The following is a 72,089-nucleotide window of genomic DNA, read 5'->3' as shown; positions in this document are numbered from 1 at the left end:
ACACATAGCATTGAGTTCGTCACAAAGTTTCTTGGGTAATTGGAATACCCCCATGGAATACGTGGGGATAGATTGAGCCACTGCCTTTATTAATACCTCCTTCCCACCTCTAGATAGCATCTTTTCCTTCCATCCTTGAAGCTTCTTCCATACCCTACCTTTCAGGTAAGCAAATGAGTGGTATTTAGCTCGCCCCACCAGCGTGGGCAAGCCCAAATACGTCTCAAACCGATCCACCTCCTTTACTCCCAAAGAATCTTTGATCCATCTCTTCTGCTTAGGTGGTGTGTTACCACTAAAGTAAACGGAAGATTTCTCCAAATTAATGCATTGACCCGATGCCCCAACATATACCTGTAAGATCTTTGAGATCACCTGGACTTCATTTTGAGTAGCTTGACAAAATATCAATGAGTCATCTGCAAACAAAAGATTAGTAATTCTTGGGGCCCTCCTGCAAATGGTTTTAAATCATCTATAACACACATTCATACGCACTTACCCACACCATATTTTAATGTCACACTATTGATGAGTGGAAGATGGTGAGAGAGTTGGACATACTTTCATTTTATGGAATGCAATCGGTGAACACAACACAAATTAGTTGATTTTCATGGTCATGTTACTCTTCTACTTTTAGTTTTGGTGTCATGATTTTTTTTTAAAAATTAATCTTACCTTGAGAAAGCTACAATGTGCTATGAAGCAATTAAACTAATTTTTATATATGTTTCTTTACTCTAATTTAGTTTATTTTTTCTTTATAATATATGTACACCATTTTTCAAAACCGTCTTATATAAAATATCACAAAATTATCTGTACATTGTACGGGCAACCTACTAGTTATCAAATTTCATTACAAAATGTTATAGCAATTTGTCTAAAAATCAACTTCAATTTTATTATGAATCCTATTTTTGTCTATAAAAACTAATTATAGTTTCTAAATAAAAGAAAACAAGATAATAAAAAAAAATAAAAAATCAACGTAGAATCACATTGTCACAAACAAGATACTAAACAATGTGGTAGTGCTATCCACCTTTGTAGCCTGTTATTAACTAGTTATTACTAATCAAGTCAGTTTTTTCTTGAGTTACTAATCTAGTCAATTTAAGAGCACTCACATCAATGGGTGCATAATAGAAAATGATGCAAAAATTACACAATATCCTTTAAAATTTACCCGCATCAGTCTGACCATTGGTGTGAAAATATGCACACTTGCTACAGTATCCGTGTATATTAACACGGTTAGAGCATCCGCATCAGTAGATGCATAATTTCTGTCCATTTTGCAAGAAAACACGTGCTTTTTCTATTTTACACACCCACTTTTACAAAACACCCACATCAGTTTGTCTATTCTACACATTTATTCAATAAAATATTCATTCTTGACTCAATACCCAGCCACCATCAATAATCAGAGCAGCAACAATCATCAACCCACCCATCAAAATCCCAAAACCACTAATCAAAATCATCAAAAACCACTAATCAAAATCATCAAACCCACTAATCAAAACCATTAAACAAAGAAAAAAGATAGCGGCGAGATCAACCCCTCTACTAGAAACAAAGGAAGAGATATTAAACAATGAGAGGCTTCATGGCAATCAGCGATCGTCGAGGCCTTCGTGGCGATTGGTGAGAGATCAAATAGCGAGAGATCAGTGAAAGTTTAATGGTGATGATTTGATTAAGATATTGGTGAGAGATCAAAGTAGTGGCGATCAACAGCGGTGGCGAGAGATGATTTGATTAGGTGATGATTTGATCAGCATTCGTGGTTTTATGATTTGATCAAATGAGAAAAAGTGAGAGTGAGGTGAGAGTGAGAGCAACCAGAGACAAGGAGAGAGAAAAAATTACTAAAATATTAAATGCAAGTGCTACAGTAACTGTGCATAAATGCACAGTTATTGTAGCAATTGTGCCTTTATGCAAAATTGTACACCCACTAATGTGGATGTTTTTTTGGTCAAAATGTGTAAAATGAAGGGGTTTTTTTTTTTTTTTTTTTGGTATTTTGCAAGATTTTGCATCCACTAATTACTGTAGTTTTGCATTTAATAGTTTAATAATTTTTTATCCCTCCATATTGTTGGATCCCTCTCTTTCTCTCATCTCAGAACAATATAGTGGGTAAAACCTCTCTCTCTCTTTCTGTCAATCTTCCTCCCTTAAAACTTCCATGGCCGGACCTTGATGATCTTACCACCGCTCACTATTGCCACTGTGGTTTACCTCGTAAAGCCCTCTCCGATCTCACCCATTTTCGTTCAATATTGCTTTCTTTATTTGCTTTGCACTGAGATTAGCCACAATTGAACCACAACCCCCAGTGATAAAGGTGGTTTATGGCAATTTTTTATTCACTTCCTTCTTCTATTTTCTCTTGGGTTTGGGGATTTAGATTCTATTTGTTTAATCTGAGGTTTGGGGATTTAGATTTGGTGTATCTCATATGTAGCAAGCTCTCACGATTCTTGGAAAACTTAAAAATTTAAACCTTCAATGTTGAAGTTGACCGGTAACCGTTGGGGCACATGTTTGATGTTTTTAGTAATTGATTTATTCATAAGGTATCATGTAGTAAATGGCTATTTTGTTCACATGAGGTAGATCCACGGGCAACAGGCAAGCCTAAATTTGCACTCTGATAAATTATCTGTCTTGTGGTGGTTGCAATGGTGGTGTTGGCTATGATATTTGTATGTCTTGTGGTTGTTGTAATGATGGGAGTGGTTGTGAGAGAGGGGGAGAGAGAAGGTTGAAAGAACTAATAAAAAATAAATATTATATTGAAATAAATTTTAGAATAGACATATTGATGTGGGTGTTTTTAGAAAGTAGCTATGTAAAATAGAAAAAGTAGGTTTTTATGCTAAAATAGACGGACACAGACTGATGCGAAAATTAACTAGTCTGAGTGAGTCTAAATTTATAAAGTGAGAATAATGAGATTTGCTATGTGTTTTGTTGTTGTGGCTCCACCTTTGTACCCTGCCTGTATAGATGAGGGTATTTTTCCCTACAACTCACTTATAGGTATGTGTATTGTTTAAAAAAACAAAGCTCAAATGAGAGAGAGAGAGAGAGAGAGAGAGAGAGAGAGAGAGAGAGAGAGAGAGAGAGAGAGAGAGAGAGAGTTTTGAGATTGTGAATAGCACATGCATACTAGTATACTACTATATTCAATTCATAGATACCTAGAAAGAAGAACCAGATACAGATCGACATCATTGGCATCATGGTGTCGAACAGAGATATTTGCTTAACAAACCAAGAAATATGTTATTTAAGCCAATTTTATCTTCCTCTTTTTGTTATTGTTTAGGTTATATATTATTCAGTGCGTTGGGCTAATTTTTATTTGCTTAACAGGGTGAAAATGGCCAAATACCACCATTTTCAGAAATTTGTAGCAAGTAAGCACTGTTTCGGAACTAAATGGGAATCTACCACTTTTTATGTACTCAAGCTCACTAAACTCAAGTTCTAAACGAGGCTCGAGTTTAGTAAACTCAAGTTCCTAGTTTCATTCCACTGTGGTGCCACTGACCTGGAATTTGTGCAATTAAAAAAAAATAATGTGGTACTCGAGCCTGGTAAACTCAAGTTCCATGCAATACAATACTCGAGCATACCAGGCTTGAGTTCTTTGTAATTAAAATGCTCATTATTTTTTTTTTCTATGGTACTCAAGCTCACCAAGCTCGAGTTCCTTGTAATATGGAACTCGAGCTTGGTAAACTTGAGTTCCTTATAACTTTTTTTTTTTTGGGAAAATCGACAAATAAACATAAACATTAAAATAAGTAGTTTTTTTTTTTTATTTTTTTTTTTATGTTTTTATTTATTTGAATAGAAGCATTGTAAAATATAGAGATTTTAATTTCAAAATATGAATTTTTAGGCCACTCATGCCCCTTGTTCATTCATTTTTAACACACTCATCAATTTCTTACTTCTTAGAAGCGTTATGGTCAAATTGGTTAAAATATTGGGGTCACAATGAGAAATTAGAACAACCTGTAAAAAAAAAAAAAAAAAAAAAAATCTTCATTTTTAGCCTTGGGCACACCGAAAGAAGTTTAAGTTACATATTTTTACTTTATCAATCATGTTCGGAATCACCGTATGGTCAAATGATTGATAAGTATTGTAGAAAGAGTGGACCGCTCAAATATAAAGAAGAACTTAAGCTTTACCACATCTGGATATGTAAGTTCTTCACTTGCAGTGTTTCTGAGAGGAATGTGAAACATTTTTTTATGTATATCTAAATGTTTGGCTGATGATGTGAATGTTGCTTTGGCAACTTTTTTTCTTGGCGAGTTGTAGCACCCTATGTTTAGATATTGTTCTTTGCTTTCTCATAAAACACCTTTTGAAATTGTGTTCTCTAAATTTAAAAGCCAAATCTGTATGCTTTTACATGTTTAAATTTCACAATAATCGAATCTGTTTTTCTGCATTGATAAAATCTGTTTCTACATTAATAAAATTTGCTCTCTACACATCATGTTTACTGTATATTCGAATCTGCTTACTGCATTGATAAATTTTTTTTTCTACATTAATTAAAACTATTCATTGTTTTCTCATAAAATTGTTCACTGTTTTCTGTATAAACTATTTCTAGCACTCTGCATAAAATTATTTTCTGTTCAGCGTTATTTAAAAAATTGTTCACTTTCTTTTCTGCATAAATTATTTTCTATTCACTATTTAAAAATTGTTCATTGTTTTCTAATAAAACACTTCTTGAAATTGTAATCTCCAAATTTAAAAGTCAAATCTGTATGCTTTTTCATTTTTAAATTTCACAATAATCGAATATGTTTTTTTGCATTGATAAAATCTATTTCTACATTAATAAAATTTGCTCTCTGCACATCATGTTTACTGTATATTCGAATCTGCTTACTGCATTCATAAAATCTGTTTTTTGCATTAATTAAAACTGTTCATTATTTTCTCATAAAAATTGTTCATTGTTTTCTACATAAACTATTTCTAGCATTCTGCATAAAATTATTTTTTGTTCAGCATTATTTAAAAAATTGTTCACTCTCTTTTCTGCATAAATTATTTTATGTTCACTATTTAAAAAAATGTTTACTATTTTCTCATAAAACACCTCCAGAAATTGTGTTCTCTAAATTTAAAAGCCAAATCTATATGCTTTTTCATGTTTAAATTTCACAATAATCGAATCTGTTTTTTGCATTGATAATATCTGTTTCTACATTAATAAAATTTGCTCTCTGCACATCATGTTTACTGTATATTCAAATCTGCTTACTGCATTCATCAAATCTGTTTTTTGCATTAATTAAAATTGTTCACTGTTTTCTAATAAAAATTGTTCATTGCTTTTTGCATAAACTGTTTTTAGCATTGGCGCGGTTCTTGCACTTAAATGGTTTTTGTGTTTTTTTGTGTTTTTTTTTTTTTTTTTTTTTTTTTTTTTTTTTTTAAATATGTAACCATATGAATAATGGACAAACTCTATGAAGGAAAAATGGACGATTCGTATAAATCACCTAATGGTAAATGCCTCGAATAATTCAAATTTGTAAAAAAGTTCGAATTAGTTGAATGTAGAAATTCGGAAAAAATCATGGAAAATCAATGAACGTACCAAATCATGAAGGTGTACATAAGATGTACAGATAGTCTAGACTTGTTGAGAAATTTGACTTTGTTGAAAGTACAAAATAATGAAAATTCAATGGAAAAGTATGTACGTTAGATGTACAGATCGTATGAATTTGTTTAAAAATTGGAATTCGTTGAATGTACAAAACCGTGAAAACTCAAGGAAAAATTGTGTACATTAGATTTACAGATAATACGAATTTGTTGAAAAATTCAAATTCGTTGAGTGTGTAAAATCATGAAAATTCAAATGAAAATTGAAGAACATACAAAATTGAGTGAACTTAATGGAAAATTAATTACATTAGATGTACAGATCGTCCAAATTTGTTTCCAAATTTGAAGTCGTCAAATGTACAAAATCGTGAAAATTCAATTTAAAACTATGTACTAATGTACTAATCATCCTGATTTGATGAAAATTTCGAAATTGTTGAACGTACAAAATTATGAAATCTTAATGGAAAAATCGAAATTGTCGAACATACCAAATCATGAAAATTCAATGGAAAGTTGTGTACATTAGATGTACAAATATTCCGGACTTGTTGAGAAATTTGATTTCGTTGAAAGTACAAAATCGTGAAAATTTAAGAGAAAATTGTGTACATTAGATGTACAGATCGTTCGAATTTGTAAAAAACAAAATTTATTTGTTGAATGTATAAAATCTTGAAAGTACAAAATAAAATTGTGTAAATTAGATGTACAGATAGTCTGAATTTGTTGAAAAGTTTGAATTCATTACATGTACAAAATCGTGAAAATTAAATGGAAAACTGTGTACTAATGTATTGATCATCCGAATTTGCTGAAAAATTCGAAATCGTTGAATGAACAAAATCGTGTAAACTCAATGGAAAATCAAAGAACGTACCAAATCGTTGAGCAGCACATGCAGCACTGCGAACATCAGTGTAGCAATGGAGGATAGCTCACCCCTAAAATTGATGCATAAACTTTCCAGGGATGCTCTGCGTCCTTGAAAATGGTGCATTACAAAAGGTTGCATATCTGTATATTCACGTGAGTGTGGATGGGTACTTCTGGTCAAGGCTCAACAGTGCCAAGCTGTTGAGCAGCACATGTAGAACTGTTTATTATCTTTGGTCATTTTCAAGGATGCTAGTCAAAACGCTCTTCCTATAATCTGTGACTACTGGTTAGAAGTAATAGCATATGGGTACTTTTGGTCAGGGCTCAACAGTGCCAAGTTGTTTATTATCTTTGGTCATTTTGAAAGATGCTAGTCAAAACGCTCTTCCCATAATCTGTGACTACTGGTTAGAAGTAATAGCACATGGTAAAGCCATCTTGAACCCTGAAACTGAGCTGTCAAACAATCATATCTCATAAATATATACATTAAAAGCATCACTTTGCTCTCAGAACCATCACTCTTACAAATTAAGCAACCCCACAGCCTGAAACATTGAAATATCTCTTGTAATTGTAGCCAATTACTGTTATGCTATAGATTTTGATTACATATTTACTTGATTGTTCGATCAAACATCGTGGTCATATACGTTTTATTATGGGAGCTAATGGTGGACACAGCTCACTCCAAAAATTGATGCATAAACTTTCCAGGGATGCTCTTCATCCTTGAAAATGGTGCATTGCAAAGGGTTGCATATTTGTGTATTCACGTGGCGAGTCCTTGCTTTAGGAGCCATATGGTTTTTTTGTGAAAAAGTGGTTGGTTTGTGTGGTTTGGATGAGTCTGTATGTATTGAATCTATTAAATTTTGCTACAAGTAACGTATGTGTGGGATTTTCACAATTCGCTCCAATACTAATGGGCTTGGTCTGCGATTGAATGCTATAAAGATTTGTACCCCCTCATCCTTCACCAATTGGTTGTTGGATGGATCGATAAGGCACATAGTCCAACAAGTGATATCAGAGCTTAGTCATAGGTTCGAGTCATTGGAGCCGCATTGTGAGGGAGGGATTGTGAGGGATTTTCACAATTCGCTCCAATACCAAAGGGCTTGGTTTGAGATTGAATGCTATAAAAGATTTTTGCCCCCTCATCCTTCACCAATTGGTCGTTGGATAGATCGGTAAGGCACATGGTCCGACAATGTATAATAAATCTAATTTGGATGATAAGTGTTATGTGTGTAACATCTCAAATTACACAAATAGAATATTGGAAACATCAACATATCTATGTAGAGGCATTTCACTTCCTAAGGTGTTTCCTACATTGCAAAGCAGAAGACATTATCCAACCAAAGCACAAGAATCATATGTAGCAACAAAGAATAGCAGGGAAAAAATGAGCAAGTGATTTCATATAAACTTAGCCAAAACTAATGAACAGTTAATCTTTAGATTTGCAAAAGTTGAATGTACATAATCATCAGTTGTTAGACATTAACAACAACATTCTGTATTGCACAGAACGTGTAGACATTAATAACAACGTCTAATGTTCGTAGGTAGAAATTTTTGGAAATTATCATTGCTTGAATCTGAGAAGTCTGAAATATCTTTTTCATCATCTAACGAGGTAACTTCATTAATAGACTTGATGGCTCGCTTTTGCACCTTCCCTTTTAGATGCTTCCTAGCTTTTTGGATTGCATGAAAACAGTCTAATCGCCTTTGCATTTGATTGTTCTCTTGTTCAAGTCTTGTTCAAGACAAGCAAGTATGTTGGCAGGTTCATCTCTAGATAACTCGGCTGAGCATGCCATAGGAACTTGTAACCCGTGCCATCGACGATACACCTCCAAATCACACTTCTTCTCGTATAGGGTTGACCATGGTGGTTTTGTTACGGTGAACTCTATTGTGGTGGTATCTATACTTAGTTTTGTAGGTTTGCCGACCATGATGTGCCCAACGCTTCCAAGACTCTCGTACATGTATATTGGCATATTAAGGAAATCTCTCTTCTTTCCAACTCAATTCCCTCCATAGTGGTCTGTGTATGTCTGTAGTTGTTGATCTGCTGGAACTTGTGATAATCCATTTGTTGAAGTAGATCCAAACTTGTTTCACATTGTACAATTTGATGTTGAGGCGTTGCGACTCATAGCTTAGTCATGTTCCAAGCATTATAATTCAGTTATTAGGGCTTGTCATGTCAATACAGGCTAGAAAAACACTACATGAATAGGATTTTAAATGTTCCCAATGTCACAGTGAGATTTGAAGATGTGGGTGGTAGTTGCAGTGTTCTTGAACAGAGCATCATATTTAATTGACACAGTGCTATGTCCATAGCACTAGGGTACGATTATTCATTTATTTAAGTATTCACGTGAATGTGGATGATATGATTGGACAATGTGTGAAATCGTGTCGAGTTGTTGAGTAGCACGTGTGAAATAGTGGCTTCAGTTGGCACATGTGGTTTGTATGACTATTGTTGGTGCTACAGTAGTGGGCTAGTGACGTGTCTTCAAAAAACTACCCATGCCACAGTTGGTGCTACATCATGTTTACTATATATTCAAATCTACTTACTGCATTCATAGAATATGTTTTCTGCATTAATTAAAACTGTTCACTGTTTTCTCATAAAAATTGTTCACTATTTTCTGCATAAACTATTTTTAGCATTCTACATAAAATTATTTTCTGTTCAGCATTATTTGAAAAATTGTTTACTATTTTTTCTGCACAAATTATTCACTGTTCACGAGGTGTTTTATGATCCGGATGCTCTGATACCAATGACTACCCAGGAGAGAGCACAGCAGTAATATGGAAGCATAAACAATGATAAAATAGATAATAAAGAAGAAAAAAGCAAAATAGATATATACAAAATAAGGTTAAAATGGAGTATGGAATATGAAAACAAAAACTAGTAAAATCTTACTTGAATAAAAACTTCAGTCTTTAATAAACTTGAAAACAAACTGCGGTCTTTGATACAATCTAGAAAATAAAACTGTCTAAAGAGTTACAAGATTACAAAATAAAACTGTCTGAAGAGAAAGGTTACAAGATTACAAGAGGGAGAGAGAGTACAAAAGTCTTTCTAAGGGAGAGGGAAGGCTATTACAAAAGGCTTTCTAAAACTTGGAACTTAAAAGCTTAGAATCTTAGAAACTTAGAAACTTGTCTTCTGTCTTCATAGTCCATATATTTTATAGGTGAAATGAACCATGGTATAGTAACTTGAGTAGGTAAATTTAACTCAAGTTAATCTGTTGGTGGTATGGAAATTAGTGTTGATGAGTAGTAAGTCTGTCCGCGTCTGTACTGATGAGTAGAAAACAATGAACAGTTTTAATTAATGCAGAAAACAGATTTTATGAATGTAGTAAACAGATTTGAATATACAGTAAACATGATGTGCAGAGAGAAAATTTTATTAATGTAGAAACAGATTTTATCAATGCAGAAAAATAGATTCAATTATTGTGAAATTCAAACATGAAAAAGCATTCAGATTTGGCTTTTAAATTTAGAAAACACGATTTCACTAGGTGTTTTATGAGAAAACAGTGAACAATTTTTTAAATAGTGAATAGAAAATAATTTATGCAGAAAAGAGAGTGAACAGTTTTTTAAACAATGCTGAACAAAAAATAATTTTATGTAGAATGCTAGAAATAGTTTATGTAGAAAACAGTGAACAATTTTTATGAGAAAACAATGAACAATTTCAACCCAACCCAACAATAAGCCAACAGAAAATCAATAACAAAGTGATTGCAAAAATCAGTAATCACCTTGGGGTAGGACTGATACTTCTCCTTAGCATGGTAGACTAGCTTACACTTAGCCAGATGCCTGGCACAATGCTCCCAAAGCAGATGCTGCAGTATGGTGCAATAGGTAGAAGAAGTAACTATGTGGTAGGAGCTTGCCTACCTTCATCACTTTGCATAATGTCCAACTAAATATACAGATGACCCAAAAACAAAGGGGCCAATGGTAGACTTACTCCAATAGAAATCTTTATGGCTAATCGAATATAAAGGGGCTTTACAGCATAATGTAGATGTGAACCAAAGATGAACTTATAGAGCCAAAATGTGATGAAGGTGGCACGACAAACAGTAGCGGAAGCCTTTGAGAAAGCCCCAACCAATAGGACAACTTTGCATTCCTACTCACCCCCTTCTTCAACTTGGCCTCCACGGCCTCCTCCTTGGCAGAAAGCTCAATGTCGTTTGGGTCCATGTCGCCAAGGATCGGTTGCAGCAATTGATTGGCCACATCCTCTAGGGTCACGGTGATCTCACCGCAAGAGAGAAAGAAAGTATGGGTGGTGCTACACCACTGACAGACCAAGTGGTGGAGATTGAATAAGTCCTGGTAGTTGGACAAACACCGGGAGGAAACTATGGCCATCAATATGCCAGCCCGCTGAAGCACTGTCATAAAACCCACATCGGACAACTCTGTGTCCACCCAATCCTTCCAACCTAATGATGTACCTGACCTAAACTCAAAGAGAATGGGCACGGGTAATAAGGTTCCTTGGCAAATGTCGAGGTCGGGAATAGAGGAAGCCAAAGGATCCTAAGAAACTTCAGAATCATAGTGATAAAGGGAAAGCCACACATGGCCTAACAGAGGAGGCAAATAGTTGTCGGACACCATCGAGAAGTGGATATGGGTATCATACCATGGGTCGATGAGAGGAGGGCACTCACTACCCGTATCGTGACCCCCTTCCTCCTCTTCGAAACGGTCTGATTCAGAATGGGGAGCCTTTCCACCCACGGCCTCAATGGGTAGATCATCAGTGGCATCCTTTTTGCCTTTATGGCAGGAAGAACTCTCACCCTTTGCCGACGACATGGTAGACAGATTGAATGATAGAGGTAATAGGTAAAGAGATTTGGGGAAGCTATGACAGTGAAGGGAATAAGAGAGTAAAGAAAGATTATGAGAAGGTTAAGGAAAGCATGAGAAAAGAAAAGTGAAAAGGCTGAGACAATTGTAAATGCTATGAAAGGAAGCAATGGGTCAGCCATCAAAAGAAATATCGCATTAAATGAAGTAGAGGTTGAGTTTCAGAATAACTGCTAAACTAGGAAACTCGAAGAGACAAGCCTATTCATGGTAGAAAAGGAAACAAGGTGGGGTCCACTGTTCAAAAAACCTGCGAAAGAAAGTTGCATAAGTATTCGCATATGAATTGTAGGAGCAATTCATATGCTCAGGAGGCTAAATGTTGATGTCAATTTTTGACAAAGGGCCTAACAGCAGAAGAAACCCAACAATAAGGGAGATGAGGAGAAAAGAGGGGTAAAACGGTAAGAAAAAATGAGGTAACAAGCCTAGTGGGCGAACATGGTAGGATTGATAGCCAGCAAGCCCATGAAAATAACAAGAGGTAAAGAAGAAGTAAATGGGCCGAGGAAGCCCAAGGAACGAAGTGGTAAGCTCATAGGAATAATGAGAGGTAAAGAAGAAGTAAACGGGCCGAGGAAGCCTAAGAATTAAAGTGGTAAACTTAATTGGGTTGACATGGCAAGAATAAGGGCCAATAAGCTCATAAGAGTAATAAGAGGTAAAAATGTAGTAAATGGGCCGAGGAAGCCCAAGGAATCAAGCAATAAACACATGAGAATAAAAAGAGATAAAGAAGAAGTAAATGGGCTGAGGAAGCCCAAGGGATAAAGCCGTAAACTCAATGGGCTGACATGGTAGGAATAATGGCCAACAAGCCCATAAAGAATGGTAAAAGGTAAAGATATAGTAAATGGGCCAAGGAAGCCCAAAGGAGAGAATTAATGGGCTGATACAATAGGAACACTAGTCAGCAAGTCCAAGGGGACAATGAGAAGTAAAGGCGAGACAAGGCTGTGGCAAACACAATGAAGCTGTATGGCAGGATTAATGGCCTAAAGGCCTACAACCATAAAGAAGAGAGACAAGACATGGGCCCAGCAGGCTATGGAGACAAAGGCTTTTGCCTGGACAATACCCAGCCCATGAAGGGATAAAATGAAGAAAACATGAGCCCAAAAGCCCAAGCATCCTTCATGCCACAAAGGATAAATGTAAGCTAATATGCAAAGCAAAACCAAACAACGCAAGAGTAGTAGAAGTGGTGTGAAGGCTAGAAAGAAACAAACACAGACAAAGTGGAGCATGCATAAAGGTTGAGGGCACCACTTACTTGTACCCAACCAATATAGAGGGGGTAGGCCACAGGTCAAGGTGTTCAAAGGGTGTGGTTTGGTGGTGGGGAGAAAATGGGGGTCTATTCTGGGGTTCCCACCTAAGCTTCTTTGGGGGAATGTCCTGTTGGGATGACATTTCACCCAAAAGAGGTAAGTAGGGGCTGTGACCACTTGATGCATGCCATAGAGGTAGGTGGTGAGGTAGCTTAACCCTTATCCATTAAGGCAAAACAAAAATAGAGGGAGATAAGGAACAAGACAAGCAATTTTGTTTGGAAATGGAGAGTGATGAAACCAACACACTCTGAGCAGAGTTAATGACTGGATAGTTGGTAGGTTAGTAGGAAGTCCTAGAGAGATGCCCATAAGAAGCCAAAAATTATTAAAGGACAAAAGAGGTACATTCCATAATGGCAGAAAGTATAAAAAGGGGTAGCCATGAACAGTAAAAAGGGGTAAGAAAGCAAGAGGTAGGAAAGAATAGAAAGGAGAAAACACGAAGAGAGAAAGAAAAGCAGTAGGAGTAGAGGCATGCATCAATAGACCACCTTTTCTCTCCCTCACGACATACCCATTCTTTGAAGATTATAAATCGAGGCTTAAACCACTTAAGCCCTTTCTCCAGGGCGAGTAACTTCTTTGGCAGGAGTTCTTCGCTGAGGTTACCCGCATTGGAGATTGGTTCCTTTCTTGGTTCGCTTTTGTTGAAAAGCTCAACCCACAATCCAGTAGACAAGTTATTCTGTTAGTTATGTTTATTGGATGATATTCCCAATGTTTGGCTAGAACTTACTCTTTTCTGTTGTAGTGTTATTTCTACTTGCTGTATTATTCTACGGTAATTCTGTTAATTTTCTTCATGGTGTTAACTTTATTTAACACATTCTATTATCATAGTTATCCTGCTATAGTATATTCCTATTGTGACACTTGTAACATTTACTCCTGCTATGACCTCCACCTCATAATCAGCCCGTAGCACTCAAGCCCGAACACGTCTACATTGGGTATGCCTGACTTGCACACCAGCTGGTTTGACGCACAATCCTAGTAAGGCTAGTCACAACTCTCTTAACTCAAACTAACAGGCCATAGCACAGCAAAAAGGGTTGAGGCCCAACCATAGTTTTAAAAATCGGACCGGACCAGCCGGTTTGACCGGTTCAATCGGGAACCGGGAGCCAGTCTGGTCTAGTTAAAACCCCTAAAACCAGTAAAAAACCGGGCAAAAACCGGGGTTGAACCAAAAATTAAAAAAAAATGGTTCGATGCCCAGTTCGGTTTTTAAAACCATGGGCCCAACAGTATAAAAAGGCCCCCACAAGCGTCAGGAGGACATATGGGTGGACTTCTTGCAACTCCTTTAGTTCAAAAGGAGGCTTCTCTGCATGCACCAGATGAAGTTGGTACTTAGCTCTTTCTCTTTCTCTCTCCCCTCCTTGTTCCATATGCTTCCTTCTACTGATGGTTTATCAATTTTCCAGATATTGAGATGGAAACCAAGGAACCTGAGTCTACAACTATTGAAGAAATTAGGGGATCTTCATCACTAGTACAAGTTGCTGAGGCTCAAGTCGAGATCCCTCAGAGCGTTCCTAGAGCTGCAAGCCTTTCACTTCTTGAAGAGAGAAAGATACAGTGATGGGGGATCCCTTAGGAGCTGTCATTGTGGATCCTAGTGATGGGCTCTTTGCCTTCTTATCTCACTTTGATCTATTGGAGTTTAACAGCCTCCTTGTGGGCCATTTTCGTTGCTTTGGAGCATCCTATTCTAGCTTTCTTTGCTTCTTTGTGCCTACTGAAGGTCTTTTACTCTTGGAGGAGTTACTCAAGGTTCATGGGGATTTCATCACTGGATTTAGAGGAGGTATGTTCTTGGGTAATATCCTGTTGGAGCTCCTTTGTGCTGTACTAATTTACTTGAAATGTACTTCGCTTGATTCTTTGTCCGAGGAAAAGCTTCTAGAATGGAGAAGGGTGGTGTAGGATCTTGTAGAAGCCAAGTTTAATTTGTCTTTCTTATTGGAATATCTTTGGTCAGTGGTCCATGCATTCTTTCAAAGGAAGGCCACCAAGGATCTTGATGCTAAGATTGCCATTGTTAGGGAAGCCTTGGCTTGTGCCCAAGGAGTGCTGTAGGACTTGGAAGCCCAGAGGAAGCAAACTCTCTCAGCCATAGCCATCTCCTCGTCTCCCATGGTTCCTCAAGAGGATTCTCTATTCGCTAGCCTTCTACTTTAGCTATTTTGGCCAATTTTGGTCTTGTAATTAGAGCACTCACGATAAGGTTGCTAAAATGACTAAATAGTCATTTTAGCAACCAAAATACCAAAAACACACACTACAGCAAAGATGGTAAAGCTAAAATATTTTGAGTGATTGCTACAGTAAGTTGCTAAAGATAACAGCCCACTGTAGTTGGATGGTATAAGAAAAAAAAAACTATTTTAATCCCATATGCATAGTTTTAATCCCACACACATGAAGCTCTCTCTCTCCCTCATGTAGACAAACAACTCTGCCTCTCTCCCTCTTTCTCTCTGCCTCTCCATCTTTTTCCTTCCTCACCTCTCTCTCAACAGTGATAAATGGGTTAGAAATCCGTGTGCGGCATGGGCATACAATTTGGTTAAGATCAGTGTGCGACGGTGTGTGGTGGTTGTTGAGATTGGTGTGTATTGGCGTTTGGATTTTGGCGTTTAGGTTTCGGTGTTTGAGATTGATGGCTATTGAGATCAGGGTTTTGGTTTTGGTGCTTGGCATTTGGTGGGTTTCGGCTATTGAGATTGAAGATTTTTGGTGGGTTTCGGGGTTGTGGGTTACTAGATTTGGATTTGGGTTTCGAGGTTGTCAGCATTTGGGTCGAATTTTAGGGGTTAGATTTAGTGGTGGTTGAGATTTTGTGATGGTGGTGGAAAAGGAAGGTGGATGGGTTTTGTGATTTGGAAGAGGAAGGCCAAAGGTGATGGCTGGGTCCATGGGTTTTTTTTTTTTTTGGGTTTTGGTTGCCATTGTAGTGGTTGTGGTTGATGGAGCGATGGTGGGGGTTTTGCTTTGCAGAGGTTGTAGTACTGGTGAAGGTAGTTTTGGGTGGATTGTGTTGGGAGTTTACTATATTGAATATATTAATTTATTGTGGTGTTTATATTATTTTAATGTGTTGAATGCTAAAATAAAAGCTTTGATGTTGGGTGTATTGTAAATTGATTGTTAAAATAAATAAAGTGATTTTTTGAGTTGCTAAAAGGTATATTTTTTACATGCTTTGCCATGACTGCTCTAAGTGAACACTTGTCATAACTATTTTCCATATCATGTTCTTTCTTTTGCAGTTTACATAAACTTATAATCTTGTATTGACTTAACCTTTTAATCATATTTGATATTCCTTACATCCTTTTTTTTTTTTTTTTTTGAGTATGTACTTAGTATGTCTGCCCTGATCCAAATTCCGGGCTATGTACTTTCTTTCTCTCTCTCTCTCTCTCTTTAACTTTTGGGGCAAGTCCTAGGCCATGGATCTAGAAAAACATATTGTGGAGTAGATCTTGGGCTAGATACTTGGGAAGTTTGCTCCTACACAAGTCCTGGGCCTAGTACTTAGAAAATTCATTCTTGGTCTAAATCCTGTGCCATGTACTTGGAGGGCATATTCTAAAGCAAGTCCTAGGCCAGGTACTTAGGAAATTTATTCTTGGCCTAAGTCCTAGGCCATGCACTTGGGAAGTAGGTCCTAGGTTATGTAATTGGAAAATTCTACCTTGAATCAAGTGCTGAGCCAGGTACCAAGATGAATTCTTGGCTAAATTTTGAGCCATGCTAAATAGTATGTGCATATGCAATGCATGTGTTTCTTAAATGGTAATTTTACACATAATCATAGTTTGCCCAACTTTATTTTTCAAAGGAGAAAGTCCATTATAATTCATCATAATGGCTGAAAAAGCCTAAAGACCCTTTTTTACTAAGGGATGGGCCCATTTTAAACATAGAGTGGCCTTTTCACACATGTCATCAAACAAAAGGGGTACTGACTAAAAGTACTTAACAAAAGTACTTAACAAAATAAAAGATGACAAGGGGTATTGAATTAAAGTACTTAACAAAATAAAAGATGACATGGGGTACTGAATAAAAGTACTTAAAAAAAAAAAAAATAATATGGCAAAAAAGGTTGAAGGGTACTTGAAACTTTAAACGTAATACTGCTTCAGCCATTTCCATTTATGGGATCTGCCAGAGAGGTCCCATTCATCCTTACCAAATAGTAGTATCCACTGTCATGGGCTTCCTTGACAATATAAGGACCTTCCCACTTTGTTGTAAACTTCGAAGGTCCTAAGATATTTCTCCTTACATGTTTTGCAACCCTTAACACCAATTTCCTTTGTGTAAAGATCCTTGAATGAACAACCTACTTGTATGCCTTAGCCATCTTCTGCTGGTACCTTTGGCTTTGCCTTCTTGCAAGCTTTCTTTTCTCCTCCAAGCCTTCCAGGTCCACCACCCTTTTCTTTGCATGCGTGTCATCTGAATCTCCCAAGATCTCCTCTATCACTACTCTAGGTGTAGGGATTGATAACTCTATTGGAGCAACGACTTCTGTCCCATAGATGAAGGAGAATGGTGAAAATCTTGTAGTTGTTTTCTAGGAGCTCTTGCATGCCTAATGCACATCTGTCAGGTGGGAGCTCCACTTTCCCCCGTACTCATGCTTCATCTTCTTCAGGATCTTCTATATAACTCTATTAGTCGCCTCAGCCTGGCTATTCCCTTAAGGGTAGTATGGAGTAGATCTCCTGTACTTAATGCAATACTTTTCTAGTAGACTTCTCACATCCTTGTTTACGAATAGGGTCCCATTGTCACTGATCAATTTCCTGGGGATCCCCAACCATGTGATAATGTGCTCACCGATGAAATTGGAGACTGCTGCCCTAGTGGCCTTCTTCAAAGGAATGGCTTCCACCCATTTTGCAAAATGTTCAGTAGCTACTAGGATCCATATATGACCATTTGAAAGGGGGTTGATAGGTCCTATAAGATCTAGCCCCAAGTGTGGAAGGATCATGGAGTAGTCATATCTTGTAGCACATATGGATGAGTGTGTATGGAATCCCCCAACACTTGACATTCGTGGCAGGTCTTGACAAGCTCCTCAGACTCCTTTTTCATCAAGGGCCAATAGTACCTTAGTGCCAATAGCTGCTTGTGGAGCCTTTTTAGGCCCTAGTCACCTCAAGGGATCTACACTGTATCCCCTTTTGAATAGGATCCCATTCTGCAAGAAGTATCTCGAGGCCAACTTTTTTAATTGATAAGCCAACTTCCTATCAACTGGTAGTGTCCCTTAGGCCAGGTACTCAATGAATGGGGTCCTCTAATCCTCTGCAATGAACACTGCATAACTTTCCTCTTTATCTATTGAAAGTGGAAAATTTTGACACTTCTCTTGTACTGTAGCAACATCCTTGCTCATGTTAGGCCAATAGTATCAATGCGTTAAATTCTCTAATATACACTGATCTTTTCTGTGATTCCGCAAGTCTAGCTGTGGATTTCCTCTAGCTTTTGCTTTCCTTCCTTCTCACTGACACATCTTGACAGGATCCCTTAGGGCAGCCTCCTATACAGTTCCCCCTCTATCAAAGTGTAGTCTTTAGATCCTTGAAACTTCCTCCGTGCTCTAACTTCTCTACCTTCTCCTTTATCGAGCTCCTCTAATCTTCTTCATCTAGCTCCTTTAGAAACATCATTTTGAGAGTTTTCGTAATGGAACTCTACTGTTTCCCAGGGTGGCTAATGCATCATCAAACTGATTCTCACTCCTTTGAGCATACTCCACACTAAAGGTTTGAAACCTTCTTTCTATTTTCTACATCCAAGCATGATAAGATGCTAGGCTTGGCTCCCTTAGATCAAAATCTTCCCTGACTTAAGAAACCATATGGTTGGAATATCCTAGTATTCTCATGTGTTTGATTCCCATGCTAAGGGCTATGGCTAGCCCTGTCAAATATTCCTCATACTTAGCAGCATTGTTTGAGCAAGAGAACTCAAGCTTGAAGGAGAATGGTATGGTTCCCTTATCCTCATAACTTAGCACAATCCCTATGTTATTCGAAGCTGGTGTTACTGATCCATTGAACTTTATGGTCCACTTCTTGCATGGGAGATCTACGACTTCTACTTCTCCCAAGATCTCCTCACTTAATGGGCTTTCTTCTTCAATTGGGAACTAGGTTAGCAAGTCTCCTATGGCCAAACTCTTGATAGCCGTAAGGGTCTTTAGGCCTATATCATATAGAGAAAGCAGCACCAACCACTGGGCCACTCTTCCAATCAACAAAGGCTGATGAAGGAGAGCTTTATAAGATGAGATCTTGTTACCAAGAGGATTTGATGGGCTGAGAAATAACGTTTCAATATTTGAGAGGCATAGATGACCACTAAGCATGCCCTCTCTATCTTGGGATACCTTGTCTCTGTATCTTTTAAGGCTCTGCTCACATAATAGATAGGTTGCTCATTTCCTTTGTCGTATTCTTAAGCCAACAATGCCCTAATTTCCTAGGAGCTAGATGTAAAACACAACAACAGAGGCTTTCCACATACTAGTGCTTGCAAGGTAGGCAGATGGTTTATGGTTTGTTGGAGTTTCTAGAAGGCATCCTACTGCTCAGCTCCCCATGTGAACTCAGCTCCCTTTTTCAACAGTTTGGATAATCCATGGGTGACCGAGGCTAGGCCTAGTATAAATCGTCTAATTTAGGAGACTCTTCCCAAGAAACTTTTGAGCTCCTTAACTATAATAGGCCTTTTCATGGTTGCTATGACAGTGGCCTTGGTTGGATCCATGCTTATTCCTCTGTGATGTACTAAAAAACCAAGGAACTTCATAGCGGACACTCCAAAGACACATTTCAGTGGGTTCATGCATAGCTTGTACATTTTGCATCTTTCAAAGACTCGTTTAAGGACTTGAAAGTGTCCCTCTCTACTTTTTGATTTTACTACAATATCTTCCACATAGTCTTCCATCTCCTAGTGCATCATATCGTGGAAGATGGCTGTCATAGTACGCTGGTACGTGGCCCCCACATTTTTAAGACCAAACAGCATTACAGTATAATAGAAATTTCCAATTGGGGTCCTAAAGTCTATTTTCTTTGCATCCTTAGCTGTCATTTGTATGTAATTGTACCCACTATATCCATCCATAAAAGAAAACATGGAGCTCCCCATAGCTGAATCTACAAGGAGATCAATATTAGGTAAAGGGAACTCGTCTTTAGGACATGCTTTGTTAAATTGCGAAAATACACATAGCACCTAATCTGACCATTCTTCTTCTTTATAGGAACTATATTAGAAAGCCATCGAGGATGCTAGATAGGCCTGATAAACCCTGTTGCCAATAGTTTATTTACTTTTTGAGTGATCTAGGCTTCTACTTCAGTGTGGAAGATCCTAGCTGGCTGGATTACTAGTTTGGTTCCTAGGTCAACAATAAGAGAATGGACAACCAATCTGGGATCCAAGCCAGGCATCTTATTGTAAGTCCATGCAAATACATCCACGTATGTCTTCAATAGCTCCACCAATTGCTCCCTTTCCTGTGTTGATAGTTGGCTGCTGATAAAAACGGGTTTAGGATTTACTGGGTTAGCCCCCATGTTTACCTCTTCCAACTCTTCTTTGGGCATGATCTGTGCTTCCTTCTCCACGTCCTCTAAGATCTCCTCTTGAGCCATCATACAATCTGGTGGTCCAGGATCCTCCTACGGGGTGCATTCAGGTCTTGCGTACCTTCATAAGTGATATATCAACCTTCCCCTAGGTTCTCAGACAATCACACACTCCTAGGATCCTAATGAACTGGTTTTTTTCTTTTGCCTTTTTTTATCCAAGATATCCCTCAAGTCATCGGTATTGCTTCCTTCTTCTTCTTCCAGGATAAAAGCTCCTAAGGTCCTTGGTGCAGGACACTCATCATTTGGGGCTAGCTCGTCATAAAACATAGTCTTCACAAAATTTATTTCTCCCTTGCTGAAAGGGATAGGGTTGGCAGAGATCCTTATAGGCCTCTTATTCAATCTTCATTTCACACATTGATGGTAAGTTGATGGGATCAAATGATACTTGTGGAGTCACGGCCATCCCAATAGGATGTGATAAAAAACTTTTGAATTAATCACATGAAACCGAGTCAACGCCACTATGGGACCCACTCTTAGAGCCAGCTGTACGTACCCTTTAATGGACTCTACGGCTCCTCCAAGTCCTGTTATTTCCACAGGAGCCCCCAGGATCCTCTTGCTAGACATGCCTACAGCTTCCAAAGTGCTCAAGGCAATGAGGTTGTCCAAAGCTCCTGTGTCTACCAATTCTCTTCTGATATGAACATCATTTATGGTGGCTGTCAAATAAAGAGGCTTTCGATGTTCCGAGTACTCAACTTCCAAATCCTCATCCGTGAAGGTTACCACATTGGTAGTTTCCAAGAAAGCTCTACTTGCATAAGATTCTACCATAAAGTATTCTACTCCTATATCTGCGGCTATGCTCATGAGGGATTCTGTCACAATTGTCCTTGCCTTTGGTCCAAATCCCAGCTGGTTAAACAGGGACCTGAACTTGGGGTTCCTTTGAAAAGTCTTAATAGTGTTTGGGTGAAAGGATCCCTTTGATTCCTTTGCTTCTAAGTTAGCTAAACTTCCATGGATTATCACAGCCACTACTCCTTTCCCTTTGTGATTGGGAAAGGGGTTCCTCTGTACTTCGGGTTCTTATTGAGTGAGCTCTAAGGTCCCCTCTCTAAGCTTTTTGTCAAAGAGACTTCGAAGGGTCCAACGGTCCTTGGTGGCATGCTTAACATAGTTATGGATCCTACAAAAAAATGGATTATGGAATTTGGTCTGACAATCCTGTCTCCTATCCATTTATCTAGGATGTGGTTCAGTTCTTCTGTGGTACATGAGATCACTAAAGGTTCCTTGGCCATCTATCCCTCATGTCTCCTCCTAATTTCTCCTACTAAAGTTATCATGGCCTGAGAGACTGGCACTCTCTTTGTCTTTTTGGTCAAGGTTGTCCTCCTTGTTCTTTGCAACAAGTCAGGGAACTAAGTTATATACAGATTCTCCAAGTTAAGTCTATAATCAAAGAGCATATTGGATATACAGGTCTCCACGAGCTCCTTTTCTTCATGGTCTCTATAGCAATCTAAGGAGACATTCTCAAATCTTTTGATGGACTGAATGGAATCCTCTCCAGGCCTTTGCTTCACCATCTGAAGGTTTGTAAATGTGACTTTGTCTTCGCTTGGATAGTTTCTTGCATAGAATCTCTCTACCATATCATCCCAAGTCCTAATGGACCTAGGCCTTAAGGTGGTGTACCATGTGTATGCTGGATTTACTAGAAACTTGGAAAATTCTCTTAGACATAATTCCTTGTCCCCAGCATAAGGACCCATGATGTGGATAATTTTGCTTACATGTTCCACAGCACTCCTCTTTCTCCCATCAAAAGGGTGGAACTTTGGGGATTTATACCCTTTGGGATAGGGCTTACCAAGGAGCTCTGCTGGAAAAGGGGGATCCTTGGAGAATTGCTTGGGGATCCTCGAGTGCTTCTTCCTTTCTTGCTCAAGGAGAGCATTTACATCAGCTAGGGTAAGGTACTAGGGATTAGCTCCCCCTCCCATTGTTGATCATCCCTCTGGCTAGGGCCTTTCCTTGTTAGCTAGTGGAGGGACATTGTCTTTGATCTCCTAGGTCTTTCCTTCTTTTAGTTGATGGATCTCCTGCTGGATGTCCTTCATCATTTCTACCATTCGAACCATGGGATCTGGTTCTTCTCTCTTGTTCCTTTGCCTAGAGATAACTTCATTTTCTCCTATAGGCTCTGATGCCGCAGGTGGCAAATTGGTACCTTTGCTATTCCTTAGTCTTGGAGCCATACTTGCAAAGGGATTGCTTCTTCCCTCTCATTTTCCCAATTCCCAGTGGAGTCACCTTTTAATGTGGGTTCCTGCTTTGGACAGTGCCCAAGCCCAATGGTCTAGGAGGATCTTGGGCCTCCAAAGGATGGTGTTGATGGTTAGTGGACTGGACTTGATTCACCATGGCTTTGTTGGGTTGTTTTACAAGCCAATTTGTGCATAAAACATGAACTTCACAATAGAAATATACATAAACATATGTATATTTATTGGTTGAGTGAATAACTAAGGAATAGCAAATGAACTAAAAGAGTGCAAGTAAAAGAACATCGAAGATCCTTAAAATAGAGTGAAATTATGTTTCATTATATTAAGTATTTGAATACATTGGGTCCTACTTGCTGGGATATATCACAAGGATTAATAAAGTTTAAAAATCACAGACTTAGATAGCTCTCATTGGGCTTCCAAGACTTGTGAAATTTGAATCCCTTTGAATCCAAGTGTATCCTTAAGTATTTTTCTCTAGGATCCTTTACAGTACCTCACTCTTCACTCTATTTTAAGCCCACAGCTCTCTTTCTAGTATTTTTCTAGTATGCTAAATGTTTCTTGCTCCCTCCCCTTCTTGGTTGGTGCTTTGCCCCTTTTATAGTGCTACTTGGATGCCCTTTATCACCAACCATCATTCTCTTTTGTGTGTTGGGTACCAGAACCAATGTCATATCTGAAAGCTTTGGTGGCTGGTCTCTTTCCCTTTTTATTCTTATTTTATTTTTCTAGGATTTGACAATCTAAAACTCCCTTATTGACTTCCTCTTATGGGAGATCTCTTCTGAGTAAGTCCAAATGCTTCTTCAAGGTCAAGGTTTCTTATTCTCTCCCCAAGGCCTTAAAAAGGACATCTTAAAGCTCTGAGGCTCTGATGTTGACCTCTCATGACTTGTTTCTTTTTCTCAAAATAGGGCAAATCCCTTCTTGATGATAGTGTAGCCAGAAAGTCTCCTATCCACCTTCCTTCATGGTTCTCCTTTTCTTCTCTGCCCAAGGTCCTAGGTTTCTTCATCAGGTGCTGGTCCCGAATTCACTAGCTATCGCCATCATTCTTTCCTTGGTTGTGGATATCTAATTTCAATAGGACAACCTTTGTCTTTTGCACCCACCTTTTATCATGAGCATGCCATTCTGAGTTGTCCATGTCCAAGATCCCTTATGCTAGTCTTTCCTCGGGGATCCCTCCCTAGGGTTGGCAGATCTTGTGCCATTCCAACCCAGTTCTTGGCTTCCCTTCACACCTCCTCTCTTTCTAAGGCCCATAACGTATTCTTTTCTCTTCATGGGCCAGGCTCCTCCCTTCTTCATTTCTAAGGACCAAGCCTTTCTTCCTTTTTTTTCCTACCTTTATGGGCTGGGCCTCTCCCATTTTTAAGGCCCTGGCTCCTTATTAAATTTTGAACCTCAACAACAAGTTACTTCAAATTTATACTGCAAGTGTTTGATTGGAGTAATATACGCTCAAAGTTCAAATCCATGTTTTTTTGGTAACCATTCTTCGACTTCCTTGTCATTAATAAATTCTTAAATCTATATAAATCTTTAGAAAAAAAATAAAGAAAATTGCTTATTAATCCAACTTCTCTCATTTTATTTTTATTTTTTCCCTTTCTAAACATAAAATTTCTTCCTTTCCTCGCACAAATAACTACCACCAGAAATGATTAGCCAAAAAAAAAAAAAATACCATCAGAAATGGATAATTATACAAGAACCACTAAATTTATCCACTATCCTAAATATTTGTCACAAAACAAACATCACAAGCAATTCTATCACGACGGATTTACGGCTTTTAGAGTAATCAACTAGAAAGGTTCTTTTCCTCTGTGTTTTTTTTTTTTTTGGGGGGTATAAACATGCATTTATAAACTAAATAAAAGAATTAGTAAAAATATTTAGATGATAGGTGGAATAGGCATTCGCACCAACTAGAGGGCCACCGAGGACGCAAAAGTCAAACTCCTGCTTGCATTGCATCCCTGCTTAGCCAAAAAGTCGATTGCTTGGTTTCCCGGCCTCACCGTAGGAATGAAGAAGAATAATTAGATGGGATATCGGTCTCATGAAGGATTTCCAATCACTAACAATAGGAGCATACAAATTTTGAGCAGATAAACAGAGTAAAAAAAAAGTATGAAAAGTTTGCGTCTAGTTCAAATATCTCGAGTTTCCATAAAATAAAAATAGAAAAAAAGTTCAAATATCAAGTGTGTGATGCTAAGAGAAATTACAAGCTATTTAGGCCATCTCTAATGGCCCAAAACTCAACCAAGACACTTGTAACCCAACCAGCTAAACTGAAGTAACCCCCTTATTCAATTATCAATATGATCTCTGATTAATCCACCACTCAACCAACTACTCCTAGATTTCTTAAAGAAGAATTATCAGAATTAAGGGTCCCTTTAGTTAATAGGATGGAATTGTGTGTGGTTGGCCTTCTGCATTGTTGGGCCTCAACTCCTCCTGCTATGCCACAGCCCGTTAGTTTGAGGTAAGAGAGTTGAGACTGGCCTTATTGGGGCAACACTTCAGGCCAGCTTGTGCACAAGTTGAGCCAACCCAAGGTAGACGCATCCTGGCAGAAGCATTGTGGGCTGGGCGTATAGCATGGCCACGACAAGAACAAGTGTTACAAATGTAATGATAGCAATACAGTATAGCAGGATAACTACAATACAAAATGTAACAAATAAAATAACGCCGAGAGGATGATCAACAGAGTTACAGCGGATAAAAATGACACTACGACAAAAAAGATAAATAGCTTAATAATTGAACAATAGACGAATCACCCAATAAATATGAATAGTAAAAAAAGGAAAACTTGTCTACCAGATAGTAGGTTAGGCTTTTCAGTAGAAGCAAACCCAAGAAGGGAGCCAATCTCCAACGTGAGTAACCTCAGGAAAGGCTCCTACCATAGAAGTTACACACTTTGGAAAAATGGTGTAAATAGTTTGAGCTTTGATTCTCAATCCTCAGAGAGTGGGTCTGTCAAGAGGGAGAGAAAAGGTAGCCTATTGATGCATGCCTTTGTTCCTGCCATTCATTTTCCTTCTCTGGTTTTCTTTTCAATCTTTCTTTCTTTTCTCTCTGATTTTTTCGTGTATGCTTTTGTTTTCTATTTTCTCCTTTCTTTCTATCTCCCCTCTGTTCTCTTTTTTGCCTCCCCTCTTACTGTTCATGGCTAACCCCTTATATACCATCTACCATTGTGTGATTTACCCCTTTTGTCCCTTAACCATTTTTGGCTCCTTATGGGCATCCCTCCAGGACTGCCCACCAGCCTGTCAATTGTCTAGCCACTACCTCTACTCAGAGTGTGTTAGTTGCACCACTCTCCATTTCCAGACAAAATTACTTGTTTTGTTTCTTACCTCTCTCTATTCTTATTTCACCCATATGGATAAGAATTAAACTATTTCTTCACCTACCTCTATGGAATGCATCAAGTGGTCCCAGTCCATACTTACCTCTTTTAGGTGAAATGTCATTCCAGTAGGACATTTCCCCCAAAGAAGCTTAAGTGAGAACCCCAAAATAGACCCTCTTTTCTCCCCATTGCCAAACCACATCCTCTGAATGCCTTAACTTGTGGCCCACCTCCCATGTATTGGCTGGGTACAAAGAGGTGGTGTCTTGGCCCTTTGTGCATGCTCCACTTTTTCTGAATTTGTTTCTTTCTGGCCTTCACACAATTCTGCTGCCTTTGCATTTGTTTGAATCTGTTGTGCGTACTAGCTGGTGTTTATCTTTTGTGGTGTGAAGGATGTGTGGGCTTTTGGGCTCACATCTTCTTCCTTTCATCCCTTTTTTAGACTGGGTATCGCTTAGGCAAAGGTCTTCATCTTTCTGCTAGGCTTGTGCTTTCCTTCTCTATGATAGTGGGCCCTTTGGCCACTAATCCTACCATGTCACTCTATTGTGCCTGCCACAGTTTTACCTCTTTTTTTTTTTTTTTTTTTTTCTTATTATCCCGTGGGCTTGTGGGCTAATGTCCATGTCATGTCAACCCATTCCTCCATCAATCTTTTGCTCAGGGCTTCCTCGGCCCACTTTCCACATTTTTACTTCTATTGGGCTTGTTGGCCAACATTCCTGCCATGTCAGCCCATTATACCACTTCATTCCTTGGGCTTTCTCGGCCCATTTAATTCTTCTTTACCTCTTTTACTCCCATGGGCTTTTTGCTAAATTCTTTGGGGTTCCTCAGCCCATTTTCTACATCTTTACCTCTTGGGCTTGTTGGCCTTTAATTCAACCCATTGAGTTTACTAATTCATTCCCTAGGCTTTTCTGGCCCATTTACTTCTTCTTTACCTCTCATTATTCCCATGGGTTTACTACTTTATTCATTGGGCTTCCTTGGCCCATTTATTCTTTCTTTACCTCTTTTTATTTTCACGAGCCTACTGGCCATTGATCTTGCTGCTTCAGCTCGTTGGGCTTGTTTCCTTGTTTCTTTACCGTTTTGCCCCCCATTCCCTTCTCATCTTCTCTATTGTTGGGCTACTTCTACTATTACGCCATTTGTAAAAAATGGGCATCAACAAAGTGAGAGAATAGAAAATGGGAAGATGATAGAAAAGTAGGCGGATAGAAGAAATTTAATTTCTTTCCTTCTATGTTTGGTTAGAATGGTAGAAAAGTGAAAGGATGGAAAACTATTTTGTTTGGTTGAGAAAAGAAATGAGAGGATAGAAAATAGAATTTTTATAAATTGACTCATATGTCCTTATTAAAAATGATGCTCAATTAAAAAAATAATAATAACAGGCAAACAACCAACCCAAAAAAAAGGAAATAAAAAAATGTCCCCCCCTAAAAAAAAAAAAAACACAAAAAAGGCAGTGATACGCTAATCATCACCCAAAATATATATATATATAAACAATAATACAACTTCAACAACAACATCCAATTTACTCAAAAAGTATTATTGTTTATTAAAAAAAAAAAAAAACAACCATGTCCAATTAAACCCAAAAGAAAAAAAAAATGGCAAGCTTATTTACACCTAGGTAGCCAAAAGAAGTAAAAAGGAAATGTGGGTAATTTTGTCCAAATATTTCGGCCAAAATGGCCAAATACCAGTATTTTTAGAAATTTGTAGCAAAAAAACACTGTTTCGGAACTATATAGGGAAATACCACTTTTCTAGAACTCGAGTTTCATAAACTCGAGTTCCAAATGGTACTCGAGTTTATGAAACTTGAGTTCCTCATCAGCTTTGCCACCGTGGCACTGCTGAGCTGGAAATTGGGCTTTTAAAAAAAATAATGTGGTACTCGAGCTTGGTAAACTCAAGTACCATGCAACACAATACTCAAGTATACCAAGCTCGAGTACTATTTATGAATAAAATGTTGTTTATTTTATTTCTACAGTACTAGAGCTCACCAAGCTCGAGTACCTTGTAACTTTTTTTTTTTCTCGAGATTATCGACAAATAAACATAAAATGCTGTTTATTTTATTTCTACAATACTCAAGCTCACTAAGCTCGAGTACCTTGTAACTTTTTTTTTTTTTTTTGGGATTATCGACAAATAAACATAAACATAAAAATAAGTAGCTTTTTTATGTTTCTATTTATTTAAATAGAAGCATTGTAAAATATAGAGATTTTAATTTCAAAATGTGAATTTAATTTCTACATTAAGTAAAATTGTTCATTGTTTTCTCATAAAAATTGTTCATTGTTTTCTGCATAAACTATTTTTAGCATTCTGCATAAAATTATTTTCTATTCAGCATTATTTAAAAAATTGTTCACTCTCTTTTCTGTGTAAATTATTTTTTGTTCACTATTTAAAAAATTGTTCCCTGTTTTCTAATAAAACACTTCCTGAAATTGTAATCTCTAAATTTAAAAGCCAAATCTATATGCTTTTTCATTTTTAAATTTCACAATAATCGAATATGTTTATTTGCATTGATAAAATCTATTTCTACATTAATAAAATTTGCTCTCTGCACATCATGTTTAATGTATATTCGAATCTGCTTACTGCATTCATAAAATCTGTTTTTCGCATTAAGTAAAACTGTTCACTATTTTCTCATAAAAATTGTTCACTGTTTTCTGCATAAACTATTTCTAGCATTCTACATAAAATTATTTTCTGTTCGACATTATTTAAAAATTGTTCACTCTCTTTTCTGCGTAAATTATTTTCTGATCACTATTTAAAAAATTGTTCACTGTTTTCTCATAAAATATCTAGTAAAATCGTGTTTTCTAAATTTAAAAGCCAAATCTGAATGCTTTTTCATGTTTTAATTTCACAATGAACGAATTTATTTTCCTGTATTGATAAATTCTACTTCTACATTAATAAAATTTTCTCTTTGTACATTATGTTTACTATATATTCGAATCTGCTTATTGCATTCATAAAATCTGTTTTTTGCGTTAAGTAAAACTATTCACTGTTTTCTACATAAACTATTTCTAGCATTCTGCATAAAATTATTTGTTGTTCAACATTATTTAAAAATTTGTTCACTCTCTTTTCTTCGTAAATTATTTTTTGTTCACTATTTAAAAAAAAAATTCCCTGTTTTCTTATAAAACATCTTGTGAAATCATGTTTTTTAAATTTAAACACCAAATCTGAATGCTTTTTCATGTTTAAATTTCACAATGAACGAATTTGTTTTCCTGCATTGATAAAATCTATTTCTACATTAATAAAATTTTCTCTCTGCACATCATGTTTACTGTATATTTGAATCTGCTTACTGCATTCATAAAATCTGTTTTTTGCATTAAGTAAAACTGTTCACTGTTTTCTTATAAAAATTGTTCACTGTTTTCTGCATAAACTATTTCTAGCATTCTGCATAAAATTATTTTCTGTTCAGCATTATTTAAAAATTTGTTCACTCTCTTTTCTTCATAAATTATTTTCTGTTCACTATTTAAAAAAAAAATTCCCTGTTTTCTCATAAAACACTTAGTGAAATCGTGTTTTCTAAATTTAAACGCCAAATCTGAATGCTTTTTCATGTTTAAATTTCACAATGAATGAATTTGTTTTTCTACATTGATGAAATCTCCTTCTACATAGGTGGGTAAAGTGTAATTCCCAAAAAAAAAAAAAAATGAGTGGGTTCAAAGGACTAAAAAACCACAATCTATTAGTTCTACTAAGGTGAGTTTGGTTTAGCTTTTTCAAACAGTTCTTTTAGAAAAATGGAAGTTTTAAAAAGTGCAATATGAAATTGAGTTTATTATTATTATTATTATTATTATATTTTTTTTAAGTAGTATGTTTGGTAAAATCTATTAAAAAATGCTTTTTGACAAAGTTGAGTGTTTGGTTAATACTTATAAAAGTGGCGGATTGAATTGTAAGTTAACAAAGAATTAGACAGAGGCTTCTACTTATATAGTTACACAAACAGGATAGCCATATATGGTCCAATACCTTCAGCAAGGAGGCTATTTGGGAAAAGAAAGATTGTTAAGGATCCTAGAATGATACAGATTAAAAGACAGACAAATAGTTCACTATTCACTTGCGATAGATAACTATTCACTAGCAACAAATCACTATTCAATGGTGACAAATCACTATTTCACTAGCGATAGATCACTATTCACCAGCACACGTGAATAGCTTCCAGATAAATCAAGACAGTCCAGACAGATATAGACAGGTGTTCAAAAGTTACTACTGTTTACTAGCATGCGTAAAAAGAGATTTGATAGATTCTCGAGATCTGAAAGATTCCCAGACAGACATAGACAGACTATTACTCATCAGTACTAATTTCCATACCATCGACAGATTAACTTGAGTTAAATTTACCTACTCAGGTTACTTTACCATGGTTCATTTCACCTATAAAAGAGATGGACTACGAAGACAGAAGACAAGTTTCTAAGTTTCTAAGATTCTAAGCTTTTAAGTTCTAAGTTTTAGAAAGCCTTTTGTAATAGCCTTCCCTCTCCCTCAGAAAGACTTTTGTACTCTCTCCCCATCTTGTAATCTTGTAACCTTTCTCTTTAGATGGTTTTATTTTCAAGCTTGTATCAAAGACAACAGTTTGTTTTCAAGTTTATCAAAGACTGAAGTTTTTATTCAAGTAAGATTTTACTAGTTTCTATTTTCATATTCCATACTTCATTTTAACCTTATTCTGAATATATCTATTTTGCTATTTACTTCTTTATTATCTATTTTATCATTGTTTATGCTTCCATATTACTGTTGTGCTCTCTCCTGGGTAGTCATTGGTATTAGAGCATCTGGATCATAAAACACCTAATGGAACAGTGAATAATTTATGCAAAAAAAAATAGTGAACAATTTTTCAAGTAATGCTGAACATAAAATAATTTTATGCAAAATGCTAAAAATTGTTTATGCAGAAAACAGTGAACACTTTTAATTCATGCAGAAAACAGATTTTATGAATGCAGTAAGTAGATTTGAATATACAGTAAACATGATGTAGCACCAACTGTGGCACGACTAGTTTTTTGAAGACATGTCACCAGCCTGCTGCTGTAGCATCAACTATAGTCATACGAACCACATGTGCCAATAGACGCCACTGTTTCACACGTGCTGCTCAACAGCTCGGCGTGATTTCAAACACTGTCCAGTCATATCATCCACATTCATGAGAATACTTAAATATATGAATAATTGTACCCTGGTGCCAAGGACATAGCATTGTGTCAATTAAATATGATGCTCTGTTTAAGAACACTGCAACTACTGCCCACATCTTCAAATCTAACTGTGACATTAGGAACATTTAAAATCCTGTTCATGTAGTGTTTTTTCTAGCTTGTATTGACATGACAAGCCCTAATAACTGAAATTATAATTCTTGGAACATTAAATGAGGTTATAAATGCACCACAATAATGATCTTATTTCTACCCCCACTAACTTCGTAAATTGACTAAGCTATGAGTCGCAACACCTCAACATCAAATCGTACAATGCGAAACAAGTTTGGATCTACTTCAACAAATGGATTATCATAAGTTCCAGCAGATTAACAACTATAGACATACACATACCACTATGGAGGGAAATGGGTTGGAAAGAAGGGAGATTTCCTTAATATGCTAATATACACATACGAGAGTCTTGAAAGCGTCAGGCACATCATGGTCGGCAAACCTACAAAACTAAGTACAGATACCACTGCAATAGAGTTCACCGTAGCAGAACCACCATGGCCAACCCTATACGAGAAGAGGTGTGAGTTTGAGGTGTATTGTCAATGGCATAGGTTACGAGTTCCTAAGGCACGCTTAGTCGAGTTACCTAGAGATGAACCTGCCAACATACTTGCTAGTCTTGAACAAAAGAACAATCAAATGCAAAGGTGATTAGACCATTTTCATGAATCCAAAAGCTAGGAAGCATCTAAAGGGGAAGGCCCAAGAGCGAGCCATCAAGTCTATTAATGAAGTTACTATGTTAGATGATGAAAGAGATATTTCAAACTTCTCAGATTCAAGTAATGATGATTTCCAAAAATTTCTACCTACGAACATTAGACGTTGTTGTTAATGTCTACAGGTTCTGTGCAATACAAAATGTTGTTGTTAATGTCTGACAATTGATGATCATGTACATTCAACTTTTACAAATCCAAAGATTAACTGTTCATTAGTTTTGGCTAAGTTTATATGAAATCACTTGCTCATTTTTTCCCTGCTGTTCTTTGTTACCACATATGATTCTTGTGCTTTGGTTGGACAATGTCCTCTGCTTTGGAATGTAGGAAACACCTTAGGAAGTGAAATGCCTCTAGTTAGATATGTTGATGTTTCCAATATTCTGTTTGTGTAATTTGAAATGTTACACACATAACACTTATCACCCAAATTAAATTTATTGTACATTACTTGTTGAGCCTTGACCAGAAGTATCCATGTGCTATTACTTCTAACCAATAGTCACAAATTATGGGAAGAGCATTTTGACTAGCATCCTTGAAAATGACCAAAGATAGTAAACAGTTCTACATGTGCTTCTCAACAGCTCGGCACCGTTGAGCCCATACCAGAAGTACCCATCCACACTCACGTGAATACACAGATATGCAACCCTTTGTAATTCACCGTTTTCAAGGATGTAGAGCATTCCTGGAAAGTTTATGCATCAATTTTAGGGGTGAGCTGTCCACCATTACTACACTGATGTTCACAGTGCTGCATGTGCTGCTCAACGATTTGGTACGTTCTTTGATTTTCCATTGAGTTTACACAATTTTGTTCATTCAACAATTTTGAAATTTTCATCAAATCAGAATGATTAGTACATTAGTACATAGTTTTAAATTGAATTTTCACAATTTTGTACATTTGACAACATCAAATTTGGAAACAAATTTGGACGATCTGTACATCTAATGTAATTAATTTTCCATTGAGTTTACTCAATTTGGTATGTTCTTCAATTTTCATTTCAATTTTCATGATTTTACACTCTCAACGAATTCAAATTTTTCAACAAATTCGTACTATTAGTACATCTAATGTACACTATTTTTCCTTGAGTTTTCATCATTTTATACATTCAACGAATTCAAAATTTTAAACAAATTCATACAATCTGTACATCGAATGTACATACTTTTCCATTGAATTTTCATTATTTTGTAATTCCAACGAAGTCAAATTTCTCAACAAGTCTGGACTATCTGTACATCTTATGTACACCTTCACGATTTGGTACGTTCATTGATTTTCCATCAATTTTTCCCAAATTTCTACATTCAACTAATTCGAACTTTTTTACAAATTCGAATTATTCGAGGCATTTACCATTAGGTGATTTATACGAATAATTCATTTTTCTTTCATGGAGTTTGTCCATTATTCATATGGTTACATATTAAAAAAAAAAAAAAAAAAAAAAAAAACACAAAAACCAATTAAGTGCAATAACCGCGCCAATGCTAAAAACAATTTATGCAGAAAACAATGAACAACTTTTATGAGAAAACAGTGAACAGTTTTAATTAATGCAAAAAACAGATTTTATGAATGTAATAAGCAGATTCGAATATACAGTAAACATGATATGCAGAGAGCAAATTTTATTAATGTAGAAACAAATTTTATCAATGCAGGAAAACAAATTCGTTCATTGTGAAATTCAAACATGAAAAAGAATTCAAATTTGGATATTAAATTTAGAAAACACGATTTCACTAGGTGTTTTATGAGAAAACAGGGAATACTTTTTTAAATAGTGAACAGAAAATAATTTACACAGAAAAGAGAGAACAATTTTTTAAATAATGCTAAACAGAAAATAATTTTATGCAGAATGCTAGAAATAGTTTATGCAGAAAACAGTGAACAATTTTTATGAGAAAACATTGAACAGTTTCACAAAACACAAAAAACAAATTTTATGAATGCAGTAAATAGATTCGAATATACAGTAAACATGATGTGCAAAGAGCAAATTTTATTAATGTAGAAATAGATTTTATCAATGCAGGAAAACAAATTCATTCATTGTGAAGTTCAAACATGAAAAAGCATTTAGATTTGGCTTTTAAATTTAGAAAACACGATTTCACTAGGTGTTTTATGAGAAAACAGTGAACAATTTTTTAAATAGTGAATAGAAAATAATTTACGCAGAAAAGAGAGCGAATTTATTTATTTATTTAAACAATGCTGAACAGAAAACAATTTTATGCAGAATGCTAGAAATAGTTCTGCAGAAATAGTGAACAGTTTTTATGAGAAAATAGTGAACAGTTTTACTTAATACAAAAAACAGATTTCATGAATGTAGTAAGCAGATTCGAATATACAGTAAACATGATATGCAGAGAGAAAATTTTATTAATGTAGAAAGAGATTTTATCAATGCAAAAATCAAATTCATTCATTGTAAAATTTAAACATGAAAAAGCATTCAGATTTGGCATTTAAATTTAGAAAACACGATTTCACTAGGTGTTTTATGAGAAAACAGGGAACAATTTTTTAAATAGTGAACAGAAAATAATTTACGCAGAAAAGAGAGTGAACAATTTTTTAAATAATGTTGAACAGAAAATAATTTTATGTAGAATGCTAGAAATAGTTTATGCAGAAAATAGTGAACAATTTTTATGAGAAAATAGTGAATAGTTTTAATTAATGCAAAAAAAAAAAAAGATTTTATGAATGCAGTAAGCAGATTAGAATATACAGTAAACATTATGTGTAGAGAGCAAATTTTATTAATGTAGAAATAGATTTTATCAATGTAGGAAAACAAATTCGTTCATTGTGAAATTTAAACATGAAAAAGCATTCAGATTTGGCTTTTAAATTTAGAAAACACGATTTCACTAGGTGTTTTATGAGAAAACAGTGAACAATTTTTTAAGTAGTGAACAAAAAATAATTTACGTAGAAAAGAGTGAACAATTTTTTAAATAATGCTGAACAGAAAACAATTTTATGCAGAATGCTAGAAATAGTTTATGCAGAAAACAGTGAACAATTGTTTTGAGAAACAGTGAACAGTTTTACTAAATGCAAAAAACAAATTTTATGAATGTTGTAAGCAGATTCGAATATACAGCAAACATGATGTGCAAAGAGCAAATTTTATTAATGTAGAAAGAGATTTTATCAATGCAAAAAAACAAATTCGTTCATTGTGAAATTTAAACATGAAAAAGCATTCAGATTTGACGTTTAAATTTAGAAAACATGATTTCACTAGGTGTTTTATGAGAAAACAGGGAACAATTTTTTAAATAGTGAACAGAAAATAATTTACGCAGAAAAGAGAGTGAACAATTTTTTAAATAATGCTGAACAGAAAATAATTTTGTGTAGAATGCTAAAAATAGTTTATTCAGAAAACAGTGAACAATTTTTATGAGAAAACAGTGAACAGTTTTACTTAATGTAGAAATTAAATTCATATTTTGAAATTAAAATCTCTATATTTTACAATGCTTCTATTTAAATAAATAATGATAATGCCGAAAATATCACCAGTAAGCCACACGGTCCTCGCGCGCTCCAAACAGCGCCTGCACAGCAAAAAGAAAGGACCTAGCAGAGAGCACCGATGTGGTGCCGGCCAAATACCCTCCGAAGGTCAAGTTAGAACTATTCTCACAACTCTAGAGTGCTAGAGAGGGTAAATTATGCGTACCTTGGTTCGTGAGGGTGCTTGGGTTTTTATAGTAGTAGGGGTTAACCCCTTTTCCTTGGAGTAGAAGTCTTTTCCTTATAGGAGTCTCCTTAGGCGTATTTTGCGGGATCCTTTCCATATAGGAATCCCTCTTAGGTTTCTCAAAACGTGGAGGGCAAGTCATGTCCTTATACACGCAAACGTGGTTAGTAAGCATTCTTTGACTAATGCCGTTAGCTTACATTATGCCTTCAGTCTTGATCTCGTCAGCTTCAGGATCCCTTCAGCTTTATGATCCCGTCAGCCTTAGGATGCCCCTTTGGTGATTCTCCCTACAACTCTCGCCTGTCGACAGTCATTAAATGGGGGCTGACGGCTCAGTCGATCCCGTCACTTATAAACCGTCGACTTATCTTTTGTGATCAATCTCTTTTATCCTTATCAGTTGCCCCCTACTCCATATCTCCGTCACTTTTCATACTGATGGGTTATGGAGCTAACGTTCTTATTGATTGTTATATTCTTTAAGGAGGTGGGAAAATTATTTACATGGGACTCCTTGAGCCGCCGTGCATTTAATGCTTTGGACAAGTGGCGTGTTGTCATTGGCTTTGCTTCAAATGAGGGCGTCGCTTCGTCTTCCATGCACTTCCATTCTATATATAAGCGGCTCCTCCTCCTCATTTCCCCTATTTCATCTTTGCTAATCTTTGAAAGAGAGAGACCGTTGCCCTAAATTTCGTCACCTCATTCCTTACCTCCGTCACCTCGTGCATTGCTGCCCTTGAAGCCGTTTCTCTAAGAAAGTTAACTTACCAGTAAGTTCTATTTCCTCTTCTCTTTCATTTTCGCTTATGCTTGAATAATTTTTTAGTGAGGATTTCAGCTTAGGTACTTAGATCGGATCCCTCACTTGTAGGTAGTCAGATGTCAAGTGACGCGTTGTGTGAGGAGTCGTCAGTCCGCGAAGGAGTGGGCTACGACAAGGCCTTTGGTTCTGGTGATGAGTCAGAGGACTTCTCACCTTTGTCAGAGAGAGAGATGTTGGCCCAATCTCCTGACGGTGATGAGGGTTATACTGAGGGGGGTAAGGATGAAGTAGAAAAGGGAGGAGGAGAGAATGGAAGTGACGGGGATTATGTTGATGTTGACGGGGATGATAGTGACGGTGATGAGGAATCCAGTGGAGGGACCTCGGAGGGTCCAGGGGATAACCGTCCTTTTATTCTTCCTGAGGATTGGGCCGTCAATAAGTTTTTACCTATGATAAGTGATAAGGTTTTTAGGGAGTTGCGCGCTCGTTACCAAATTCCAGACCATATCCCGATCCGTCTCTCTACAAAGAATGAGAGATGTTACTCAGGGAGAACTGTTGACGTTGGCATGTATGATGCCATGTTTGTTACGAGTCTGAGATTGCCGCTGACGGCCCTACACCGTCAGCTAGCTGATTTTTTGGGTTTGTCCATCACTCAAATCGCCCCGAATGCCTGGAGAACTTTCATAGGTGCTAAAATCCTATGAGGTCGACTTAGTGGAGGAAACCGTCAGCTTACCTTGGATGAATTCTTTTACTGCTACAGACCCCATCACATTGCCTCGTCTAAGGGGACATACCATTTTAATGCGTGAGAAAAAGGTTTGAGACTGGTATCAGATATGCCAGATTCCAATAGGAATTGGAAAAGTAGGTATTTCTTTGTTTAGGGGATGGATTGGGTTTGCTGTCAGGAGGAATGGGCGACGATGCCCCATGGTTATTTTGACAACACTTGGGCCTTTGTCAGGGATTCAGGTTAATCCCGTCAACCATGTTTCTTTTATTTTGAAGTGACGCTACTAACATTCTTTCTCTTTTTTCTTTTCAGCTCATACCCGTCCCCACATAACCAACGAACAGGAGGAGTTCATCCGTCGGGTTCTCGAAATTCCTTTGGAGGATCGTAAGTGTAGGGATTTGATCACCCTTGACATTATTCATTTATATTGTGGGGGTCCAGAACCGTCAGCTAAAGCCCGAAAGTTGGACGAATTTTCTTGCCAACGTGAGTAGATTTCTTATTACCTCCGTCAGTCTACTCCTCCGTCTGCTATTCTAACCCCCTTTTTCCTATGTAGAGATGGAATCTGCTAAACAGAGGGTGAGGGCTGCCACAACCCGTCAGAAGGAGGAGAAGAGGGCAAAGGAGGCAAGGGGGCAAACCTCGTTAACCCCTAAGATCGTTGCTAAGCCTGCAAAGAGGAAGCCCGACGGGAGTGACGACCGTCCGTCTAAGAAGGCCGCTGTCACTCCTGGGGATAGTGCTCTAAAGGAAAAATCCCCTCTTATGCCAAGCCATGGTGTGGGCAAGGGGGTAATGACTTCCTCAGGTCCCGTCAATGAGGGTCCCTGCTGCCTCTTGACCCATAAGGACTATGCCGTCGGGGAGGTTGGATCCTTCATAAAACCGACAGACATAGGGCCTTGTGATTTATTGGGGACGGATGATTTAGGGGCGTCAGCCCTTTTTGATCTTACTAGGGTATGCTTGCTACCTTTTGATCGAATTGGTTTTATTTTGATAAACTCTGACTGACGTCTGTGTTCTCTTCTCAGGCCTTGGTGCGCGTCAAGGCCCTTCAGGATCGTTGCGTTGCCAAGGAGGGAGTCGTCACCCGGGTCCGGAAGCATAATACAAATCTGATGAATAAACAGAGGCAGTACAAGGATGTCATCCGTACGCTAAACCAAGAGCTAAAGGAAGTCAAGGAGAAGCTGGCGGAGGCTAACCGTCAGAATGAAAAGCTCTAGGGGGAGGTGACGGATCTGGGCCAAAGGGTGCAGACGGTTGGGGCTGACGCAGTTTGAGATTTTAAAGCGACACAATCGTTCATTGACTCTTGTGCCGAGTATTATGGCACTGGGTTTGACGATTGCTTTAAGCAGGTCACGTCGGCATTCCCAGAGCTGGACTTGTCTGGAATTTCAATGGGTGATGGAGATGACGGCTCCTCTGAGCCTAATCTTACTCCGGAGGCTGACGGTGTCGTTGTTCTAGCCCAGCCTGCTGCAAACCCTCCTACTCCTGCTTCCAATACTCCAGCTATGATTGTAGACGTTGAAAATCAACAAGCTGACGGGAGGCCTGCTGACGCTCCTGCTCCTTAGTTCTTTTTATTTGTATTTTAACCTTGTATTTTAATCATTTTGCAAACAACCGTATTTTAATCATTTTGCAAACAATCGTTTAAGTGCCCGTTTGGTTTTTTCGAGCTTTTGTTTATATACAACTGCATTTATTATATGGCATGTTATTCCCATCGTTTTCATATTTTTAATCAGTGATTGTGCCAGATGAAGTCCTGGTAAACATTCCTGTCTGTTTTGGGAACCCCGTCAGTTTTTCGAACTGGTTTGGAGACTCCGTTGGTATAGCCTTTTTATGATTTGTGAGCATGTCCATCTTATCCTTTTGGGCTGGATAGTCTCATCAGTTTCACGGGCTTTCCCCTTGGGTTTAGGACCTTGTTCATCATTTTTAAAGGTCCGTCAGCTTGGTTGCATTATACAAGCAATGGTTCCGTCGCTTGAAGACCGTCGACTTTACAGCCTCGCCCGTCAATTGTCACCATTTTTATTATTTTACTTACTTTAATGTGACCGCCAATTTTGCTAATTTCCAATCATCTTATGGACTTATTGTAAGCCCATTGGTTCTATAATGGCCTTATCAGTTTGGTGAGACCGTCAGCTTATTAGCTTTAGTATGTCATGGACTTGATGAGCTTGTCATTTTTGTAGGCCCGTTGGTTTTAGAACCTTGTCCATATGATGATAGTCTCATCTATTTGGTGGGACTGTCAGTTTTTTAGCTTTGGTCTGTCATGGACTTGATGAGCTTGTCATCTTTGTAGGCCCGTTAGTTTTAGAACCTTGTCCATATGATGATTGTCTCATCTATTTGGTGGGACTGTCAGCTTTTTAGCTTTAGTCTATCATGGACTTGATGAGCTTGTCATCTTTGTAGGTCCGTTGGTTTTAGAACCTTGTCCATATGATGATAGTCTCATCTATTTGGTGAGACCGTTAGCTTTTTAGTCCGTGCGTTATGGACTTAATCGTTTTTGTTGTTCACTTTTGTGAACTTAGTCGTCCACTTTTGTGAACTTTAAACTGTAGATTTCTAAAATAGATACTTCAGCAATTTTGAATAAACTCCTCTTATTGCCATGCATTTGTAAATAAAAGTAGTTCTAAAACCAAATCCTACCCTTTGGGCTTAAAACGAAAAAGAGGTATTGTTGCAAAAAACTAATGTAAATGATAAAACTGAGGAGTAAGACTGAAATTTGCTGAAATGTAAATAAAAAAGGTTGGTCTTCATGTTGCCGCTTCTACTGATAATACTTTCGTAAGTGCTCGGTGTTCCATGGATGTGGCAGCTCCTATCCGTCTAACGTCTCTAGGTGGTAAGTGCCTTTCCTCTGTCACGACATAACTCGGTAAGGTCCTTCCCAATTGGGGCCGAGCTTCCCTTGGGTAGGGTCCCTAGCGGCACCCATGACCTTTCTAAGAACAAGATCTCCAACTTGGAAGTCTCTGTGTCGGACCCGAGAGTTGTAGTGTTTGGCCATGCGGTCCTGGTACCTAGCGAGCCTTTGTTCTGCCGCCGCCCTGATCTCGTCCACTAGGTCAAGCTGTAGTCGTATTGCCTCGTCGTTTTTGTTCTTGTCATGGTTGTGCACCCTCTAGCTTGTGAGCCCAACTTCAGTCGGGATGACTGCTTCACTTTCGTACGTTAGTCGAAACGGTGTCTCTCCTATGGGTGTCCTTGTCGTCATCCTGTATGCCCATAGTATGCTTGGCAATTCTTCAGGCCATATACCCTTTGCCCCCTCGAGCCGAGTCTTGATAATCTTGAGCAAGGATTGGTTCGTGACTTCGACCTGGCCATTAGCCTGAGGGTGGGCGGGGGAGGAGTAGTGGTTCTTTATTCCTAATTGTGAGCAAAAATCCCGGAAGGAGTCGTTGTCGAATTGCCTCCCGTTGTCTGAGACAAAGACTCTAGGAATGCCAAACCTGCATATGATGCATCTCCAAACAAAGTTATGTACGTTCTTCTCCGTAATGGTGGCCAAAGTTTCAGCTTCCACCCATTTTGTAAAATGGTCAATGCCTACTACTAGGAACTTCAGCTGTCGTACTGCTGTAGGGAATGGTCCCATAATATCTAATCCCCATTGTGCGAGCGGCCATGGGGCCGTCATCGGGGTCAGCTCTTCAGTTGGTTGTCTAATAATATTGTTGAACCGTTGGCACTTGTCATAGGTCTTGACATAAGCCTCAGCTTCCTTCTGCATGGTGGGCCAATAGTACCCTACTCGCACAAGCTTGTGCACCAATGACCTTGACCCTAAATGGTTTCCGCAAATTCCTTCGTGTACCTCCCTCATGATGTAGTCTGCTTCTTCCGTACCCAAGTATCTCAGATATGGACGGGAGAAGCCTCTTTTGTACAGGACGTCTTTTTTTAAGACGAACCTTGCTGCCTGGACCTTCAGCTTTCTTGCAGCCTCTTTTCCGTTTGGTAGAACCTCGTTTTTTAAGTATGAAATTAACGGCGTGGTCCAGCTACTGTCGGAGCCTATTTCCTGTACGTTCTTGGAATCTATTAGTGGAGAAAGTTAAACAAAAGAGAGTACATTACCAGGGATGATCATATGTTCTGCTGAAGCGGCCTTTGCGAGGCGGTCGGCTCGCTCGTTTTGTCCTCTGGGGATTTGGATGATTTTGGCTTCTAGGTCATCTACTCTTGCCCTTGCTTGATCAAGGTACCTCTTCATCCTCTCGCCCTTGCACTCGTAGTCTCCATTTATTTGGTTAGTAATGACCTGAGAGTTGCAGTAAACGACTACCCTCGCGGCTCCTGCTGCTTTGGCGAGGTCGAGTTCTGCTATTAATGCTTCGTACTCTAATTCATTGTTGGTAGCGGGGAAGTCGAGACGGACCATACATTCAACTGTATCTCCTTCAGGCGATAGTAGCACGATGCCAACCCCTCCGGCTTGTCTGTTGGATGACCCATCCATATATATGCTCCAACGAGGGGACTCTTCTGCCCCCTTGTCTTCGTCATGAGTGAATTCTGCTATGAAGTCTGCGACGATCTGTCCTTTGATGGCGGTTCGTGGGTGGTATTGAATATCAAATTCGCTCAACTCTATAGCCCATAACGCCAGTCGACCCGTAGCCTCAGGATTGCTCATCGCCCGTCGCAAGGGCTTGTCGGTTAAGACGTTCACCGTATGGGCTTGGAAGTACGGTTTGAGCTTGCGTGCCACTGTAACTAATGCAAAGGAAAGTTTCTCCATAGGCGAGTATCTTTCTTCGGCACCGCGAAGCGCTTGGCTCGCGTAGTATACGGGCTTTTGCACTTTTTCTTCTTCTCTGACTAAGGCAGCGTTGATGGCTGCGGGGGAGATGGCTAGATAGAGAAAAAGCTCTTCTCCTGACTGTGATGGGCTCAGCAGTGGCAGGGAGGAGAGATAAGCCTTCAACTCCTCGAATGCCTACTGACATTAGGCAGTCCACTCGAATGATCTTTTCAGCATGCGGAAGAAGGGCAAACATCTGTCCGTCGCCCTTGACACGAACCTATTTAGTGCTACTATTTTTCCGTTGAGGCTTTGTACCTCCTTCACATTTCTTGGTGGCGCCATCTCCATAATGGCCCGGATCTTGTCCGAGTTTGCCTCAATCCCCCTTTGGGACACCATAAATCCTAGGAATTTTCCCGCCGTCACTCCGAAGGCGCATTTTCCTAGATTGAGCTTCATGTTATAAGTACAAAGGGTGTTGAATGTTTCTTTGAGATCTTCCAAATGATCTTCCTCCCTTCGGCTTTTTACTAACATGTCGTCAACGTAGACCTGAACATTCCTCCCAATTTGTTGCGCGAACATTTTGTTCATAAGTCTTTGGTACGTTGCGCCCGCGTTCTTCAGGCCGAAGGGTGTTACTTTGTAACAGAAGAGGCCTTGACTGGGTACGAACGAAGTTTTCTCCTGATCGGCTTCGTGCATTCGGATTTGGTTGTACCCCGAGAAAGCGTCCATGAAGCTTAGCAATTGGTGTCGGGCCGTTGAGTCTACTAGGACGTCGACGCTTGGGAGGGGATAGCTATCTTTGGGGCCGGCTTTGTTAAGGTCGGTGAAGTTCACACACATCCGCCACTTTCCGCTAGCTTTCATAACCATTATTACGTTCGCCAGCCAATCAGGGTAGTATACTTCCCTAATGAAACTCACCTCCTGTAGCTTGCAGACTTCTTCTGCTATGGCCCGATCTCGTTCGGGGGCGAACACTCTCTTCTTCTGTCGAATGGGTGGAAAGAAGGGCGATACATTCAGCCTGTGCACCATGACTGAAGGGTCTATTCCTGGCATATCTTCATGGCTCCAGGAGAATATGTCTCGATTGCCTCTGAGAAAGGTTATGAGCTCTTGACGGATTGTGGGGTTAGTGAGTGTTCCAATTTTGGTCGTTCGGCCAGGATCAGAACTGTCAAGGGGTATCTCTTCTAGCTTCTCTACTGGCTCCATCACCGTCCGATGTTCTTCTATATTCAAGGCTTGGACCTGATCCTCCATCTCCATCATGGCCATGTAGCATTCGCGTGCGGCCATCTGACTTCCGCGCAGCTCCCCTACTCCATAGTTGGTAGGGAACTTAATCATCAGGTGGTAAGTTGAAGTTACCGCCTTCCATGAATTGAGCATGGGTCGTCCGAGGATAGCGTTGTAGGCAGACAAGCAATCGACCACTAAGAATGTCACGTCCTTGGTTACCTGCTGGGGGTAATCGCCTACCACTACGGACAATGTGACCGCGCCTAGTGGGAATACCCGGCTCCCTCCAAAACCCACGAGTGGGGCATTTGTCGGAATCAATCGCTCCCTGTCGATCCTCATCTACTGGAACGCCGGGTAGTATAGAATATCTGCTGAACTGCGTTGTCGACCAACACCCGGTGCATGTTGTAGTCTTCTACTCGTAAGCTAACGACGAGTGCATCGTCATGTGGATGGTGAAGGCGTCGTGCATCCTCTTCTGAGAACCCAATTTTGGGGCCTTCTCTTCGTGTTATCTTTGGCACGGCCCCCATCAGCTGAACATTTTATACCATCCGAAGGTAGGTTTTGCGGGCCTTTTTGGATGACCCTGCGGCAGCCGTTCCTCCTACGATCATCCTTATGTCCCCTATCGGGGGCCTTGGTCACTTATTATCCCGTCGGGGGTGTTGGTCTTGTGGGGGTGGATCTATTTTCTCCTTACTAATGAACTTCTACAGTTTTCCTTGTCTGATAAGGGCCTCGATCTGCTGCTTTAGGTCACAGCAATCGGCCGTATCGTGACCATGGTCACGGTGGAAGCGGCAATACTTATCCCTAGAACGTTTGTTGGGATCACTCTTCAGCTTTCCAGGGAACGTTAGAGCCTCATCGTCCTTGATTTGCATTAGGACTTGATCTATCGGGGCGGTCAATGGAATGAAGCTTGTAAATCTTCCCCCCAGGGGCTTAGGGCGCCTCTCATCCCTTCGGTCTCCCGTCCTCGCTTTCTTTCGACCTTGGTCCTGTCGGGTGTCTTCCTGCCTTTCTCTTTCCTTGGGCCTTTCTTCTCGGGCCAACAGCGCGTCTTCGGCGTTCATATACTTTGTGGCCCTGTAAAGCACTTCCGACATGGTCTTCGAGTCGTTTTTATACAGCGAGAACGAAAACTTACCCTTCTTCAGCCCATTCGTGAATGCTGCGACAAGTATCTTATCGTCGGTTTCGTCGATCGAGAGTGCCTCCTTATTGAAGCGGGATATGTAGGCCCTCAACGTTTCCTCCTCTCGCTGTTTGATACTCATCAAGCAAGCCGTAGACTTTTTGTATCGATGTCCTCCGATGAAGTGTGAAGTGAATTGAGCGCTCAGCTCCTTGAAGGTGCTGATGGAGTTAGGTGTCAGCCGGCTGAACCAAATTCTTGCCGCACCCTTCAGCGTCGTAGGGAAGGCCCTACACATGATCGCGTCTGCTACTCCTTGAAGGTGCATCAGGGTTTTAAAGGTCTCTAGGTGGTCTAGAGGGTCTCTGACTCCGTCATAACTATCTATCTGCGACATGCGGAACTTACTTGGCAAAGGGAAGAGTTGATGGGCGCAGTGAATGGTGAGTCAGTTTGGTTAACGAGGTCGTCAAGATCGCTGGACACTCGTCCCTTGAGAGCGTTCATCATAACTTCCATTTGTTCCTTCATCGCCTGCATCTCTGCGATAATAGGTGGCGGAGCCGTATCTGCGAGGGAAGGGAGGCTCACGTTCTGGTGCTCTGGTCTGCTTGAGGCGTTACTGGCCTAGGGTCCCTCTTGATTCCTTCTGTCTGCGCTGGTTCCTTCTTGATCTGCTCCTTGGTTGTCTGGTGCTGTGTTTTTCTGGCGCATCTGTTCTTCCAAGTCGCGATTTTTCTTGGTGAGGCGTTCCACGGCAACGGCGAGAGTTTTAACTTGCTTCTCGAGGGCGGTCATGGGTGGTTCCTCTTTTTGAATGTCGTTAGCGGTTGCCATTGAGAGGGTGAGCACCATGCAACTTTTGTCTGGGAAGCGGTAATGACTTTACACTACACGATTCCCATAGACGGCGCCAACTGATGATGCCGAAAATATCACCAGTAAGCCACACAGTCCTCGCGCGCTCCAAACAGCACCTGCACAGCAAAAAGAAAGGACCTAGCAGAGAGCACCGGCGTGGTGCCGGCCAAATACCCTTCGAAGGTCAAGTCAGAATTATTCTCACAACTCTAGAGTGCTAGAGAGGGTAAATTATGCGTACCTTGGTTCGTGAGGGTGCTTGGGTTTTATAGTAGTAGGGGTTGACCCATTTTCCTTGGAGTAGAAGTCTTTTCCTTATAGGAGTCTCCTTGGGCGTATTTTGCGGGATCCTTTCCATATAGGAATCCTTCTTAGGTTTCTCAAAACGTGGAGGGCAAGTCATGTCCTTATACACGCAAACGTGGTTAGCAAACATTCTTTGACTAATGCCGTCAGCTTACATTATTATGCCTTCAGTCTTGATCCCGTCAACTTCAGGATCCCTTTAGCTTTATGATCCCGTCAGCCTTAGGATGGCCTTTTGGTGATTCTCCCTACAACTGTCGCCCGTTGACAGTCATTAAATGGGGGCTGACGGCTCAGTCGATCCTGTCACTTATAAACCATCGGCTTATCTTTTGTGATCAATCTCTTTTATCCTTATCAAATAAAAACATAAAAAAGCTACTTATTGTTATGTTTATGTTTATTTGTTGATAATTCAAAAAAAAAAAAAAAGTTACAAGGTACACAAGCTTGTAGAGCTCGGGTACTATAGAAATAAAATAAACAGCATTTTATGTTTATGTTTATTTGTCGATAATCCCAAAAAAAAAAAAAAAAAAAAAAAAAAAGTTACAAGGTACTCGAGCTTGGTGAGCTCGAGTACTGTAGAAATAAAATAAACAACATTTTATTCATAAATGGTACTCGAGCTTGGTATACTCGAGTATTGTGTTGCATGGTACTCGATTTTACCAAGCTCGAGTACCACATTATTTTTTTTTAAAAGCCCAATTTCCAACTCAGCAGTGTCACGGTGGCAAAACTGATGAGGAACTCGTGTTTCATAAACTCGAGTACCATTTGGAACTCGATTTTATGAAACTCGAGTTCTAGAAAAGTGGTATTTCCCTGTATAGTTCCGAAACAGTGTTTTTTTACTACAAATTTCTAAAAATGGTGGTATTTGACCAATTGGCCCAAATATTTTTGCCCACTTTTCTCTTCCATTTTTCTGCCAATTTAGGGAGATTATGTTTTGGTAAGATTGGAAAGAAAACTTGTAGGCCTCACCAAAATATCTCTACCCTTTTCCACCCTCAATCAAACAAACAAAAACATCATTTTTTTCTTTACTTTTCTCTCTTTTATTTTCCATCCTCCCTGTATGATCTCCAACTAAACAAAGCCTAAGTTTAAGCCAAATGGAAAACCCGACAATCAATTTCGTAATGGGATCCGCTACTCATGTGAGAGAGAGTGTATTTATTGTGCTCCCCAAACACTAAATAATTACACTTCGAATAAACCGATTTTTTTTTTTTTTTTTTGGAAACCAAACCGATGTGGTATTTAAATGGTGGTGACTCTGGTGAGAGTACACTTGAGAAAATTTTTATAACTGTGGATGTAGGCATTGACTAAATCTTGAAGAGGACGATCTAAATGGGAAGACCTTGATATTTCTTGGTAACTTGATAGTCCAAATTCCCAGGAAGAGAACATTCCAAGGACTATGTCTAGAGAACTCATTAGAGTGCAATTAGCATGTACCCAATTCTATAAAGATGAGAAAGTTCTGAAGCAGTTACCTGTCAACAGAAGACAATTCCAAAAGGTTACAGCTATTTTATAATCACGGTAAATGTATAAGGAAGATTATAAAAACAGAGCGCAGAATGAGCATCTGAAAGATCTTGATTTTAGTTCAGTTGCATAATCGGAAAACCCAACCTCAGCTAGGACCTTAGTCAATACTAGATCATCTGTTTCTCTAATAAAAAAGTACAAACAAACACACATCCACACATACATCTAGAATTACAAACATGGGAAATCTATGAATAACCTAAATTATGTCTCTGCTCATTTTCACAACCATGCAAGAAACAGAAAGTTCTCAAGAAAGCTAGAGCTTTATACATGCATTTGCCAAAACTTGAGAATCCGTGTCTCTTTAGTATAGCCTAATTCCTCTAAGCTACCTAGGGAGTTGGAGAGGGCGGGAAAAGACTACCAAACCAGAAAGCACTGCAAGTTAACTTCACAAGAATTCTCCAAAGATATAAAACTCTCGCTCATTAGCAAATATTGTAGCACCTTCTGTCCATTCCTAGAGTCTCATAGAGCCTAGCTTCTTCATCCATGGATTCTCGCTCCCAGCCCTTGCCAGCCAACTTTGGAAAACCTTCTCAACACATATGTTGCCATATCAATAGCCACATTAATTGCCCCAAAATCTTTTGGAAAATTCCAAAACATGACTTAATAATAACAATGTTTTAAATGAAAAGGATTTCTTAGATATATTGCACTAAAACCTTTTATTATGGTAAGCAGTCACCACCTTCTCATTGATGATCACCATCAACAAGAAAGGCATAGTCAAAAATCTTAATGTATAAGTCAAATGTCACTCAACAAATGACATACCATGTTAAATTTCCATTGGGAAATGCAAAAATGATCAAACAACTAATCTCATCCAAAATGAAAAACCAATCACTCCACTTGCTTTTCAATGAAAGTTTTCACGGTTCCCATCCATCTAATAAACTCAGTTTTATCTTTGTTCTTCATGTACTCATGCAAGAATGCAGCAAGTTCATCATTTATACCCCTTGCTTCCAAGAATTCGTAAAGTGAGTCTTGCAACTCATCATCCAATTCCCTGAAAACAACCATTAAAAGCAACCACATTATCAGTCCAAAGTTATGGGTCCGTTTGGTAATGTTATTTTAGTAACGTTGTTTGTATTTTTTAGAAATACGTGTGGATGAAAAAGTGTGTGAAAATATGTGTAATATTGTTTAACACTGAAAATTATTGTTTGAACTCACCAACCAAACAGCCCCTATATAACCCAACTATTGGATACAGCGAAATCAATGTAAAAAAAATTATCACTTTAACTCTATACATGGTATTCTTCTGTTTTATATACAACAATAATTATGCTCAACCAAACCTGGTTCTCATACTATGTTCGATTCCATCTAGCATTTGTAATTCAAAATTTCAACTTCTTTTCTTTCCCTTCAATTCATTAGCAATTGAATAGGCTATTAGAGGAAAATAATAAAAATACATCATACTTGAATTCAGGCCCTGCGTAAGGCTGTGCTGACATCTTATCACCACGGCGTATGAAAAGCCTGTTAATCTCTATACTATCCGGCCAAGCAGAGCACATGAATTCCAAGACTTCACCATCTTCCCCTTTAGTGATATTGACAATTAGGGTAATGTGAAGTTGGACTTCATCCCCAATGCTAACACCACCACCCGATTTTGAAGCAGGAATGGCTCCATCGAACATGGTGACTTCAACTTTAATGCCTTCGTCTTTAAATTTTCCTTTCAATCTAATCCATTGCTCTCCAGGCCGATCATCAATTGTGAATATGTCAAAGTTCGCAACAGGCTGTAACATTAAACATAGTTAACCATTAAATCCACAAAACCAATTACTACTTTCTTTCTATTTACTAGAGCAGTAGTGGTCATGTAAAAAAATATTAAGAAATAAATATTAATTGAACAGATATGATAATTTTATTAATTCCCAGTTTGGTTGCTAAGAAAGACTTGAGGGAAAAGGTACAAAATCATGACAACTCAGTATCTTTGCTTTTAAAGAACATACTGAAGAATTTGAGGAATACGGTTATGACTTATACTAGACTTGTTTAAGTGAACCCTTTTGCTGAATCTATTACAAACCTATCAATAGAACTCACCCTTGAAAACCGGCTTGCAAGGGGAGGGTGCCTAAAAACTTATAAACACACGGTTAAGCTTATACTTGATCCATGTGGGATACTAGGATCACAACATACCACCACACTCCGCAACCGACATCCACGACGGCTCACTCTAGCGACACTGACCCGATGGTAGCCCTTTCCCTCTTTTTGGTGGCTCCACTCATCTATCAATAATTTTAATCTAGTCTTTAGGTCGCCCCCTTTGAGATCCAACCACAAAGCTCAATGAGCCACGTCCAACATGATGGTTGACTCTAATACCAAATGTTACAAAGCCATAGGTAGAACTCACCCTTGAAAACCAGGTTGCAAGGGGTGCTCAAGAGTTTATAAACACATGATTAAGCTTATACTTAATCAATATGGGACACTAGGATCATAACAGAATCCCAGTCCCATTAATTGATAAATCTTAACACTGGTAAAATATGATCAACCAACCGACGCATAATCTTCATAACAAAACTCCAACCAAACCAAGTATAATCTTCTAATGTTCTGTTTGATTGTTGAAAAATTAGTAATAGAACAACAAATGAAAATGAGATTGTCACTGTTATGTGCGTTTAATTTCTAAAATGCAACAATTCAGCAGCTAAGCCAATTTCTCATCTCTCAAACCAATAAGGATCCTCTCCATTTGAAATGGATCCATTTCATGGTTCAAAATAAATACTACAAATCTAAAAATAAAAAAATGTATCAAATGTGCCATCTAAACACAATTTTTTTTTGGGTGAGGAATCAGTAATACTTAATTAAAACACAAATACAAAAGTTATATATAGAGCTTTTTAAACAGGCTTATAATATATTATATAACTAGATTACCGCTACAATACAAAAGGCCGTATAGTAGCCTAGGGTTATAAGGACTGAAACTCTAACACACACAATGGGATAAACATCTCTGTTTATTTTAGATCGAGAAATTAAAATCCTAATCGAAGTGAAATGGAGCTCCCGAACTAAGAATGAAACCAAATTCCAGTTCAAAAATTATAATCAAAACAATAATAAATTTTCATTTTCTCAGAAACCAAACAAAATCCATTAACATTTTTTTTTTTTAAACTTTTATGTGCTTTCTGGAAAAAAAAAAAAAAAAAAAAAAAAAAAAAAAAAAAAAAAAAAAAAAAAAAAAAAACCTGGGTGGGAGTGGAGCGTTGGAGCTCGTATTGGATCTCGTTGCGGAGGAGTCTGAGGATGTTTCCTTCGAAGGCGGATTTGCGCATATCGGAGATGTAACTTCTTTGAAACTGAAACAGAGAGTGTTTTTTTAGAGTGATATTGAAAATGGGTTGTTGAAGTTGATGGTCACCAATTAGGAAGGGTAGGGTTCTGGAAGAAGAAGAACAAGTATACATAGGTTTTCTCAATAGGGGTCGGACTAGGTTTAGGCGTGCCATTTACAATTGAGGTTTTTAGGCGTGCCTGAAGAACAGTGATGGAGAGTGCTCAGAATCAGAGGTTAGGGTTTAAGGAACAATTGGAAAGGTTTTTCGTTTATCACATGGGCAGTTTTTGGTTTTTACATTTGTGGCTATTTGATTTCAGCTATGGGTGTCTAATGGGTGGGTTTTGATAGATTTGGAGCGGGCATAATCAAGTTAAATATATAAAATTTATTTATTTATTAAAATTTATTTAACTAATTACTATTAATCTAAACCTAACCCAATTATTATGATAAATTTCAATCCATCCAATTACTCAATTATTAAAATGATCAAAATACTATTAAAGTGAAAATGATTAAAGTACTCTAAAATCTTCAAAAATGATCAAAATACCCAAAAATTTGAAAATGATCAAAATAACCTCGAAACCTAAAAAATGACCAAAATACCTTTAAAATCTAAAAAATGACCAAAATATCCCAGAAACCTAAAAAATGACCAAAATACCCCCAAAATCTTAAAATTACCAAAATACTTCCAAAACTTAAAAAATTACCAAAATACTCTCGAAATCCATAAAATGACCAAAATACCCATAAAATCTTAAAATTACCAAAATACCCCCAAAACCCAAAAATTACCAAAATACCCCCAAAACCCAGAAAATGACCAAAATACCCCCAACTCATAAAATAACCAAAATATTCCCGAAACCCAAAAATATGACCAAAATACCCCCAAACCCAAAAAATTACCAAAATACCCTTGAAACCTAAAAAATTACCAAAATACCCCTGAAACCTAGAAAATTATTGAAATATCTAGGGATGGCAAAATAGGCCTGACCTGTGGGTACCCAGTCCGACCAACCCTAATAGGGCGGGTTTTACCCGATCCGTGAAGCAAATAGGGCAGGTTTGGGTTTTAATAAAAAAACACGAAATAAGTTCGGGTTAGGTCCAGTAATTATGCAAACCCGGCCCAGACCCGACCCGTATACATATATAATATTAAAAAAAAAAAATTTTAAACCCCTTACCCTAGATATAAATATACTCTAAACTCTGTAACACCTAGTCTCACAAGCCACCTTTCCTTCTTCATCTCTCAGCTCAGCTCTCTCACTCGCACACTACTCTTCATCTCTTAGGTCTCTCACTCACACGGCCACAAGCAGTCAAGCCCAGCTCTCTGATTCTCTCATCGTTCTCCATTTCGTCCTTGCCGATCTCGCACAGCCCTGAGCCCTCTCATCCTCCTCACCCATCTCGCACTGATTCCTTGCCAGTCAGCCACCCTCTCACGGCCTCACTCAACCGCCCCCCTCACGGCCTCACTCCACCTTTTTTTTTTTTTTTTTTTTTTTTTTTTTTTTTTCTTTTCTAGGTTCAATTCGTCCATGTGAGTTTGTGTTTGTGTTTATGATCTCTGTGATTGTGCTTATGTTAGGATTTGTGTTTGTAGTTTTGGAAGGGGAAAATCATAAATCTGAAATTTGTGTTAGGTTTGTGATTTTGAAAGGGAAAATTATAAATATGAAAGTTGTGTTTGTGATTTGTGTTTACATTTGTGTTTGTGTATGGGATTTTGGGTCGGAAAATGATAAATCTGAGATTTGTGCGTTTGTAATTTGTGTTTTAGATTTTGGGACGGGAATGACGGGAAGGGGCCCACGAGGCTCGTTGGGGCAGGTTTAGGGTGAAAAAAATAACCCGTTTATTAAACGGGCCGGGTTCGGGTCACGGAGGCAGACCTGCGAGTCGGGTTCGGGTATAGAAAAAACTCGCCCCGAACTCGACCCGTTGCCATTCCTAAAAATATCCCCTAAACCTAATAATGAAAAAAGAAAAACCCCATTCCTACCAAAATATACTTAATAGGTTTTCATTTTAGTTCAAGTTCAAATTTTTTTTGATATAAAATTAGCAACTGATTAAACCCAAATCTTTAGAGAAGTGGATAAACCATGTTCATAATTATTTTCACCTGTATTGAAGAAAGGTGTACATGTACCTCTCTTTTTTTTTTTTTTTTTGAGAAGAAGGTGTACATGAACTTGAACATTTAAATAGTACTAATATATGTTCTGGATATGTCATGTGCTTGTTTTGTAGGATTTACAGTGCTTGTTGTCTGCCAAGAAAGCAAGACACCGAGAGCATCACTGATTTATTAAGCACAAGTAAAATCGAAGCACATACATATCCATGGCTCTAAACATATAAAACTCTGGTATTGTAGGCTTGTGGCTAATTCGAAAAAGAGCATGATAGTGTACTAATGCCAAATGCAGCGCACAATTTGTTTTATCAAAAAAGAAGTGCAATAGGCAAAATGTGACATTCACATTTAAGACTAACATTGTTGAATGTTGAATGGAGATCATTCTATAGTTTTCAATGTTAAGATCATTATCAAAAATGTTTTCCCTTTTTTAATTAGTAGCCAGTTACATTCCTTAAAAGACAATCAGTCACACACACAAAATGGCTGGGTGGATAGGAGCTCCTGTGAACACAAACTTAAAAATCTCACAGTTGCTTAAAAGCTTTGCAAGCATTCTCTTGTTCTCCCTCCCTCTGCAGTTGAATGAACCATGGTAAATGTTAAGAACAAAGGGACTTTAACTTTATTAGCAGTTGTGAGTTGTAATTGGAAACTATCAGTTGTATGCTATAATAAAAGCAAACAAACTACATCATACCAATGAGAGCCCTTTATAGAGGGGTCCAAACATTAGCTTGTGGTACACAAAGTATATCAAGGATTTTGGTTCTCCATCATTTAGACGAGCCATTGGTCAAGCTTATTGGCTACTCTTAAGGTTGAGAAGTTGCTTCGGAATGCATGTTAGGAAGTAGATTAAATTTCTCCAATTACAACTATGCATAAAACTACACCTTACGCAACAAATCAAGAAACTAAGACTACTGATATGAGAAATCCTACAATACAAGGTGATAATAACCAGCTTCAACATTTCTTCTCAACACTTAAAAGGCAATTTTCCAGAGTGCTTGTTTGATCATTCCCACCGATGCAATTGCTGCACCTCGAAACTGAAACCAAGTTAAAAGAATCAGCATTTATAAACATTGAGTCCTGATGGCCACTATGGTTCTGATCTCTCCCTTATAGGACAACTTTTTAGAGTGCAGCTATAGTGGGTATCATTTTGAAGTCATGCCAAAATGAAATGGATCCTAGTACCTGAAGGCAAAGTTAACTAGTACCTTATCACCTTCGCTTTATTTTTTATCATGGAGTATGTGATAAGTGTAATTTTTACATGATTTTTATTATCCTCTTATTTATTAAAATTGTTAGTTTTTCTTTATTTCTTTTGATTTGATTTGATTTTTATTTATATCTATCTATTCATTTGTGCTTTGAAGGAATGAGAAGATTTCAGATTAATCTACAAGAGCTTTACATGCAAAGTGGGGCTAGGCCAATTGAATCAAGTCAACTTACATCGAGCCATGCATGAATTCAAGAGAAGACCAACCCAATTAAATTTAAGTCCAACTGGAGCAAGGAATCAAAGGAAATTTGCACCAAATCCAAGTCCAATTCGGATTAGGATTCTAGCTTGCACATCAGTTAAATTTTCAGCATAACTTTGGGCTCAGATATCCAATCAAGATGATTCAAGTTGGGCTGGAAAGTTAACTTAAAGGGCTACAACTTTGTAGTTTACCAAAAGTCCAAATTCTGAAGTTAAATGGGCCAAAATAGTCAGTTAAGTGAAGCCTACAAATCTGGGATTTTCTCCAAACGGGAATAAGATTCCTTGACCTATTTAAAGGCTCTTTAGGGGAAAAAGAGAGAGGAGAAACCTGAGAGGAAAAGGGGGCGCCGCATAGAAGAATTTGCTTGTGGGAGTCTTTCTGAAGAGGAGGATATGAGGACAAGGGCGAGAGCTTCATGTTGATCAACCAATTCAGACGAAACACATAAGTTTTATTTTTTTTCTTTTCAATTTTATTATGAACTAAATTTTATTTTCTAGAGCGTTGGTGTAGTCTAGCAATGAACACACAATTTATATTCTGAGTTATTTTATTTTTAATATTTCCATGATTGAGTGTTTAATTCTTATTCTTAATGCTTAATATTTCTTTTTACAAATTATTGATTGATCAATTGAATGACAATGAGACCGAGAGGTGATTTGTTATTTTAGTTCTAGAATTAAACATCATTAGTTGAGCGAAAGTAGAGATGCTTTACCGCTATTAGTGTGATTTTTCAGAAAATTCAAAGTACATAATGAGTCTCCAATTAATTAAATTCACATAGAGATATGGAATTGTTAGTTGAAGATATTTTTGATATTATTCGAGAGAAGATATTGAATACTTAAGGAATTTTTAATCATCAACGGGAGATTATTAGAATATAATAATTAGGCAGAATAAATTGTGTGGGATTTGTTAGGTGAAATCAATTGCTCTAGATCCATTCTTATCATATATTTTTTTTTACGCTTTTAGATTTTTACGTTTTGTATTCGTAGATTTATTTTTATTAAATAGTTTAATTTAATTTAGATAGTAAAACTTCCTTTTATTTTCGATTTTCCAAATAGTAATTAATTTAGTGAATTTCGGTATTCAATAACATAGTTAATCCCTGTGGATTCGACATTCGTTTTTTAAAACCACATTCGTTTTTTAAAACCACTTTACTACTTGTTACAATTCTGTGCGCTTGCAGATTATTTTTTGCGAACAGTATGCCATTAGAAACTAAAGTACCATCAGAAGTCATCATTCCATGAAATTAAATCCAACGACATCCTGATTGTACTAAGTTATGGAGGTGAATAAAAATGAACCAAAAGAGAACGGGTGGGGGGAAGTCACTGGAGTCTGCCTAAAATAGCATGAAGGAATAACCTTTGATTTTAAGGTCAATGTCAGAATGCCATCAAGAGCAGATGATTGTACTGAATGCGCATCCAAGTGCAGATTATTTATCACATCCATGTACTGAATGCGATAGAAATTCCGCTAATTTACATTTGAAAGTAACAATCTATCAAATAAACAATCCCTGGATGTGATTGTACTATTTGACAGGCAGCCGCAACAGCTATTTGCCATCTTTTGAAAAATTCTGCAAAGTCCTTTGATAGTCCTCTGATAGTGCTATTTTCCACAAGCTGCTAATAACCAAAAAAATATTGAAGTAAAATAATTAATTGTTTGAGTTAAGCATGATCATTCACCAAAAAAGATGAGGAAAACCGTATGCATTGAATGTACAACTAAGCAACTCGGGCACAAAGAAATAAGCTCAGTCTCTACAGAGTAACAACTAACAACTAAAACCAAAGTCATAATCACCCAAGTTTCCATTACAAATTTTCCCATTAACATGCTAACTTAAACATCACATCAAACTCATGAGCTGCTCTAGCAAACCTCAACTCCAGATCAAAATTTAACACCATCAACAACCAAAAGTAAAATCTTAAACCCAATACATTACAAAAGAAGACGATAAATAACCTATCCAACATTGTAGCACTTAATAAGCGACAAAAACCTAACTTTAAAGCAAGCAATACCTCAACTTTCTCATTAACCAAACCGCTAAACTTTCACACATTTCATTAGCAACCCAACAGTAAACAACTACACATTCCACAACCCATCAGCCACCAAACAGCACATAACCAAATGAGCAAATAAGCAAACTTATCCCACCTTTTCAAAGCAACCAAATAGTAAACAAAAAAACCCATATTTTAAAACTTTCTAAGCAAATCAAATAGAAAAATCCACCTTGTCAAAGGCAACAAGAACAATCTTCAATCTCTGGGAATCTTTATCAAACACCCCAAGTGCATAACTACAATGGTGGCCACCAGTGGATTCACCAGAATAGTTAGACCCAACAAAATCCATGTGGGATAAGTAGAAACCAATCAGGTGTTGCCACTTGCCACTATGGTTTATATTTATTAGGGAAATTGTAATAATTATTCCGCTACTTTAAAAAAAAATTTATATTCAGTAAAAGTAATATTAAAACTTTCATAAAATAATTTATTAATAAATCTACTAAAGACACTTATGTGTTAACCAAATAAAATAAAATAAAATCACTTTTTTATTGACTTTATTTTGGTTCTCCAAGGTCAATGGTGTCAATTTATTTTTTAGGTTTAAGAGATAGCACAATAAGAACATATTTGTAATATTCCATGTTTATTTTTTGGTTGAGAAGAATGTTATAACTTTTATTAAGATAAAACATCCAAGTTGGCTAAGATTACAACGTTTAGGTATGGAGTATCCTCCATCATACACTACTAAACATCTAACATGTCTAGCAAGGTGATAATTAAGCACCAAAATTACCTAATCTCTTCGTTAGGAAAAACTAATATCAAGAAAGGATTCTAAGAGATACTTAGCATTATTAATCAGATGACCATACAACCTCTCTCCTCACCTAAAGAATTGATAATTTGTAAAGAATCACCCTTGAAGATAACTAAAGAAATACCAATTCCCTAAGCAAAGGTTAACTCTCTCACAGCCGCTAAAGTTTCAACTTCATCAACAGAATGAGGAAGAGAGAAATTTGCTAGGACATAGAAGCCAGAAAATGACCCAACTCGTTTCGAACTACAAATACCAATACTAGCAACTCCCAGTTCTTTTAATACCACTCTATCGAAATTCACTTTGAATTTTCAAGTTCGGGGGAGGCTTCAACAAACCCGAGTGGGAATATTGACAGAGGGCCGGGAAGGAATAGGTTGTACACGAAGGCTTCAAGCTCACCTCCATTTTTCTCAATATCTATCTATCAAATTTAATGATATAGTTTAATGTTATCCTTGCCAGCCTGTAACTAAGAATGAATCAGGACCAGAGAAGCTATACACAGTGAATCTACATCCAAGAACCGACTCACCACAACCACAATCATCTTTCGGAAATCTTTATTCCATTGCCATAACAATACCGATTTTGAAAAATGGGAATAAGGGTCAAGGTCTCGTGCGCCAGGTTCAAGAGGGAATAAGTAAAATTGACAAAAATTAAGTGAAAAAACTCGAAGAAGAAGCGAACACTTGAGTAACCCAACGGAGCAATGCTACACTTGACTTCTTCACACTTGAGAAGGAAGTCCCACATTGAATAATGATGAAAATAATTAGTAGTTTATATAACATAATTGAGCATATACTAATTGAGCTTAAACCTTTTCGGTTTTGGATCGCCCAAAAGGGTTAAGCCTTTTTGGGCTTAGTAAAATATAATTTTTTGGGTCAACATTTTTTGTGTTCTTTCTTGGTCTCTTACTAAAATAGTTACAACTTTCATCAATATAATTTTCAGTGAAATATATTAGTTAATATATTTATAACTAAAAAAATATTATTAATGAAATTATTAGTAGTCTATATATGGAGAATTTTTTTATTGAAAAGTTGAATGTTGGACATATAATACAAACTTAATAGAAATAATTATGTGATAAGTGTGATTAAACCTACAAACTTTTGAAGGAAAGTCCAATAATTTGTTTTGTGATAATGCCATTTTTTTTATATAAATAATTCCACAATTGAACATTATGATATATTTGTTTTAAAGTTATTATTTAGCAAATATTACAGGTCATAAACTTATTATGTATTAAATTATTTATATTATAATTTTGAAATTATTAATTAAATTATTTATGATGTTGCTGATTTGACAATCGATCAGATCAAAGAATCAAGAACCACTCTCCTTTCTAATTTTTTGGCCAGTCTGATTTTTAAAATAATAAATAAATCTAGCCATAAGGATCAATGAGTCAACCTATGGTCACCTACCAGATTAGATTCACACGAAGAAGAAAAAATATCATATGGGCTCTTAACACTTGGTTTCGCTCCTAATCTTCTCTAACGTATCCACCATAGTGACTTTAATTGTTAGGACAACCTTAAAATTACTTTGACCTTATTTTTTGTTGGTAGGATAGAACATAGAGATCATGGAGCAAAACGATAAATTAGGGCAGTCTGCTCCACAATTTATGCCTTGAATTAATTACAAGTTATAACATATAAGGGGGATTTTTTTTGAGAAATAACTATACTCTATCCTAATCTATGTGTGTGTATGAAATTTCCTTTTAGAAACATGAACTCTGACCTTTGATTCCTAAACCCTATATACACTTATATTTATAAAGTGACCATTGCGCCAAGGATACGCGGTGATAGGGGTGTCCAACAAATCCACAGACCCAACTCACCCTGCCAAACCGACCGGATCCGAACCGACCGCCGTCAGACCCGACGACCTGGCGGTCGGCGATGGGTCCCTGCCATCTCAAACCGATTCTGGCGGGTCGAGTGGCGGGTCTTCCCTTCCAAAACCCGATCCACCCGACCCGACCGTGATATATAACCCAGCAGTTAACAAATCTCAGTAACTTCACCGCTCAGTTCTCTGAGTTCACTCGGTCTCTCTCACTCTTTCACTCTCTCTATCTCTCAATGGCCAACTCGCTCCACCGATCTTTAGAACTTTAGATCTTCGAACCATCGAACTTTAGATCTTCGAACCTCCACCGATCTGCGATTCTCCTCGATCTGTGATTCTCCTCCATCGCACCATCGCCGATCTGAAATAATCTCTCCTGAGTTTGATTTTCAGTCATTTTGTCTCTTTATTTCTTTGTTTCAGTCTCTTGCATGTTCAGATCTGCTATCAGTTCTCTTATCTCTGTTTGTGTTCTTCGGATGGGCTACTAGTATTTGGGTTTGTAGATTTGTTCTTTCAAATTTGTGGAATTTGTTTCAAGTTTGTTCTTTGATTTTTGTCTTTCGGTCGGAGTTGGATCTGATTGCTGTCCACCCGAGCCCGATCCGACTCGACCCGTGATTTTTCAAGGTTGGCGGCGGGTCCGTCGTCCAACCACCCGACAAGATCGGGTCGGTTTCGGGTTGAGCCCAAACCCGAACCGACCCGACCCGTGGACACCCCTACGCGGTGATACCAATAGGGAAGATTTGAACATTGGATGTCATGGAAATTCTATAAGGTGTCACACAAGTCATAAATGCAATGCTACTTTATAGTTTTTATTTTGTGAACTCATTGATGCAATATTAGAGATTATGATGAATTATGGTTCATGTTTAAATGAATATCCAATAGTAATGATATATATATATATATATATATGTCATTTGTTATATCTTATATATGTGGTTTGAATTACACATTAAAAAAAGGTTAAATTACAAATTGCACCCTCTAACTTTGCTTAAAATTTAATTTAGTCATTTGACTTCACTTTTATTCAATTCGATCCTTTAACTTACAACTTTCTTCAATTCAGTTATTTGTTAGTTTCAATTAAAATTGAGCTATTAAGGACCCCTCAAAATGACGTAGTTTTATATTGCACAAAGTTGAGCGTCAATTCTAATGAAGACAAATGGGAGGATTGAATTGAATAAGAGTGAAAGTTAAAGATTTGAATTGAATTGGGCATGTTTTGTACTTTTAGCCAAAAAAAAAAAAGTTTATATGTTTAGGGTGGTATTCAACAAATCGCACAAACCACACTAAAAACACCTGCAAAATGGTAACTGCACAACACCACACAGGGCCGGCCCTAGACATTTTGGGGCCTAAGACGAGAACTAAAAATGGGGCATTTTATACCTATATATTAATTAAATTAATGTTTATTTAATATTTTTATATTATAATATATTTTATTAAAATTTATTTTTCTTGCCTTTTGAGATGTAAATTGACTAATTAAATTTTTATATTCAAGTTCTTCTAACATCTCCTTTTCAATAAATAATATAGCTAATTCACTTAATCTTTCTTGGGGCATTGTCGATCTTAGATATGATTTTATTAATTTTAATTAGTAATAAACAAACTTCTTTCTTTGTTAATTTTAATTTTCATCAAAATTTATTGTTGTGGGGCCAGGGAACTTATGATCCGGCCCACGCTCTACTAGGGCCCAGGGCCCGTGCTGAGGAAGGTATTTACCGAGGACGAATAGGGAAAGGCCGAAATGCCGGGGGCACAGTCGAGGATGACCCTGTCCTCGGCATTCCAAGACTTCAAAGGGAAGAGTAACATCTCGTTGAAGGCTGCCCCCAAAAAGCCCCCTGAAGAAGAGGCGAGAAGAATGGGACCCACGTGGGGGTACGGTGCGGAACTGGTTCAAGGTAAATACGTCCCCTTCGCATTAAATGCGCCCGCAAACGTTCTAACCATATTAATGAGAAAAGATGCCTGAACAGGGTGAATTCAGTCATCGTAACTAACAAAAAGCAAGGGGAGGCAGCTGATGGGACGGGTACTTAAGTAGGCACCTGCCTGATCAACAAGTGGAGGGCTAGGATCAACCAAGAAGGGCTATATAATGTGAAGGTTGATGCGCCAAAAAGGGGCTGGGAAAAAATGCCAAGAACCAGAGCCTTCCAGACCGCCTCAAGGAGAAAGACTCCTCGAGCGAACACGGTTTAATTCTGTATGAACACCACGAGTAACCACCGTCTGGTGACCAAGGCCTAGCCTTTCAAACCTACGCTCTACAAATGATATTGTTTGGGCCTTTTTACGTGCGAACCCAATATCATTTTGGGTCGTTACAAATTGAGTCCTTACAATTGACACCGTCTGTGGGAAAGGCTTGTGTGTTGGCACAAGTGGTGGGTTGGGACAGTCCCCCCATTATTTCCAACAGCCGGGTGTAGTGTTCTAGCATAAAGTTCCACTAGGGGCTACGTTTCTTTAATAGGGGCTACGCTTCGAAGCGTCAGTAGTGCGGATGGTTCTAGGGGCTTGGCCGAGGAGCTAATCCCCCTAAACTAATAACCCACGCCATAGCCGAGGGGTTAATTCCACCAACTACTTAAAAAGCTAAGTTTTGGACAGAACCAAGGTATTGCATGGTCCTCGGACTCAAACCTATGGGGAAACCAACTACTTAAAAAAACTAAGTTTTGGACAGAACCAAGGTATTGCATGGTCCTCGGACTCAAACCTATGGGGAAACCAACTACTTAAAAATCAAGTTTTTGACAGAACCAAGGTATTGCATGGTCCTCGGACTCAAACTTATGGGGAAACCAACTACTTAAAAAAGCTAAGTTTTGGACAGAACCAAGGTATTACATGGTCCTCGGACTCAAATCTATGGGGAAACCAACTACTTAAAAAAGCTAAGTTTTGGACAGAACCAAGGTATTGCATGGTCCTCGGACTCAAACCTATAGGGAAACCAACTACTTAAAAATCAAGTTTTGGACAGAACCAAGGTATTGCATGGTCCTCGGACTCAAACCTATGGGGAAACCAACTACTTAAAAAAGCTAAGTTTTGGACAGAACCAAGGTATTGCATGGTTCTCGGACTCAAACCTATGGGGAAACCAACTACTTAAAAATCAAGTTTTGGACAGAACCAAGGTATTGCATGGTCCTCGGACTCAAACCTATGGGGGAAGCCAACTACTTAAAAAAGCTAAGTTTTGGACAGAACCAAGGTATTGCATGGTCCTCGGACTCAAACCTATAAGGAAACCAACTACTTAAAAATCAAGTTTTGGACAGAATCAAGGCATTGCATGGTCCTCGAACTCAAACCTATGGGGAAGCCAACTACTTCAAGGAAATCTGGATACTAAGTTGGACCTAACAATACACGGGACATCTCGGATGATGCCTATATCTCCATTGAAGGAGGTTCGGACATGAGTTCAAGGCTCTATAGGTGCGGGTAAGCTAACGTTCCGAAACATGATTCTAAATATATCGCATGCACAACCATTCATACATGTTAAGATAATTAGTTCAAAAATCATAAACAATAGTAAGTATCGACGAGGGCAACTAACAAGTAACCAAAAGGAAAGAGGAAGAAAATAATTTCATATATGTGTTCAACAGGTTCAAACTACCAGCAGACTACAAAGTTTTCAAAATAAAAAAGAAACTAGTTAATCATTAAACTAAAAACAAATACGGAGACTGGCCGAGATTTCTACTCCTTCAATTCTGTGTCGACCACATCCTGGGAAGGCAGAACAGGACCAGCTTCGATGCCCTGGAGGACAGTCCCTTCTGGGAAAGACTGAGCAGGATCGGTGTTGGTACTCTTGGGGACCACAGCGAGGGGAATTGCCTGCAAGGGCTGGGCAAGTATGGCTGGCTCTTCGGCATCAGGGATCTGAGCGCTGACCATAGGCTCGGCATCTTCTTTGGGTACCTTGGGATCCATACGTTTAGGTGCTTCTATCACATCATGAAGCTCTCCCCCTTTAAGTGACTCGCCAGGAGGGACGCCGACCTGTGCAGCTTCTGACTGAGTGACCCCTCCCTCGTGTTGATCGCTCACAGCCTCGGAGCTGGTGGAGGCGACCTCACGGATGGCTGTAGGGTAAAATATGCTCTCCGCTTTCCACAAATCAGACGAAGCATCCACCCTAGCTCGCTTCAAGGCCTCTTCCCAAACCTGGGAGCAGTATAGCCTGCATACTCCGGGAATTTGGACTTTAAGGGAGGCTTGGGTTTCAGCTACCCCCGCGTTGTAACCCTCATCCTCGGCCATTTTCCTGGCAGCCTCATCCTCGTTTCTGGCAAACTCAGCCTCCCGCTTGGCCCTCATGGCTTCGTCCCGGGCATACTCCGCCACGCCCTTATCATTCTCTGCCAAGATCAGTCTTTTCTTTATATCACTAATCTGCTCCTTGGCTATTCGCAACTGATCCTCGGCTTCGAGTAGACGTTTTTTCTGTTCCTCGGTCTGTTTTTGGGCGCCATCTAAACCCGCCGAGGTGCTATCCCTATCTCGGATAGCCTCCTTTAAGGCATCCTTGGCCTTTGCGAGGTCATCTTCAGAAGCTTTGAGAGTCCGTACGGCGTCTATACACTTGGAGCGCTCATTCTCGGCGGCCTTACTCTACTTGTTAACTTCCTCCTCTATCCTATAGGTGGCCTGGAGAGCCTGTTAAGTGAGATAAATACATCGTGAGTGACAGACCGGGAGCAAGAGTTAATAAAGTTTTAGGTTTCAAGAGCCTTACCATACCCAAGTACCTCTTCGTACTGAGGAAAACCTCCTGCATCCTCATTTTCTTCAACTTATCCACGTCGGTGGGAAGTAGCATGGTTCTCTCTAATGCATCTGCCAAATAACCGCCCTCGTCATCTCCAAGGTCCCTCATGGATGTGGTTTCCAACAGTGGCCTCCCGTGGAGAATTGGGGCGGGAAGCCAGGCGCTTGGCAAGGATTGGGCTTCGATCCCCTTTCCCTTGCTTTGGGCGGATTGGGCTTCGGTCTCTTTACCCTTGCTTTGGTGCCTAATCTTCAATTGTTTCACACGTGGGGCTTCATCCCTCTCCTTAGAAGATTGGGATTTTCCCCCATCCATGGCTTCCTTACCCTTGGGACTCCTTTTTCTCTTTGAGTCAGTGGACTCCGGCTAAGAAGGCAGAGCTGGTTGGGGAGGAGTAGGAAGTTTGGGGCGGGGAGATTGTGGCTGTGACTTTGTGGAGGATGACCTAGTCTGGATGGTCTGGGGCTGAGGTGGTGGAGACGGAGCACTGGACTGCGGTGTTCCCTACGCACCCTTCCCCAGTTGACCCTCGAGGAGGTCGAATAAGCTGGTCGGGGGCTTTCTCTTAAGTCCCATCTTGGTTTGGGAAGATGTGCCTACTAATGAAAATTTCGCCTCGGACAAGACCGAGTCACCTATATCACCAGAAGGATCCTCGGATTGGTCGGCTAGGTCAAATACCCCAAATCCCTCCTCAGATTGATCTAACTCGCCTTTGTCCTCCGCTGCTTGGTGAGATGAGGAGAGGTCCACCAGTGGGATGCCCTCTGGGACAGATGATCCTTCGGAAATTAAAAATCCTGATTCAACCACGGTAATTTTTGGAAGCCGAGGACGACTAACGCTGATCACGTGCCTGGGGTCGGCAAATGACTTCTGAAGGGGAGCGTACCCTAAGATTTTGTGAGCGGCTCAGACTTGACCATCCCCTTCATTTACGAAAACTGCCGCTTGAAGAACAGTCTCCAAGTCCATCCGGTTAACTAGGTGAAAATGTCGGTGAAAAGCGTGTGGATCTACAAGAAAAACACATGCGCATGGTTAGTTACCGAACCACATCAAATTAAAATGGCACAAAGGATTGGCGCCCTTCCATTCCCTATATCCCACCTAGTTCTCCTTCTACCGTGGGGCACAAATCGCCATCATGCCATTCACCGGATACGATAAGGAAATCTTTGTTTAACCCCTTGTTGGAATTAGGGATGCATTGAATTAGTCGAACCCTCTCATCTCTCGTCTTCATATAATAGGATTTCCCCTTCAAATTTTGAAGATTATAACACCAATTCACGTCGTAGTGGGTCAATCTTAGCCCCATCTTTTCGTTTAAGGCATCCACACAACCCAGAATCCTGAACATGTTGCCGGTGCACTAGGTGGGGGCTAATTGGAAGTGCCTGAGGTAACCCTTCGTTACCGGCCCCATGGGGATTCTCATACCCCCCTCTACGAAGGCAAGGACAGGAATTACCACCTCGCCCGTTCTCCTCAGATAGTACCACTCCCCCATCTTACAATGCCTCAGACTCACGTTGGGAGGAATCCTGTAATCGGCGATGAACTTTTCCATCGCCTCCTCAGTATCAACCAATTTCCTCAGTCTCAATTTAACCATCTCTACGAGTTACTAAACAAACTCAACCAGTAACGGGAGAAGGAAGGGAACCAGAGAAAAATAAACCCAGAAAAGAAAAAGCACGAGTTAATGGAGGCAAGGAACTTACAGAAAAGAGGAAAGGCGCTTCGGACAGGCTTTTCGTGCTGGAGATAGACTTGAGTTTGGACGAAAGTTCAGATGAACCCAGGGTATATGCGGTAGGACTCGTAAGTGCAAAACTGAAGAGACAAATCCGTTCCAAAAATCATTTATGCCTCCCATTGAGAGTAACTGCACGAATTTTCCCGCCCATAAAGGAAAAGAAATCCCCACCGTTAGATCTCCATCATGCCGTAGAACGTGGAAAACACAGAGCCGCCCGCATTTAATGAGGCCACGTTTCACCTTCCAAAGTCTCCAGGAACGTGTCTCGGGCAGACGAAAAATCTCGGGAACCGATAGGTGATGAGGATTGATAGGCAGTGACAGATGTTTGATGTCATCAAAACCCTCCTATCCGTCCGAGGAGCCAGATAGCAGGATTTTGAGGGGCTATTGTGGGGCCAGGGAACTTATGATCAGGCCCACGTTCTACTAGGGCCCAGGGCTCGTGCCGAGGAAGGTATTTGCCGAGGACGAATAGGGAAAGGCCGAAATGCCGGGGGCACAGTCGAGGATGACCCTGTCCTCGGCATTCCAAGACTTCAAAGAGAAGAGCAACATCTCGTTGAAGGCTGCCTCCAAAAAGCCCCCTAAAGAAGAGGCGAGTAGAATGGGACCCACGTGGGGGTACGGTGCGGAACTGGTTCAAGGTAAATACGTCCCCTCCGCATTAAATGCGCCCGCAAACGTCCTAACCATATTAATGAGAAAAGACGCCTGAACAGGGTAACTTTGGTCATCGCAACTAACAAAAAGCAAGGGGAGGCAGCTGATGGGACGGGTACTTAAGTAGGCACTTGCTTGATCAACAAGTGGAGGGCTAGAATCAACCAAGAAGGGCTATATAATGTGAAGGTTGATGCGCCAAAAAGGGGCTGGGAAAAAAGGCCAAGAACCAGAGCCTTCCAGACCGCCTCAAGGAGAAAGACTCCTCGAGCGAACATGGTTTAATTCTGTATGAACACCACGACTAACCACCGTCCGGTGACCAAGGCCTAGTCTTTCAAACTCACGCTCTACAAATGATATTGTTTGGGCCTTTTTACGTGCAAATCCAATATCATTTTGGGTCGTTACAAAATTGAGTCCTTACAATTGTTATATTTTGTTTATTACTAATAACAAATTTATTTATTGATCATTTTTTAGACTCAATTAATTTTTCTTCTTTTTTTTTTTCATTTTTTAAGTTTTTCATATCCAGATGCATATTTTCCAATAGACATTTCTAATCAAACAATATATTTATAAAGACTAAAATAAAAAATAACTTTTAAGTGTAGAGAAAATGAAAAATAGAACCTGATTTATATAAAAAATATTGTTGTAGTTTCAACGAACAATAACAAGATTTTAGCAATCTCAACCTGCATAAATGAAGACTTATTCAATATGTTACCACTAACTAAAATATATATATATATATATATAAACACAAGATTAAAATTAAAAAAAAATAATAATAAGTACAAGCATAACAAAAATTTAAGCACAACTATAACACAAGGCTTATTAATTTATAAGACCCACCCAAAAAAAACACAAAACAAATCCTATTTATAACCAAAAAAGAAAAAGGGTGAATCTATTACAAAAACGACTGAATCTTAATATCTTTACAAAACCAGGCTTTAAAAAAAAAAAAAAAAAAAACCTTAAAGGCCCAAAACCAGGGCCCAATCTCAGACTCTCAACCTTATTCCAAGTGAAATCAAAGTGCCCAAACCCCAAATATTTTATACCTGAAGTGAACAGTTGTTGAGCACTGAGCAGTTGACTGTTGAGGGAGGTAGAGAGCAGATTCAAAGAAAGAATGAGAGAGGGCCTGAGAGGCGGACTGGCGGAGAAACCGAGAGCTTGAGCAGTTGAGAGAGGCGGTCCAGGCTTGCTGCCTTGCTTCAGTTTCTTGAGTAGATGAGAAGTGAACAGTGAAGTGGAGAGAATCAGAGAGAATGAGAGACAGAGAGAGGCGGAGAGCAGAGAGAAAGGTAAAATTTTTAGGGTTTGAATTGTTTTGATTTGTGATTGTTTTGTGGTCAATCTCTTAGACCGGATTTATAGTTTATCTGGATGATTTTTGGTTTGTCTAGAGGATAACAATGTTTAACCGGATTTTTTTTTTTTTTTTGCCCCTACTACCCCTTATTTTTAAAAATTTTGGGTCCTCTATTCCACTTAGGGGCCTTAGGCAATTCCTAACTTGCCTAAGAGAAGGGCCGGCCCTGGCACCACACCCTCTATATATATTAATTTATTTATTTATTTTGATAGGCCAAAAATGAATTGACCCCTTATGATGAATTAACCAATTAATTTAGTCAAGTGAATTAATTAAGTTAATTTAAATGCAAACGCGTGATAGCACAAACAAATTACCAATAAACTAAGTATGCAGTGGAAAATAAATTAACACAGTGATTTGTTTACGAATGGGGAAAACCAACACGGCAAAAACCCCACCGGGTGACTTTAAGGTCACCACTCCCAAAATTCCACTATTATCACAACAAGCGGTTATAAGTAAAGGAATCCTAGTACTTTATACCAACCTATAGTTGAACCCTTACCCCAATACCCAAATGGACTTGTTCTGTAATGACAATTTCTTCTTTTGATGTGCGACTCCCAAGTATATGACTAACCAATTGTGCGGATCCCAGTAAGCGATTTCAATCACCAACTAAAGAAGGTTGTTGGCTGCAAAGTTTTTCAGTTCATCCTAACGATGAAGATCAAGAAGAGCTTGGTCACAAAACCCTACGGTGCACAAATACAACAACTTCTTCACAAGAAAGATGAACTAAGGCAAATTATGTCTCCGGTCACAATTTGCTTGAACAAATTTTGCTCAACACTTGTGCAACTTATGAATACTTTGATGGCCCTTAAAATAATCGTTTTATATGTCTAGGGTTGTGAGAAAAGAAGGCCCAAACACATAATCATGGATTAGAGTCAAAACAGAACTGAAATTCTGTTTTTCATAAACCTCGACAAATACCCTATCTATCGAGTTGCTGTCGAGCCACGGGACTGAACAGGTCTACAGGTGTCGATAGATAGCTAGCTGTTGAGCTTTAATGAACAACACTTTTTCATCTTGAATCTTGGATAAACTTGCATAGCTTTAACACTTGATCTTGAAACACAATTTCTTAAAGTATAAACACATCCTAGATCTACCCAATTACAAGTAAAGTACGTTTTGTCAAAGGATTAGTCAATTACATAAAATAGTGATATATGTTCCTAACAAGTGAATCACATATGTCCTAACAATCTCCCCCTTTGGCAATCCATGACAAAACCACAACAAACAAATGAACATATAAGAGAAGTCATAAACCATTCAACTCATATTTACTTGTTGAATATAATAAAATCTATCCTAACACAAACTCTTGAAAAACTTTGCAAGAAGAGAGTTTATGGCAAGTAGACTTTGACAACTTGTATTTTTGAAACACTTTAAACAGAACTCATCAAGGCATCTTTGTGTGAAACAGAAATAATAAATTGCATACAAGTAATAAGGACCATGTGTATAAAGAAAGAAAAGAAACAACACATGCAAGGATAGGTGAAAGAAACATACATCCTCATATATAAAGAAAATAAGTACAATGTATGTCAAAAATGGTCATAAGACCCATGTACAAGAAAAAATGTATCTAAAACTACTCTCATATCCAAAACTACTTCCCCTTTTGGTCATGAGTGACAAAAGGTAAGAGTGTCAAGTAGACATCTCATCGGTAGAGCTAGCATCTCCATCATCATCATCATCAGAAGCATCATCGTCATCACCATTATCATCATCCTCATCCTCAGAATTATAAGCAATTGGAGGAGGTGGTGGAGGAGAAGCCTCAGGAGCATAGCCACCCATGATCGCTTGCTGCTGTGCAATACGACCGACACGAACGTTCACCCGATACAGCTCTATAGAGAGTGTATCAAGGCAAGTATCCATGCACTGTAGCTGCGCCATGATGTCTCCAAGTGACACATCACTCGTAGAAGAGGAAGCAGTAGATGTGGATGGAGCAGAGCGAGATGAAGTTAAACGAGGGAGGAGCTGCGGAATCCAACTGTCGTGACCTAAACTGTGCCTTGCTACATTTAACGGTAACGACGTCTATGGCACACATGACAAAAAAAGTGGTTGGAAGAGGGAAAAGGAATAGGAAAGTGGCATAAAATCCGCGTGATAGTCGAAGGGAAAATGAGCTTATCATGGGTAGTCGTATCCCTAAACACATCTATAATAGAAATAATAAAATGTGAAGGAAAATCTATAGTGAGATGCTCTAACAAGGAAAGCAAAAATTGAGCACGAGGCTCTGTGATGGAGTTATAGTGAGAGAGTGGGTGCAAAACAAAAGTCATCACCATATTCATGAATCTAGGACCTTTAGCAAAGGTCTTATATAGTGTAAATTGACGATCACCCCAAACAGAAGGGCGCTCGCAAAAAGCAGACATCATCTCGTCTTTGGACATAGTCCTCAGGCGCTCACATTTGGGGTAGTTAGGATGCTCTACCCTCGGAACATGAAGCACATTGGATACCAACTCCGTTGTGACAACAATGCGCGTACCTCGAACGCAAGTAGAAAAGAGAGGTACTGAAGAATAAATTCCATGCATGTTCGAGTAAAACTCCTGAATCAGCATCGAAGTACATGTGACCGGGACATCACACAATGACTCCCAACCCCGACTGTGAATGACATCGGGTAGGTCAGTGTCGGCGAAGTCTGCCAAAAATGACTCAGCGTTCCGGATGAACACCTCGTCGAGAAAAGTTCTCCAAGAAGTCATTTCGGGCATCCTCATCACAGAACCAAAATGAGAAGGAGTAGGATTAGAAGAAGACGATGCCCCGGAACGAAGAGGGTTTTGGAATGGAGCTGACTTACGCTTAGGTGCCATAGTCACAACTAACGTAAACAGAAAAGAGAGGGAGAGAAAGAGACAATCAGAAAAGTCCCAAAGCAATTCAAATGTAACAAGTATATTGAAAAGAGAGTTCGTATGCATGGGGAATGCATGAACATGTGATATGCAAAAGAAATTGCATCATGGGCTTAGCCCAATCCAATCCTACCAGCACACAAACAGTTTAACATGTATAACACACAACTAAATGCATGAAAATACAGTTATAATGCACATGGATATGAGATTTTAAACTCATGTAAGGAAAAACCCATCCCAAATTTCAATAAACACTCATTAATTCTGAAAAACCCCAAAATTTTCAAAAACCCCTAAAACCTAGGTTTCAAAACATGAAAATGCATGTAAATGAGAGAAAAGAAACATACCAAGTGAAGAGAAAACTTGAAAAAGCTCGAAAATCACTTGGGAGGAAGATTTGGAGTGAGTGAGAGAGGTTTGGGAGGTGAAAAGACACTTCTGTCGAGAGAGAGATCGAGAAAAGTGAGAACTGGATTGCACTTGTCCTTTATATAAATCCATAGTAATTCTTGACAGATAAAGTTGTCGAGAGGTGTCGAGCCATCTGTCGAGGAAGGTGTCGAGAAAAACAACGTCGACAGATACAGCTGTCGAGGAACAAAGCAAAGACACAAGAACAGAACCTCGATTGATCCACCAGCTATCGAGAAGCTATCGAGGATCCAGGAACTTTCTCGATTAATCCACCTAGCTGTCGAGGATCTATCGAGATTTCGATAAGAAACAGCTTAAGATCTCGACAGATAGCCACGTGTCGAGGAGGTATCGAGATTGTTTAAAATCAGTTTTTCAAGAAGGGAAAAACACAGATATGAATGCAATCAAGCATGCAACTCAACCAAGGATCCAATCAACATTTTAAGCTCTTAAAATCATCTTTCAACAACAATTTCAAGCACAATGTTCCCAAAAACACACACACACACACACACACACACACACACAACAAGTCTAACCAATTTTATATTTCAAAAACAAGTTAAGACAGTTTAGTGAGCATACATTAACACATGTAAAACCTTGTGATGGCCAAATCACATTGTACCTTCACATGTATTAAGAGTAGCAAAGAATATTGCGTGTTGTGTGTGAAAAACATCGCAAGATTGCATAAGTGTATACATGTTATGATGATTTTAGATATGAGAAAATCACTTTAACTCACACACAATCATAACTGTTTGATGGGGACTATCACCTTCGAGGTACATCCTATAACTCCCATATCTCCTAGAATAGACGCTTGCAATCATATTTAAAGCATTTTGATCTTTTTGATTTTTATTTTTCTTTGCATATTTT

General features: G+C 38.5%; 3 protein-coding genes across 3 annotated transcripts; all 3 read right to left on the bottom strand.

The window, feature by feature from the left end:
- Window positions 1-44,247: 44,247 nt before the first annotated feature.
- Window positions 44,248-44,973, bottom strand: LOC126728142 (uncharacterized). The gene has a single exon (XM_050434012.1). The coding sequence runs from the start codon at window positions 44,971-44,973 to the stop codon at window positions 44,248-44,250; it is 726 nt and encodes a 241-aa protein (XP_050289969.1).
- A 3,065-nt stretch (window positions 44,974-48,038) lies between these two features.
- On the bottom strand, window positions 48,039-51,096 carry LOC126725835 (uncharacterized protein At2g39795, mitochondrial). The gene is made up of 3 exons (XM_050430809.1): window positions 50,675-51,096; window positions 48,855-49,183; window positions 48,039-48,429 (listed from the first exon to the last, which is right to left on the bottom strand). Exons 1-3 carry the CDS (start codon window positions 50,933-50,935, stop codon window positions 48,261-48,263), a joined length of 759 nt encoding a protein of 252 aa, XP_050286766.1. The 5' UTR covers window positions 50,936-51,096; the 3' UTR covers window positions 48,039-48,260.
- An 11,871-nt stretch (window positions 51,097-62,967) lies between these two features.
- Window positions 62,968-64,357, bottom strand: LOC126728141 (uncharacterized). Its single transcript, XM_050434011.1, has 2 exons — window positions 64,010-64,357; window positions 62,968-63,885 (listed from the first exon to the last, which is right to left on the bottom strand). Exons 1-2 carry the CDS (start codon window positions 64,355-64,357, stop codon window positions 62,968-62,970), a joined length of 1,266 nt encoding a protein of 421 aa, XP_050289968.1.
- Between the last annotated feature and the right edge of the window lie 7,732 nt (window positions 64,358-72,089).

This window comes from Quercus robur, chromosome 5, assembly GCF_932294415.1.
Source record: "Quercus robur chromosome 5, dhQueRobu3.1, whole genome shotgun sequence".
NCBI lineage: Eukaryota > Viridiplantae > Streptophyta > Magnoliopsida > Fagales > Fagaceae > Quercus > Quercus robur.
This window is presented reverse-complemented; position numbering and strand designations above follow the sequence as displayed.

What these genes read in the sequence shown, in the direction of transcription:
- LOC126728142 (XM_050434012.1), bottom strand. Translation starts at nt 44,973, where the DNA reads ATGTGTAGGGCCTTCCCTACGACGCTGAAGGGTGCGGCAAGAATTTGG.
- LOC126725835 (XM_050430809.1), bottom strand. Translation starts at nt 50,935, where the DNA reads ATGGCACGCCTAAACCTAGTCCGACCCCTATTGAGAAAACCTATGTAT. An exon ending in AACGCTCCACTCCCACCCAG is followed by an intron (nt 49,184 to 50,674) that starts GTTTTTTTTTTT and finishes TTAATGTTACAG; the next exon opens with CCTGTTGCGAACTTTGACAT. An exon ending in TACGCAGGGCCTGAATTCAA is followed by an intron (nt 48,430 to 48,854) that starts GTATGATGTATT and finishes GGTTGTTTTCAG; the next exon opens with GGAATTGGATGATGAGTTGC.
- LOC126728141 (XM_050434011.1), bottom strand. Translation starts at nt 64,357, where the DNA reads ATGGATGGGGGAAAATCCCAATCTTCTAAGGAGAGGGATGAAGCCCCA. An exon ending in CGAAGAGGTACTTGGGTATG is followed by an intron (nt 63,886 to 64,009) that starts GTAAGGCTCTTG and finishes GTTAACAAGTAG; the next exon opens with AGTAAGGCCGCCGAGAATGA.